The following is a 72,089-nucleotide window of genomic DNA, read 5'->3' as shown; positions in this document are numbered from 1 at the left end:
TATATATATATATATATATATATATGAAGTTAATGGAGAGGGTATATAATAAGCCTTCGATATTGGTTGCAGTGATGTTCCTGCTCTGAAAAAGAACAAGGACACTAATGGCTTTACTGCAAGTCTTTAATACTAGAGGAAAACCATCTTGTCTCAAAGATGGGCGTATTGCTGGCAATTGTTTAAAATAAAATTCTGAACAAAGTTGGCTAAAAAAAATTACTTATCTGAATACTAAAAATAATTTAAATTCAAGAGCTTGAGAAAGTATTTTAAAACCTCCAGACAGCTTATTTCATGTTACAGTAAGGCATCTAGTTTGTTAGTGGTGTTATGCTGCGTCCTCCAGTGGTGGCTTCATGTTATGCACTGAGGAGTTTTTGTACAGTGTTTCTGCTTCCAGTGTCACTGTGGCTATCTAGCACAATAATAAACAGCAGAATCCTCAGCTGTCAGGCTGTTCATCTGCAGATACACCTGATTTCTGCTGTTCTCTCTGGAGATGGTGAACCGGTTTTTCACTGAGTCAGAGTAGTAGATGCTGCTGCTGGTATCACTGATAAGAGCAATCCACTCCAGTCCTTTTCCAGCTGGTTGTCTGATCCAAGCGTTCCATTGATGGCTACTGAAACCTGAATATGTGCACGTCAGTCTGTGGGATTCTCCAGGCCTTTTAACCACTGATTCAGACTCAGTCAGTGTTTGACCATCAGTACCTGCAGATAGAAGCCTCAGCTGTTAAATTCAAACAATTACACATTAATCACTTAAAAACTTGCTTGAAATTAGCTTCTCACCTGTCCAGCTCACTGACAGGATGAGAAAACCAATCACCACCTGAGGTCTGACGATTATAGAAGCCATTGTCTCCTCTCAGAGTGTTTGTCACTGCTGTCCTTCAGGTCTTAAACTTCCTAACAGATATATAAAAGGATTAACTCCTCCCACTAAATGAAAATACTTAATATTAGATCAATTTCAGCAATGATAGAGTGCACCTTACTTCTCAACTTGGAAGGACTGAGCCAGTATAGAAAAAGGAGGGATTATTCAAATTAGACGAACACAAAATGACAATAATTCATTTTAAGAGACTGACAAGGCAGACGGATCACTGTCAGCAGTACAGACTGAGCATCACAGTGTTTCCCCCCAAATGAATAAAACATACATAAAATAAAAAGTCTGAAAAATGATTTTTACAAACAATATTTGTGGGATTCATGTTTTCTTCTCCATCACCATTTTCAGTTTAATCAAAAAGCAGTTCTGTGTTTGTTAATTTAATTATCCTCCATATCTGAATCCATAACAGTAGTTTTCACCAAAAAGTAAATAAAATTAAACAGATAATATTAAATAAATTGGGTTTGGAGCTTTGTTGCTTTTCATAAAACTAACAGACAGGTTTCTTCTAAGTCAAATAATTATCTGTTATCATAAACATTTCTAAATTGTTCCATGTGTTATTTACAAAATGTTTTGAATAATCTTAACGTTTTTCTTTTTTTTTTCTTTTGTTTTTTTTCTTTTTTGACGTTTCCTCTGCTTTGAGTCATTTCTAGTCTCAGAGCGCCCCCTCTGGTTGATTGTGTCACTGTGGTTCATCATACAGTAAAGCTCAGCAGTCTTCAGGCTGCATATTTGGTACATCTTGTCACTTTTTGAAAGGGAGAAAGAAATGTGACAAACAGCATGGTGGTGTCAGAGGTGAGCTGATGGGAGTTTCTTTTCCGCTTCAACCACCTGAAAAATAGTAGACAGCCTTGGCCTGCATGGGGCCATTAGACAGAAAACCTACTTAAGGAACTTTAAAGCATTAACAATATAAAGTAACATTTATGTTTCATGCATAATTAAAACTGAATTTAGTATTGACCTTATTTTATATGTTTAGAGAACTCAAAAGGTTGAAGGGATTCTGGGTTTTCACCGTTTATAAAACATCTGACCCTATCTTCAACTGAAATTAGTGCATATGATGCCAAAAATAAATACATAGAAAAAACACATTTTATATTTTGATCTGTCACAAATATTTTCAGAGAGGTTTTAAAACTATATTTCTTGTCTGCTTTCCATACATATGATTGATAATATCTATATCCTGTAATCAACCAAGGCAAAACAAGCCTCTTCTCTTGTGTACTTGTACAAATAACTACACCATATTAACTCTGTAAATGGTCTGTTTTCTTTAGCTTTATTGCATTTTGCCTCTTTCAGTCTACCCCAGGGCAGCTGAACATAGCTCACCACCATCAGAGGGAAAAAAACTGAAGCTGGATTTTATTATTAATGATTACTTATAAATGCGATAGCTCTGTTGTGAAAACCTCACAACTTTAATTGTTTAGCATGACATTTCTAAGAGTTTATATGCAAGTGTGTTTGCAGTTTGGCTGTAAAATGTATCAAATATGACACTAAATGTTACTTTGTGTCTCTCCTCCAGCAGATTATACATAAAACCGTTGACTTCAGTTAAAAATAGTGGGACCAGTGATTTTTAAAGGTGGTGTTTAGGGGGATTATTTAAAAATTTTGTAAATGTGTTCCTTCAGCAGTTGCAAATAAACTCAGAATAAAAGCTGGAACAAATTAAATCATACGAATTTTAAAATATGAGTTGATAATTTGCTGATAAAATTTATATGTAATACAATGAAGTTAGTAAAAGAGATATGACCTCAAGACAGTTTAAAGCTGAAAGTTATGAGACTCAAATTAATTCATTTCAGATTCACATTACAAGCTGAAAATACAAAGCTATATTTTTGTACAGGAGGATTTCTCAAATAAATTAAAAACATTGTGTACAAAAGGAGCTTGAAAACACGATTAAAGAAGAAATGTGCTTGTGCGCGTGTGGGATATATTTATAAATAAACATTTTATATTTAGTTGAACAAACTAATTGGGTGTATAAGAAACTTATATTACATTTGTTGTAAACTTACATATTTTAGATACATTGTGTTTAAAAACATTTGGTGAGTGGGGTATAGTTAACACAAAATAAATAGTGAACAAAAAATAAATGAATAAATAAATATTTTATCCCCAGAGATTTTGTGTTCAATTAGAAAAAAATTCTGATACAAATACAATTTTAACATGCAAACATTGACCAGAGATTTTACTAGCAACAGTGTCTGGATTTGTTTTAAATAGAAGTTTTAAAAGGCCTCAGCCCATCTGCAAACAGAAGATTGAATGAAAAACATCTCGTAGATACGCAGAGTTTATTTATTTACAATAGATATAATATTCTTGATGGTGGGACAGTGATAGAAAATGTATATTTTCTATCACTTACTATCAGGGTAAAGTGTTTCTGCAAGTGCATCACTGTAAGCCTTACAATCCTCACAGAGAATACAAGTATCAACCAGATAACTCTCAGGTGACTTGAGGTTTTTGTACAGCTGCTGAACGTACTTCATTCACTGTGTCTCTTCGAGCACAGTAATAAACAGCAGAATCTTCTGTTTTCAGACTGTTCATCTGCAGATAGACCTGTTGTTTGCTGTTGTCTCTGGAGATGGTAAACCTGTCTTGGACTGACTGAGAATAATATGTGCTGAAACCACCACTACTGACATAAGCAACCCATTCCAGTCCTTTTCCAGGAGCCTGTCTGATCCAGTTCATGTCATAGTCGCTGAATGTGAATCCAGAGGCTGTACAAGTCAGGGTGTGGGATTCTCCTGGTCTTTTAACCACTGGTTCAGATTCTGTCAGAGTCTGACCATAAACGCCTGTAAAACAACACAGTCAATAAATGCAGTTCTAGTAAAGCTGTTCTTACAAAGGCAAATAAAATTTCCGTCAGCATTTTCTCACCAGTAAAGCAGATGATAAAAAACAGAAGTTCAGATCTGATGTCCATCATGTTTCAGTGTGACTCTTGTTCTTTGGCAGCCTTGTTACAGTCGCACAAATAGAGCTGGAAACTGTTGGTTTTGCATTGACTCCTCCTGTCAGACATAGGGAGGGGGAATCTGTGAGATACAGTTAGACTGTTTTTTTTTAGACTTGTTTTTGTTAGACTTGCAGTACTTTATAATCAGTTTTTAGTTACAACAGTATTTTATTGTTTGATTAAGAAAAGGGTCTGGCTCATATGATGAGGCAAATAACAAAAAGTAGAATGAAATCAGATGTGATAATAATAATAATAATAATAATAATAATAATAATAATAATAATAATAATAATAATAATAATAATAATAATAATAATAATAATAGTCAGGGTTCTCTGTTTTGGTCGATGTTCTAACTCTGCTTCACAGGTGGTTCTAGTTGGCTGGAGGGCGTGGCCCACACCTGCGGCTCGTTTAGAGCAGTGTTCACTGGCGTCTTAAGGATGACTCAGACAGATGGAAGACGCCAGAGTCTTACCCAGTCGTGGTACGACGTGGCCTCTGACCAGATCTTGGAAACCCGAACTTGTGAGTTTTTCATATCTCTGAAATCTGACTAATTTTTGGATCTCCTGCTTTTTCTTAGTTTTTGTTTGGAGTACTCACCCGCCTTGACGTCTCGCTCGTCGAACCAGCTCCTAAGAATCCCTGAAGCTCAGATGTAGCTCTGGCGTTCCCCCTCTTACTCACTTGGTGATGCCAAGCCAGGCCTGAGGTTTCCTTTCCTGGATTCTGCTGGTTCCTCCGCACTCTGGTTGCTCCATCTGTCACTCCTGGCCGCCGTGGCTCGCTCCGGATCCCTCGCCGACAAAACATCAGTCTGCCCTCCAGCCGCTAACCACCAGCTACCATCGTGAGCATTCGGTCTCAGAGTTCCCTTGTCACTACTTCCCTGGTTAGGTTTGCCCAACTAAATGGTAAGCGGCTATGCTTCTGGAGATTTCCCTCTGGTTCGATCTCTCTTAACAATTCTCCGTTCTTCCCACAGTTTCTCCAGCATTGACGTTCAGACCTCGACAGATTCCATCATCAGATTCGATCACTGTAGTCTGACTCTAAATAAAATATCTTAAACTGCGCATTGTCTTCCGTATTGTGTCTGCATGTGGGCAAAACATATAAAAACCATGAAAATAATGATAACAATAATAAAGTAACAATTACTTTAAACCCAAATCTTTAAGGTATATGAAGAATATTTGGGTCTAATTTTGCTTTATAAAAAATTGGTTTAGAAAAGCGAGTGCTTGAAAAATGTTTCTAGCACAGTAATACACAGCAGAGTCCTCTGGTTTTTGGTTTGACTGTCTGAGATACAACCATGCTATTGGTGTCTGGTGATCTCTATGCATCCATCAATGCTGCTGGCAAAAAGGGTTTTAGTTTCATCATAGTAAATGGGGCCCATTCATTCCAGTGGTTTTCCTGCTGGTTGTCTGATCCAGTGCATTCCATCCTGACTGAACACAAACTGGCATTATGTTAACAAGGTAAGACACTTCCCCCAAATTACCTGCTGGCAGTGGTCAGAGGGTCCGGTGGGGCCGTTGTATGGCACCCTCGCCTCTGTCAGGCTGCTCCAGGGCAGCTGTGGCTACTAACATAGCTCACCACCATCTGGGTGTGAATGGGTGTATGACTGTAGTGTAAAGCGCTTTGGGGTCGTCAGACTTGATAAAGTGCTGTACAAGCCCTTTACCATTTAATAAGGTGATGCAGTTTATAGGGCAGACAGCTCACGAGCAACAGGACAGACAGTCTCAACATCATCTTGAAACTGAAGCTTGAAATGAAGCTCTTTCCTCTGATAGAGAGCACAGGCAGACAGAAGGGGGCTGGCTGTGCAACATTTGCAATTTCTTTATAACCTAGGAAAACATAGGTCTACTACATAAATAATCTGAAATCTTCTTCACTCACTGAATATATTGATCAGGCTTATTTATGTAGTGCATTTTGAAAACCAGACAATCCAAAGTTATTTCCTTGGAAAAAATAAATTAAAAAATATATATAGAAAGAAAGTGACAGTGACATAATAAGGCAGAAACATTAAAAAAATAAAAATCACAAAACCTATAGGACAAATGCATAGTATTTTGGCTTTCATGAGACCATTTGAATTGTGTCATTAATATTATGCCTTACCTCAAGTAAAGTTGAACAAATAGGACTAGTTTTTCCTTAATCTTAAAATTAAAGACAAGTTGAAATTGTTGTAAGTATTATTACACTGATAAATGCTAATAAATAACCTAACAAAACCAATTGACGAGTAACGAGATCCACTTTCTTTTGTCATGCACAGTACAAAACATACAAAACAAACATACATCTAATTAACTTTTTAATGGTTCTTAATTAGACCTCATAGGACATATTTTTGATGAATTAGGATTTTTATGGTTATGTCAAATTGTCATGACAAGGACATTTTTAAACAATGTCAACTTTGCATTAAAAGTGTCATAAATTACCAAATGACAGCTAATGACAGCAGTCATAAACATTCATATAGACTTCATTTTCATAACAGGTGTTATGTTATCCTTATGACAGTATAGTGTCAATCTTACCCAAAAGTCCTTACAAAGAATGACATTTGACACAGAATGTACTGCTAAATTAAAGGCATTTCATTTCTACACACATTGTAAAATATTGTACGCATACAAAGAAAAAAAGCTGCCAATCTTTCTATAAAATACAATGTGTAAATTAATTTATATCATATTTAAATAATTTATGTTATGACATAACATACCTTGTATATAGATAATTTATCTTAGGTTAAGTAAATTGTTGTCATGAGTTGGTTTTCAAAGAATTTATAGTGTGTTGGTTTTGTTCTGATGCATTTTTTTTTCTTCTGTTAAGTTATACTTGATCGGCCAATTGGTTATTTTGACTCATTAGTAGAGTATTTCACAGCCGGCTCATTTTCTCCCCATTCAGATTTATTGTGTTTGAGGAGGACTTAGAGTTGCTTATCCTGCTTTTTCATTTGGAGCTTGAGCTGCTGGGCTTTTCCAGTCCATTTGCTGCAGACGATCATATCCAGACTGTAATAATTGCTAAAAAGCAAGTTTGTAAGTAAGCTATACGTTTCTCCAAATCCTGCTCACAAACACTAAAAACCGTATCTTATTTTTTATTTTTTTTTAAAGTTATGGGTCAATTGATTCATGGTACACACGTGAAAGAATTTTTTAATTTGTTAAATTTTCATTTTAATGTGGACAGAACTATAACTTTCAGGATTTTAACAGACTGATCAAATAAACAACTTGAAAACAAAAATCCACAGGAGGTGCTTCATGCAGTTTGAAGTCCACTAACCTCTGGGTTTCTAAGCTAAATTGCTAAAAAAAATTTAAGAAACACCTTTTAATCAGAGTATAAAGCGAGTTATCATGAGATTCTGGAAAATTGATCTGGTGCCTGATTTATAAATGTGGTGTATGCACACATTTATAAATGAGTCCTGAAACTAACGTACTTCACTTTTCATCCAAAGTTGTGATCCATAAGACACAAATATGATGGTATCTTTTGGGAGGCAGAAGAAACTGGTGACACAGATGGTAATGTGAGGAACTGAATTCCCAATGTATCAGGGTTCCTTTCCGATGTTCAACTTCACTCCGTATGAAAGTTGAATTATAGATCAACGTTATCGTGATTGTTCTAAACAGGTGTTATTCAGGCTTAAACTGGTCCATAATATACATAAAGACCTTTCAAATAAATTAAAAAGGTGTATAAGCAAACTTAAATCTCAAATCAAAGCACAAGTTTTCTCACTATCACATTCCTCTCCTCAGCTGGTGGTGATATTTGACTGCATCGGGGGGAAAGCTGCACAGGAGGCAGAAATTATAGCAACTCACTAAATTCTTTTTTAAATTTATTTTCTGAAATTACTACTGCAAATGTCAGGTTGTGGGATGGACTACGAGTTTACGTTTAGTCCAAGTCTGACTGAAAACATCTGCCAAAATGCAACAGAGTGATCAAGAAAGAAACTAAATAGCAAAATGTGAAAAAGAAAAGTTCTAAAGATTGAAAACCACCAGAAACTATCAGTAGCAGATAAAACATTTTTTCCTTCTTCTTCTAAAGCTCACAATGGTATTTGATGGTTTGCAAAAGTATCTAATACCTTTCACATTTTTTTATATGTTGGCACATTACACTGACCAACTTCAACAGGATTTGTCAGGATTATATGGGGAAAATCAATACGACAGTGCATAATGTTGAACTGAAAGCAAAAACAAAAGGTCAAAATAAAAAAAACTGAAACCGTGTGGTGTGGTGCTTTTTGTTTGCTTCTCTGATTGATGGTCTCCATGCCCCACCTGCCAGTTTAGGCCTTGTCTAGCCACATCTTGGTTGGTAAATACTTTGTACTTGTAAAGCAATTTATCAAGTTATATGACCCCAAAGCTCATTACACTACAGTCAGAGGACGCTACATTCAGTCCTTCACCCATTCAAACGGTGGTGAGCTATTTTTGTAGCCACACGGGGCAGACTGACAGAAGCCAGGCTGCCATACATCGGCGACACCCGGCCCTCTGACCACCGCCAGAGAGTTTAACTTGTGCCATTCTCCATTTTTGAATTAACCGAGCTCCACTGGATTGTTGCTCTATGAGCTGGCGCTGCCTAAACCTACTGCACATCTTTCTTCTGGTGTGTTGAATTTAGGTCTGGACTCCTAACCAATAAAACACATCGACACTCGCAGTTTTAATATGACACAATAGGAAAAGTTTGAGATATTTGTACTCATACAAGGTGTCATAAAGCACACAATGGATGCCCTTCTGGAGTTCAGTCAGGTTTACAGTATCTAGGATGTCATGCTTTACACTAACCTCCAGCTTTTAACTTTATCTTCCATCACATTTTCCCACCATAAAAGAGCAATTTCTAATACTCTATGTACTGAAGAGAAGTAGAACTGCACACGGTAATTTTAACTATAACAAACTTGCTTGTCTTGTAGTCTTTTTTGTCATGTTTGTAGACTCTGAAGGTTTTGTCTACGTGCCATAGCTCTGTTTGCTGTAGCTCGCTTTGCATCTCCGACATGCTCACCAACCATCCACCTCCCTCTTCTCTTGCAGATCCACTACCTTATGATTCTCTCAGCAAACTGGGCGTACCTTAAGGATGCTAGACATTTTACAGTAAAACATTGAAAAAGAAATGTGTTGAATATCTGATGTTTGGTTCCTGTTATGATGTATAAATATGAAGCTCATATATGTATTGACTCCTCCCAACACAATTTAAATAAAAGGTGAGTACAAAAAAAGTTAACATATGCAGAGAATTAAGTATGTGACTCATTGCTTAGTAAAATAAGTTGTCAGGATAAAAAACTTTTTTGTTCTGCTCAAGGGCATGCCAACACTAAAGCACTTTGTGGCTTTGTGTTAAGTGGAACAAATTATTACAATACTTTTGCTCATTCCTCTAATCTAGAAGGAATGCAGCGGGTGGTGCAAGGTAAACCAAGATGTATGTTAAAGCTGTTATCAAGAGTCACTGTATTTGTGACTGAGTAATGACAGACATTTAACAGTTGGTTTGAAATAATTTGTTTTGCATTAGTTTCCTCTGCTTTATGTTACATTTTTAATGCAATACTATATACTTGTTTGTCCTGTTGATGGGTTGGATTATTTTAACTTTATAGCAGAGTAATTCACAGCCAGCTCAAACACGTCCGTGTTAAGTGTTGTTAAGACTACGGGTCCGTTCCTACTCCATTTCACCACGGCCCGTCTTACCCATCAGGTTCGAGGATTTGGCAGCAAGGGAAGAGACAAATATCAGAGACCAAACACTTATACATATATTTATTTAAATTTGGAATTCCAAAAAGAGAGACAGCACTTACAAACTTTATCAGCCACCACACGTAGCCTACTTTACCCCGACGTGTCTTCAACGCAATTGCAAGCTGTTGTCCCGTCGTACAAACCCCAAACATGTCTTTTAACAACACCTCAAGGACTCCCGAGTGGGGTTGGGCTAACCCCCCTCTGGAGGCATCCAGTCTCCAACAGACATGTGCTTCCTGACAGTTCAGCCATTAGTTGTAAGTAATGGCCCTAGCCTGTTCCTGGGAGTTAACCAAGATAACATTAATAGCCATGAGAAAGTTTTGAAAACTGTTAACTATTCTGCAAACCCCCATATATAACTACCATGATGTTCTGCACCTGGCACCATTACTGAAGCTTGAATGAAGTCATTGTTCTGCAAAGAACTACCTATCCCAAGTTACTGTTTTAAAGGTTAAAATGTGTGTAACTTTAAAATACACCATTATCATATAAATGATTATATATTTTCATAAATATGCCTTTCTGTTCTCCAGATATTTTCTACGAATGCACAGATCCACATAAATTTATTCATAATTCACTTCCAAAAAAACAAAACAAATTCTTCTTTTCTTTTTCATTCATTTTAGTATGAATTAAATCTACAGACATGGTTAAAAAATACTAAGCTGAAATTCAGCCAACACCTTCAAGAAGGTGAATAACGGGAGATGAGGAAGGGAAGACTGGCTGGAAAATGCAGACAGGAACAGACTACAGCAGACGAAGCACACAGAAACTGGATAACCTTCTTCAGTGAGAGGTTGTCACAGGCAGAAATCCTGGGTCTAGCAGGCTGGGCTCACAGGAACTGGGAGTGGTAAACCAGCAGTACATAAAAGACAAGATGATATGTTCTGGCAGAGACTGTGGATGAATGAGGCAGGTATAAGTAGGCAGAGGAACAGGTGAGCAGAGTTGACACTAATTAGTTGCAGCAGGTGGAGCTGATCTGTGCTGAGTGGTGGCAGGGTGATGACAGCTGATTAGATGGTGGATGGTGGCTGAGTAGTGATAGAAATGATCACATTAAATCAATCCAGAAAAGTCCAAACAAATAAACACCTAAACCATGACATAAAGTATATTTGTTTTCAAGAGTATCCATATCAGTTGAGACTGAACCTAAACTCTCAGTAGATAATTTTAAAGATTATTTAATATAATAAACCTCCTAAGAACAGAAGCCCACTTCCTCTCCTTCTTTGGGGTCTCTGGTGCTGTAATTTCCACACCCATGTTTGTGTGCTGTTTTATCTACAATAGAACAGCACATAAACTGTTGTTTTATCTAGTGATGTTTAATTAGTGGTGGCATTTCCTCGTGAACCATTCTATCATCAATCAAATTTCCACTTTTCCAGAGCATTCTTATTATTTTATTTTAAAAACAAAGTTAATTAATTTTTAAAAGTTGATACCATGTTTGGAGGAATTTTGTCATATTTATCTGAAATATTACCAGTAGTGGGTTGAGCTGAATGCTTCCAGAGGAAGTGGTAAATGGGGGAAGTTTTTGTATGAGTCTCCTGCTTCTTTCTGTCACTGTGCCTCCGAGCACAGTAATACACAGCTGTGTCCTCAGTTTTCAGTTGGTTCATCTTCAGATATATTTTACTGATTGAATCATCTCTGGAGATGGTGAATCTTCCCTGGACTGAATTGGAGTAATAGATTGGAGAACTGCCGGTGCTTATAAAGGCGATCCACTCCAGTCCTTTTCCAGGAGCCTGTCTGATCCAGTTCATCTCATAGCTGCTAAACGTGAATCCAGAGGCTGTATAGGTCAGGGTGTGGGATTCTCCAGGTCTTTTAACCACTGATTCAGATTCTGTGAGAGTCTGACCAGCTACACCTGCAAAGATAGGAACAACATTATAACTTGGGACCCATCTTAGGACAACCTAAGATGTCCTATTCCATCTTAGGTTAGAAAAAGCTGTTCACCTGTCCAGCAGAAAGCTAACAGCAGCAGTGTTGTCCTGCAGTCCATGATGTTGAACTGAGTGTCTGTTTGCTGCCATCATCAATGCAGGATGTTTAAAACAATGAAATTTGCATTAACTCCTCCTCAATGGGAGGAGATAGAATCAGGCGATTTTCTTTTTGTTCTAATAGAAACATCATTTCATCAACATTTACTTATGTATAAGATTATAATAAGGCAGCTGACATCAGGATTTTTACAAAGTTAGAAATGTAATACAGTATTAGGAAAACTGCCTTAATGGACACATATCAGTTAAGCTGTAAAATGCCAGCTGAAGAACTTATACAAAAATACTTGTAATAGACTTGTCCCATAGAATAAATTATTTGCAAGTAAGTTTGTTTATATAAGATGTCATTTTTGTAAGGATAAATGCACCTAAAAAAAATCAATAAAATCATTATATATATTACGATTTCTCAAGTATTATTCATATTTTCTGATTTCTCATTTGCAGAAATCAATACAGTTTTAGAATCTGCAGTTGTGTCAGAGCTTCTTCTTAAGTTTTATTCAACACAAACAATTTTCCTTGGAATAGAAACTGAAAAACTAAAGAATTAACAGATAAAAGCTACATGACTCAGACTCATATTGTCACAGAGGATACATTGATTCCTTTTTGTAAGAAGAAGTGATACAGTAAAAATTTAAATTTAAATTTATGGTTGTCATGGTTTAGTTTTGGTCTGTGTTTTTTTCCCCTGTTATTTTTCAGTTCTTCCTCCTCTCACTCAGCTCACCCACTCCTCAGCAATCAGTCACACCTGTTAGGCACTAATTAGTCTGAATTCACGCCACCTGCCAGCCTCCCTACATAATCCTCCCTCAGTCTTCTCTTCCCCGCTGGCTCGTCTTCAGTCTCTACCAACACCACGCCTGTCTAGTCCTGTTCTCATCAGTTTCCACTCGCTCCATGTCTGTCCATCTGGTGACAGATGTTTTTATGTCAGAACATTCCTATAGTATTTTCACACTGTTTGATCAAATAAACAAGTGAGATGGAGATTTTCTTTTTCATATTGCTGTGTAATTCAAGTTTTGCATTGACTCCTCCTGCCAGAGAGGGAGAAAGTGAAACACAGGCTTGTGTTAACTCATAGTTTGACTGGATGTAATTGATGCAGTTTGACTATTTTTATTTCTTATTCTTTAGTTTGTGATCCTTTAAAACACTGACCTTTGAGATTAGGGTTTTTTACTTTGATCTGATTTCATATTAACTGCATAGTTTTATTTTATGCTTGTTTTGATACTGGGTCCTTTAGTATTTTATGTCATATTTAAAGCTACAGAGAGTCAGATTGTCAGAATATCTTGCCAAGACATCAGTCATACAAGTCAGAACTTTATAAAGTGATGAAATTGTGTACAACAAATAAAGCAGAAATAACAAGGCTATAGAGTAAAAAAATATATTTTGTCAAAATCTGCCAAAGCCGTGGTAAGTTCAAAATCAACAACTTATAGGTATGCAAAACTTAATTATCTGACAGAAACTACAAACCTGAGGCACACCTAGGGGTTTATTTAAGATAACTTTAGATATAAAAAAAGAAAAAAATTGTTTAACCCATTTCAAAGGAAAACAGTTTTTCTCTCTGATTAGTGAGAAGCTGAATCACAGACTCTATGACTGAAATGATGAGGGGGGTTTAATGATAAAAGTTTTCTGAGTCCGAATTTTCTTTTGGTTGTTTATTATTTCACTTTATTTAATAGACTAAACAAGTGGGATTGGAACATTTTAATTTTTTTTTTTTGTTTCATAATAGTTCTGCACGCTTAGAGTTGTCTAATTAAAAACTCACTTTTACTTTCTTGAATACTCAGGTCAGGTTTTTATTTTTTATTTTTGGGTCCTATTTTTATATTTGAGACCTGACAAAGATGTTTGATTTTATCCAATAACAAAATGAAACCTCAAAATTAAAACATGTTAAAACTTGTACAGATAGTGTATACACATGTCTTTGTCTTGTGAAATGCCTAGATGTGGCATCTATTGTGGATTGGCACAAATTAAAAAAAAGACATAAGCATAACTAAACCGAGTGATGTTGTTGTCACCAGCACCACCATATGGTCAAAGAGAAAATATCCCAAAGCCTCCTCACCTGCTTTGAACCCACTGCCTCTTCATCACAGTAAAACACAGCAGGATCCTTTGACCTTAAATTGGACCGTCTAAGATTGCACGGATTATCAATTTAGGAAGCCATATAGCAGGGTTTTATTATTTACAAACACATATAAATTTTGTCTAATGGAATCTAGGTAAAGAAAGTGAAGAACTTACCAGGAGTGAATTTGTTTAACTCAAAGGTCTTTAATGTGGGGGGGTCATGATTTTTTATATTAAATTGCATTTATATTCCTGATGGTGGAGAGAAAACAACATAGTTCTAATTGTTATCTTCCTCAGTATCAGAGCAGTCACTAAAACACTGTAAGTGTCCATCCATCCATCCATCCATCCATCCATCCATCCATCATCTATGCACGCTTATCCCTCATGGGGTCACAAGGGGAGCTGGTGCCTATCACAAGCTATCAGTGGGCGAGAGGCGGGGTACATCCTGACAGGTCACCAGTCTATCGCAGGGCACTGCTAGCGTCTTATAAGATAAAAGGCACTGGAGTTTTTGTACAGCTGCTGAACCGACTTCAGTCGCTGTAAGACTCAAGCACAGTAATAAATAGCAGAATCCTCTGTGTTCAGACTGTTCTTCTGCCTATACAGCTGCTGTTTGTTGTTGTCTCTGGAGATGGTTGTGAATGGAATTCTAAACAATATTAACTGACTTCCCTGAGTTAATGAATAAGGAGACGGCGGTGATGAAGTCCCAGCACTTTTATTGAGAAACAGAGCAGAGATCACATAGATGGAAAGTAATTGCACCCCATGGTCCCGCTGCAGTCTGCGTCTGCCCTGTCTCTGCCGCTCCTTGCTTTGGGCTCTCCCTAATACTCGACAGTGGCCTTGGCATAAGACAAAACAAAGACAGTCTATCCTAGACAATCAACATTCCGCACAGTAGCTACGCAGCATTTGGCCTTGCAATCAGCAGGGCCCATGCTCACATGTCCAACATTAAGTGTTTCTGATAGACCTAAAGAATTTATTTTGTATAGGCCATCTCTTCCATTTAAAGTATTTAATACCCGGAGTGCTTTGAATGCCCAGACCCCAGATTGTTTGTGTAACCAAACTCGCTTCTGCTTGTAGTTTTCAATCTCAGGGCCCAGAATCTATAGGCCTTTTCTTGTACAAGGCTAAAAATTAAGGGGGACTGGGCTTTTGAGTCTATGACTTTTAAACTGTGCACCAGTCTCTCCCTGCAACTTTCCTTTGCTGACTCTTTGAGAGTTTTCCAAATCCATTTGAAAACCATTTTGTTCCACCATTTTTGTATATCATGATTTTATCGTGCTTCCTCATACTTGTTTTGTAGTCTGGAGAGTTTGTTAATTCAATAAATTATAATTTGCATTTTAAAAAGGCTTGTTTGTCAGATGAAAAGCATCTTTTGAAAAGAAAACAAATATTATGCCCCGTTTCTCTATAAACAAATTAGCATTTTTATTGGCGTAATGAATAGTACCGGGGAACCCTATATTCAGCCGGACACAGAGTACGTTTTAAAAAGGTTTATTCAAAAATGTGCGAAGAGGCATGCAAACAGAACCAGACTGACCAGGGATTGCCGGTGGTGACAGGCCAAACAGTGATGAAAGCAGGGCTGATCCGAACAGGCGATGCGGACTGATGACCCACCAGAATGGACAGAGCATGGACCGGTTTGTTATGTGAAAAAAAAGATGCAAAACAAAAGACACTGTGAAAAGTTAATGATGTTTACTATTGTTTTCTCTCCTGTAACAACAACTTTGAAACAGGTCCATAAAATCAGGAAAAAACAATAGTGGATAATAAAATGCAGAAAGAAATGTGTAAATTTAACCCAGGCTGGTCAATAGAAGAGTTAGTAGTTGGGTTTCGGGCTATTTTGTTCAGTCTTAACGATGTAGAACACTTTGGTGAGGTTGGTGAGTTGCTGCATCGCCTTACACTTGATTCAGGTGCACATAATTAAGTCACAAATAATTTAGGAGCGTACTATTAAGGGGCATTTTGAAGAACTTATGAAATTGGGGGCGTCAACTAAGACCCCTCATTCCTTCGCCTCCCTCTAAAAGAGCCCTTTACAGTCTTAATTTAAACATATTTTCACACTGTTTATTTCTCGCACGACTATGGAAAAAGGGGGAAAAATCTGCTCACCTCAACGCGGTAAAATAAATTATTCCGGACAATCCGCTCCTAAATACCGTTTTTTTGATATTGTTACTAGGAACCATAAATATAAGCGCTGTTGACTATAGGCTTCGTCCTTTAAGACTATTGGTGGGCTGAAATCAAAGCAGAGAGTAATCATTCCGTCAGACCACAAACAACACATGTACTCGAGGAACAACTTCAAACTCAACCTTCGGAATGAGTAATTATGCACTAGAGTGCCCTGCTCGATAGCGGAGATATAATGTCTGGTCAGGGCGGAAACTGAGGTGATAAACCTGTCGCTGTGAAAGGTGATGACAAAGATTAGAAACTACAGTCTAGAAGTGCATGGAGCTGAAAATAGGGAAAAACCAGCAACTGGATAATGCGTAAACACGCAGCATGAGAAGAGCGTGCTTCAAGTGTCGCAGCTGAGGCTCACTAATAATGTTCATTTATTGAAAAGAAATTATTCACATCAATCCTTCAATAAGCTAGCAAGGACAACCAACACTAGATTGTTACACACTATCCACTTGAACGTAAACGTATCGTGTGCATTTCCAGTATTTTGATTAGACAATCTTAGCTTGGGGCCAAAGGATTTGTACCCCGCGGCAATCTACGGAGAGCGTGTTGGGCGTGTGCACTGGGATTTCAGATGTTCGTTATTGAAACGTTGTTGGGCCGGCCTCAATATCAAGGGGCCTCAATATGTCACGAATTAGAAGGGAGATGAATCCGGAATTCAACCAACACACTAGGAATGCTCTTTACGGAGATTTATTAGAGGGAATAAAACGGGCAAACAGACAGGATCCAAAAAAGGGGTAAGGCAGACATCCAGACGATACTTGACAAACAGAAACTGGGCAGAAAAATACAAAACGTGCTACAAAAAAATGAATCAAGACGCTGGGAGCTCTTACCAGGAAAACAGGGGATGCACGCATGGTATGAACCAGTGTTGTAGTCAAGTCACTATGCCTCGAGTCCGAGTCGAGGTTCGAGTCACCAGTGTTCAAGTCCGAGTCAAGTCCAAGTCATTAAAAAAAAAATCCGAGTCGAGTCCGAGTCGAGTCCACTACTCATCCGAGTCAAGTCCGAGTCGAGTCACTATTGACGTGTGATGTATGACATGAATCAGTAACAGTCCATTGCACTAATAACTCTTTCGCTGTAGTTACCCTTGGTTTTACCTGGTAAAACGACTGCTTTTTCCAAGTCTAAGACGTCTCCTAACCATGGTTTTTAAACATTGTTGTTATGGAACGCGCAACAGCGACTCGAGGTACGCTGATAGGCGGCATATGAAGGATGTTAAAGCCGCAAGCGGCGTCGATCGGCCCTCGCAGCCAAGCGCACTCCGGCCTATTGGCCACCGCCGCGGTGCCGGCCGGCGGGCGGGGTTCGCGCACCGCCAACCGCCCGCCACCGCAGATGCTGTTACGCATTTTCCTCGCTCGTCCACCGGGCGATTCCCACAAACGCGTTCGGCAGCTTTCCCCCATTACTCACAACATATCTGGTGCAGATCGGTCGTTGCAGCGAGGAGATACAGCCGTTGGATAATGATAATGCATTTGGCCACCGGGCCGGACTAAATTGTTCGGCGGGACGGAAAATTTATACCGATTCCTGGACGGTGACTACAAACAGAAAAAAAAAAAAACGGCCGATGACGCTATGAACGCCGAGCAGGAGAAAAACAACGACTTACCTTCCTATCAACTCGGCCCGTCTTTCCGAGCCCTCGACACTCAAGCCATCGTTTGAGCTGAACGTTGGTATGTTGTTCCACAGTTCTACCAGTAAAATGGGCGCCTGGACATCCTCTTGTGAAAGTTTAACAGCGGAAAAGTCGGTCATATCGTTGTATCTGTTGCATGTGTAATGGCTGGTTGGTACGTGCGCTCTCACACTGTTTGCCCAACCTTAGCGGCAAGGGGCGTTGCTCATGAGATGGTGACGTCACGTGCGCGGTACGACATTTAGATATTAAAATCATACACCAAATAATATTCTAATGATATATTAAAATTATAGCCTAATGATATAAAAAAAGTCGAGTCTTTTTCTCAATTTCCGAGTCAGAATGATCTGAATGTAGGAGTCCGAGTCCAAGTTCGAGTCATCAGTGCTCAAGTCCAAGTCAAGTCACGAGTCTCTAAACTTAGCTAATGACTCGGACTCGAGTTCGAGTCTCGGACTCGAGTACTACAACACTGGTATGAACTGACGACGACCCGACAACTAACTAAGGAGGGAGTGAGGCTTAAATAGACGGATAAACAGGTGAGCGGAGTTGAAAGTAATTAACCGAAGGCGGGAGCAATACAGAACTGACAGGACACTAGATCACAGAACTAAAATCAGAACTAATACAGGGACCAGAATAACTGATGAAGTAAAAAGGCTAAACTGGAATTCAAAACAGAAATAAACCCAGAGGCAGAAATAAGCTACTTAACCAAAACAATAAACATAGACCGGATAACCTAAAACAGTACAAAAGCTGAAGAAGCCAAAACCTGATAGCTGATCAAATAAATAAACGTGAACCAAAACCCAAATCATGACACAATAAGATTTAGCCTACTGAGTTTGTTAATACCCAGGTGGCTGTTAATATTTGGTTTTGTTCCCCTTCTTGTTGAGCTGAAAGGTGATACAGCATTAAACAGATAATAAGGGTTTAAAACCAGCTGGAGAGACAGGGACCAGGAACATGACTGAGCAAAGACCAGATAAGGGGTTGTATAACAACGCTTGTAGAACAACGGACCTGACAATGAGTGTGACTATGCTGACTGAGCAAATAGGGGAAGAGACAGAAGGGAAGACAGGTGGAGCTATTAGCACAAGTGAAAAGAAGGGAAGACAGGTGGAGCTATTAGGTGGAGCATAGGTAAAAAGTGTAGGAATAAATAAGATGAGGGAGAGAGAGAACAATGATCTGACAGAGACAGGAGGAAAGCAGACTCTAGCAGGAATACATTACGAATGGCCAGATATGATAAACTAACAAAGCTGAAGCACGCTGGAGGAAAAAAAAATACTTAAACAGAAACAATGTTAAACTACTAACATTATAATAAAGGGAAAGCTGACTAAAGAATTGAGACCTGACAGCTGATGGTCAGAGGGTGACCTGGCTGCACCTTTAGGGAGCCTTACCACATCAGTTGTTCACACTTCACATCTGTAGAAGAAAAATATCAAATGTGCAAAAGTGCACTAAAAGTAAATAAAATTGTGCCATGATAATGATTTTGCCTCAAGGAGACTCACAGGATCCAGCAACCAGCAGTAGCAGTAGCAGGGTTTCAGAGAACATGCTGGTGTTGAAGATGATCTGACGGGAGTTTCTCTAATTCTGTGTTGAACTGCAGGAGATCAGACTTTTACAGCAGACTCTCAGGATGTTCAGTTTGTATAAAGAGAACTAAAAAGATGTTCCAGAGATGCTAATTTTAAAATGTGTTAGCATTGGGAATGAGGTTAGACAAAGTCTGGTGTCCTGAAGGCTTTTGAGCTTTTTTCTTAGTACGTCACCATGTTTTGGCAAGCAGTTGATTCATTTATATGTAAATTCAAGTAATTTAGTTTATTTAAGGTTTTCAAAATATTCTTTGGAAATTTTAAATCATTTCCACATACAACAGCACCATCACTTTGACAAGGTCATTAAAACCTATAAAAATATAAGAAATACATTATAGTAAGTGTAAATTATTAAATGTATGATTATTGTGTGAGGAATTATTTACAACCTTTCAATACAAACTGATGCTGCCTTCAACTTCTATTTACCATTCAGCAGAAATTAAGTTAAATATGTTTACTACCATCAGCATTTACTGTGATATGTGAGTAGAATTTTAAATTATGTTATGTAGTGTGTTGAACACTAACTGTATATTTATAGTTCCAACACAAGTGCAATCTTTAGTCAGATCGCTCATTTAAAATATGTTTTACTTTCAAGACTTAAAGTTTCACTCTATTTTCTTGTTGACATATAAAGGATTTCTTTGAGTTTTCATACAAAGAAAGCTCCTTTCTGGAAGCTTAGAACTTTAATAATACCCAAACAGATCTAAGGACTTTTTTGTTTGCTTGTTTTTTTCTATATAATAAAACTGTCATGGTTTGCTGTAGCTTTCTGACCAACGCGCAGAATCATACACAGAACACCAAACTAGATGCAACAGTCTTTATTTGTTCTGGAGCAATTACTGGCACCTCTGGTACCTGGAAGGAAGGATATCACTGTTAAGAGGAGCAGGGGTTAAGGATGAGTAAACGTAAAGCGGAGTTCCAGGGCTTACTTAGAAAGGAGAAGACAGATCACCAGGGGAGGGGATCGATCAGAGTACGGGGTGGCCGATACGGACAGGTGGAAATCCAGAGGTCTTTGCGGAAGCTGAGGTGGATTGCGCCAGGTGAGCGTCAGAGAGCGGGCAGGCAGGTGGGAGTTGGCATAGCAGGATTGCTATGGGTGATCATTGATTTTCAAAAGCTGGAAAAGGACAGTTCCTTAAATACAAGCGGAAAATTCCAAAACGGAGAGGCTGGTAATGGAAATCAACAGCTGAAGACCATCTGACATTGAAGGATCACTCTGCAACTCCTTAAGAAGGCAACCATCTGATGAGTGAATGGAACACAGGTGAGACACGCTGCATCATGAAACCACGCCCCCCTGCAGAGCTCCCCTGTAACAACAGCTCACCTCTGCACTGCAAATAAATGGCCAAAGACCCAGACCTTGACAAAAACACATTATTTGTCCTGTTGTCTATTTGAATGTTAAAGACATTATGTTCTGTTTCATTGACTGACAGCTGTAGATGATGCATCTAGTATCACTGATAGTAGCAATACCCTTTTTTCCAGCTTCCTGTCATTCCAGTAATATTTATGAAACCCTGAATGTATGCTGATCAGTCTGTGGGATTCTCCGGGTCTTTTAAACACGGGTTCAGACTCAGTCAGTGTTTAATCATCAATACCTTTAGATAGAAGGCCTATTAGTGACTGAACTCTCAGAATTTGTTTGATTTAGTCAGTATGTTGATTATCAGCCTTGACATGAACCAATCACAGCCTCATATCAAGCCATAGTAGAAGACATGTATTATGACTTGAGTCTACAGCAGTGGTGTCAAGCTCAAGTCATCGAGGGCCAGTGTCCTCAAACTTTTAGAGGTTTCCCTGATCCCACACACCTGAATCAAATGGCACAATTAGCTCCTCAGTATGCAGTTTGGTCCTTCAGAGTCCTGCTAATTACCTGATTATTTGACTCAGGCGTGTCGGACCAGGGACACATCTAAAAGTTGCAGAACACCGCTCTTGAGGACTGGACTTTGACACATGTGGTCTACAGTGTGTTTGATTTATATCAGGCCATAAACCTTACATTTTTTCCAGTATTTGACAGAGCAACACTGCTTGGTTAGATATTTATTTATCATAGGTATTGTTGTCAAGATTCAGGAACATTGTTATGTTTTTCTTAATATTGTGCAACCATTTATTATATATCAGAATCAGAATCCAACTTGATTTTGCCATGTTTGAGGTTACAAACAAGGAATTTGACCTTAGATTTCAACACTTGTGCCATGTGTAAGGAAAAACAGGCAGACAAGTTACAGTAAGCAACTACAATCTATAACAGAAAAGACGTTAATTCTGTTGTTCTCTGCAAATGTGTTGTTCAACTGTCATCTCAGTTGAACTTTTAAGTATTTCTCAGTGAACAAGATTTTTCACCTTTTCAACTGTAGATAACATTTAAGGCCAAATGCAAAAATATTTTCACTTCCGCATGAACAATTTCACTATACAACTTGAAGGAATCAAGCAATTCCCACAGTAAATTATCATAATGGTAGAGTATACATACAGACCATAACAGCTTTTAGAGGTCTTAGTATATCGGTAGCATCACTGTGCAGACTGTAGGTGATGACCTAATGACAACAAGTTGGAATTAACTGAACTGAACTGTTATGAGAATGTTACATTGTGGAATTTGGGGGAATTGTGTTTTAATCTGTTAACTTGATAATGATATTTAAAGTTGATAAATATTGGGTATAAAGCTAATCTGCTGCATCAAAATGATATATATTCTCTGAAACACATTTATTGAAGGGGGAAACTATTGGCAGAATGTTGTAAAAGCAAGAAATTGTCTTACAACCACATCAATCATGTGTTGATGCCACCCCTGTCTTCTGCTTTGTGAGGAGTTTTTGTACAGCCGCTGTGCTCACATTAACCACTGTGAGTCTCTGGCACAGTAATACACAGCAGAGTCCTCTGGCCTCATGGTGGAGAGTCTCAGATTCACTATGTTCTTACTGGTGTCTCTGGTGATTCCTATACGTCCTTGAACACTGTTGACATAGTATGTGCTCCCACCACTCCAAATAGCACCCATCCATTCCAACGCTTTTCCTGCCGGTTGTCTGACCCAGGTTGTGGTATAGGTGTTAACAGAATAAGAGACCTGACAGCTGATTCTCAGAGCCTGACCTGGCTGCACAGTCAAAGAGGCTGGCTGTGTCAGCTGTTCACTCCTCACATCTGTTGATGACATACATCAGATTAATTACAGTGTACCATCAACATTTCTTTGGTGTCAGCATAATATGAGTGTGTCAGTGAGACTTACAGTATCCAGCAGCCAGCAGCAGCAGAGCTACAGAGAACATGTTGGTGCTGAAGATGATCCAATGAGAGCTTCTCTGTGACTGTGTGACTGACGGTAAGAGATCAAGTCTAAAAAGCCGGATATTTAATTTGCATAATGACAGACCAACCAATCACGACTGACTTCTACACTCTTAACGGCACAACAGAAAACTTTTTTTTCAAACAAGATAACTCTTAAGTTGATCTCTCTATGTGAATTACATAAAATAACCATATTTTTTCACAGATTGTATGAGCAAGGAGGATGCCTTTGTGCTAATGTACAGAGCAATATTTAGTTTAAATATATACAAATTTCCATTTTTTACCTGAATAAATTAATTTTCAAATTACTGTTAGCATTATTCTTACCTATCTTGTATTATACAAAGTTATACTTTGTTGTATATTTGAGAAATGTACTTAATTATAAAACACTGTTAACTGCTCTAAAACAATAAGTGATCTAACAGCACCTCTGCTGGTTACTCAGTAATAATACACCTGTTCAGGCTCAGAAGAGTTTTTGTACAGCTCTTCTGCTTATTTATATCTATATGGCTCTTTGACACAGTAATACACAGCAAAGTCTTCAAGCTACATGTTTTGTCCATTAAGAGTCACCGTTTTACTGGAAGAAACTGCAGAAAGGCAAAATTTGTTTCTGAGAGAATCTTTGTAGTATGTTGTAGATCCATCAGCTGTCTGACCGATCCATAGTCCTTTTCCTGCAGGCTGTCTGATCTAGTGTGTGTAGTAGCTGCTAACAGAATAAGAAAAACTGGCAGCTGATGGTCAGACCTTGACCTGGCTGCACAGATATGTTTAAAACGAATTAATTACTGACTGTTAAGAAACTCACCTGCAGATACAAGGAGCAGGAGCAGAGCAGCACAAGACATGTTGACTGATGAAACACATTTCCTGTGAAATCAACTGCATTCTGTTGCATTTCTATAGCAGATCAGAGGAGGAGAAATGTGCATGTGATCAAACCTACGATGGGACAATGTAGGGCTGACAGATTTGTTCTTCTAACACATTTGGATTTACTTTCTTTGGTTTTAATATTATCAGGATTTTCTTCAATTCATCATATTACGGTGAAACATAATCCTGAGATGTAATTTTGATATGAATATTGATGCCCACCTTTGAACCAATTTTTTTGTGATGAGTGAAAGATTACAAGTGCAAGAGAGAAAACATCAAAACAAGCACAACTAAATTAGATATTAGCCTGTTTCTGATTGTGTGGAAGTCCAACTGTTGTTGGTAAAAGTTCACAATAAGCTCATGTCAATTATTAATTGCTACAATATTAGTAACACATGAATATTATGACAGTTATATGGACAATATGAAAACCATCAACATCTACAAAACTAATTTCACAGCTTGTAAATAATAAATCATAGTTCTTTGGCAAAATAAAATGTATTTTGTAGATTTGATAGCGATGAAAGATAATGTGTCTTCAGATTTGTATTACTTTTGTTAAAACACTTTTATTAAATATATTGGTAAAATGTTTGTAAGCCATAAGTAAGAAAATAAATAAACAAAAGCACTATATTCTTCTTATACTTGACGGTCTCTTCACACTAACAACAAAGGGTTGGTTTTCTTTCATCACCCAGCCCACAGTTATCATATAGTCAGAAGAAGAGAAACTGTTTTAACATAAATTTTGTATGGTGATGTCTATCTGCTCAGTTCACTGAGATTTGTGTGTGTGTTCAGTTTGTCCCAAAATTTTCTTTATGGCAAAGACATGATGAAACACAGAGGTAATGTGTAACAAAAGAAAGGTATTAAAAATTAGCATATCTGTAATATGTCTTTACAGCTCATTTATAGCCTAATATATCAAGACAATGCATTACATCAAATTGCACAGAAATATAAAAATTTTATTTTTTATTTGATCATAAAATTGCATGCCAATGAATAGCTTAAAATGCAACACTTCATTTCTACCTTAATTGTTGTTTTCAATGGTTTACAGTAACTTACAGATTTCTTTTTGATGCTATTGTTTTTTATATATTTAATTTATATAAAAATATAATAAAATTTTATTAATATAAAAAGCATTCATAACAAGTATAATTTTCTTCAGCATTCAAATTAACTTAGTAGACAAAAGGCCAAGACAGACTTGACCCTGGACAGGTAACCAGTTCATCACAGGGCAACATTGACACACAGTTAACATTAACATACAGTCATATCTGAGGACATTTGAATGGTTCTAGTTGACATCTGTGGGAAAACTGAAGAACCTTAAGATGACTCCTGGCTTTAAAACCATAACCAACATACTATGTGCTATGAAGGAATATCTACATGTGTTTGTAAATTTCATTATTGCCACTACAGGAAAAAAAGGTGTGAGACGGGTCTTTGTGTTTGTTCGGGTCATCGGTGGTTTTCAGAAGCAGCAATCCCAATGCAATGGAGATCGCTTTGCTAAATAATTAACAATAGGGGTTATTTCTTCACTTAGAGCCAGACAGTTTTTTTTTTTTTTTAACATTTTGATTTGGTCAGGTTATCTTAGCTTGATTAAAGAAAAATATTTTAGTGATCCTAAACATTAAGCAGGAAAACTGTAGGGGGAAAAAAATATTATACATATCAATAATATTAGTCTGGAAACGCATTTGCCTTTCTCATAAATTACATTATGTATTGATTTATTTATTGAAATTTGATTTGTTGTACAGAGACAATATTGAAATGATCTGAAAAGGCATACCAAACACTGTCAGGTTTTATTTACATGTCAAAATATCCTGAGTTACCAAGGATGAAATGAAAATGTCTGATGTTTCTTACTTCGTGTTGAATATGTTAGTTAGGAATTTAAATCATTATTTTTTTATTGTTGTTTTAACAATAGTGTTGTTACGCTACCTGTTGAATTCAATAAGAAAAATAAAGATGAGAGCACATGTTTATCTAAAAAACAAAAAACACTAAGAAAACATCATAAAAATAATTCTGAGTTTGTTTCCACCTCACTAAATATAAATGCATTAAATTCATGTTTAATAAATAAATATTTTACAGTAATTTTTAATAAGTTACATTGCGTTCTGATAAGACTTGTTTGTCAGATTCAAAGTATATTTAATAAAAAACCTTTAGAGGCATTAAACATTCTGTTTTCATAAAGCCCACTTTGCTGTTACATTTCTCTATTGGTTTGATGTACTATTTTAATCTTAAATGTCATGTTTCCATTAGAAATAATGGAATAAAAAATCATAGTTAACAGAAAACTTGAAGATATCAATCTGTATACATTTTAATAATGTTCTAATTTATAGAATAAAAATGTATATTCCATTATAGCAACACATCCAAAAATATGGTGTTAATGGATGTAGAATTTTTTTATGCAGTTGGCATATATCAGAAAACCCAGATGTTTCCAACCATGAGCTCACATTGCTTGTTTTTTTTTTTTTTGCTCTTTATTGTTCTGGAGGTTTTTGTACAGCTGCTCTGCTGCTTCCAGTCACTGTGTGTCTCCGAGCACAGAAGTAAACAGCAGAATCTTCAGCTGTCAGGCTCCTGATCTCGAGGTACTGAGTGCTGCTGGGGACGTTTTCTGTCATAATGAATCGACCTTGAAAGGAGCTGGCATAGGTGGGAGAGTTACCAGAGTCCATCTCCCCAATCCACTCCAGAGCTCTCCCTGGTCTCTGTCTGATCCAGTGGAAATAACCGCTTGTCATGCTGTAACCAGAAATGACACAAGACATCTTCACTGTCTCTCCAGGTCTTTTCACCTCAGAGGCTGACTGCTCCAGTTTGATCTCACTCCAGGCTCCTGTAAGAAAACATCCTATGGTCATTTTCTGCTGAAATTATAAATCATCAGATATATATTAAAATTATGAACTGAAAATCTCACCATGACTAAAAACTACAAAAAGAAAACCCCAAATGAATGTTTTCTCCATTCTGTATTAAAAACAACAGAGCGCTGTTTTATGTTGTTAAAAAGACTTGAGAATAGTTTATATATATATATATATATATATATATATATATATATATATATATATAGACATTCAGCCATAAACTGAATGAGAACTTGCAAAGAGTTTGCTTTTAGGAGAAGTTAGTTTGCATAGACCCTCCCCTGATAGTGCAGGTACTAATGAGCATCGTCTCCATATTTAGATTTTCAAAAAAGAAGTGACACAATAAAAGCAGTTTTAAACATTTCTAAATTGTAGAAATTGAAAGCTTCTTTGTTGTTTCATAACAAAGTTGTTTCAAACTGGTTATCTACTATTTATTTATTTAGCTTTGTCATGCATCATAGTCTGAAAACTGGTCATCACCTTCTGGGAAAAAAAAAAGAAAAAAGTTAAAATGTTTTTGCCGGTGTTTCTATGATTGTAAAGTACAGTTACTTTGCTAAATAAAAGAAAATCATCTTGTTAAACAATGAAAAGGTTTGTATTCTTAAGTCTTAAACTTTCGTATAAGTTTTCAGCATCTTAGATGCTACATCGTCAAATGATAAAGGAGATACAAAATAACTGTGCTAATTGTGCTATTGCTATGAGGGAATTTTGTCATTTCTTCATCGAGTCAGTATACCTCAGTTACTAAAGCTTTAAAAACGTGCATAATTATGAAAAAGTCGTATGAACAGTAATGTCTAACGATTTAAACTAGTGATATAACATAAATACGTGAGATTTTTTATATTTCAGTGAGCAGCCAACAGAACTGTTTGTTCCTTGGTAGCATAAGTGGTGTCAGAGCGTCCCCTGTGGTCGGCTCCGGAAACATGTTGAAGCTTAGAGGTTTTGTGCAGGTGTGCAGCTGATTTTGTCGCTGTTGGGGTGTAAAGCAGTAACACACAGCAGCATTTTTAGGCTGCAGATTCTGTGCATTCAGAGTTTATGAGAATTAAAAGATAACACAGTATATCACTGTTAGTGGGCACATTGACAGACGAAAAAATAAATAAAATAGCGTTTTAATACACACACACAAATACATTATACTATATCAACATGAAATAAAATGTGGCTGAATAACACAGCAAAATTATTATTATTATTATTATTATTATTATTATTATTATTATTATTATTATTATTGCTTTTCTGTAAAAAGAAAAAAAGGAAATAACCCAACTCTTAGGTTTTTGTACAGCTGCTTAACCCACTTCAGTCACTGTGAGTCTCGAGCACAATAATAAACTGCAGAATCTTCCATCTTCAGGCTGTTCATCTGCAGAAACAGCTGCTCTCTGCCGTTGTCTCTGGAGACAACAAACCTGCCCTGGACTGACTGGGAGTAGAACTTGCTACCACCATTAGTGTTTGTAGCGATCCACTCCAGTCCTTTTCCAGGAGCCTGTCTGATCCAGGCCATCCACCTGCTGCTGAATGAGAGTCCAGAGGTTGTACAGGTCAGTTTGTGGGATTCTCCTGGTCTTTTAACCACCGGTTCTGACTGAGTCAGAGACTGACCATCAACACCTGTAAAGATAATAAAAAAATACCATAATTTGTGTAAAAAAAAACATTGCTGTGAGCATAAAGGAACAATAATCAGTGATGATATCCACCTGCCCAGCAGATAGCTAGAAGCAGCAGCCCTGTCCTGTAACCCTTCATGCTGAAGTCTGTTCATTCAGGATCTACGCTGTCATAAGTAGGGGTAGAGGAAATGGAGGTTTGCATAAACTCCTCCTCAATGTGAAAGAATCCTCATAAATTAGCTTTTGTTTTAAAGTTGGTGTTAATTGATTAGCAATCCCTTTAAAAAATAAGTTATACAGTTCGTTTTTATTAAAAAAGGGGATTTTATCAGACTGTATTGGTTACAATTAAAGGCATTATAAGTATCAAAAAAGCAGTGATTAAAATATGATCTTCAGTATTGGTACACACATGAAAACATAATAATTCCTGCAGCAGCTCTGAAAAAGAAAAAAGGACAATAACATGTTTACCTCAAGTCTTAAAGGACAACACTATCACCTTAGAGTGAATGAAAAGTGTGTCAGCTGAAATTATTGACATTTAGGATTTTGGAGAATAATATTCCATTTTAAATATCATTATTCATAGATATATGCTTTAGATTTAATTGAAATATTATTTCCAAGCTAGATTCTGTATCAGAATTTAAAACTATTGGTTCATGTTCAAGGCTTTTTTGGCAGTTACTTAAAATAAAATGCAGAGCAAAAGAAGCCAAAAGATAATTTCAGGTCAAAACATTGAGACAATTGTATAAAACCTTATGACTGGTCATAGCCTGTTACAGTAAAGCTATCTGCATTTTTTGTTTAGTTATGTCTACTCCAGTGGTGGCTTCATGTCATACACTGAGGAGTTTTTGTACAGTGTTTCTGCTTCCTGTGTCACTGTGACTATCGAGCACAATAATAAACAGCAGAATCCTCAGCTGTCAGGCTGTTCATCTGCAGATACACCTGATTTCTGCTGTTCTCTCTGGAGATGGTGAACCGGTTTTTCACTGAGTCAGAGTAGTAGATGCTGCTGCTGGTATCACTGATAAGAGCAATCCACTCCAGTCCTTTTCCAGCTGGTTGTCTGATCCAAGCATTCCAATAATGGCCACTGAAACCTGAATATGTGCAGGTCAGTCTGTGGGATTCTCCAGGCCTTTTTACCACTGATTCAGACTCAGTCAGTGTTTGACCATCAGTACCTGCAGACAGAAGCCTCAGCTGCTGAATTCAAATAATTATACATTAATCACTTAAAAATGAGCTTGAAATGAGCCTCTCACCTGTCCAGCTCACTGACAGGATGAGAAAAGCAATCACCACCTGAGATCTGATGATTATAGAAGCCATTGTCGCTTCAAAGAGTGTTTGTCAATGATGTCCTTCAGGTCTTAAACTTCCTAACAGATATATAAACAGATATTGGATTAACTCCTCCCACTAAATGGCAAAACCTAATATCAGATCCATTTCAGCCATGACAGAGTGCACCTTACTTCTCAACTTGGAAGGACTGAGCCAGTATAGAAAAAGGAGGGATTATTCAAATGAGACCAACACAAAATGACATTAATTCATTTTTAAGAGACTGACAAGGCAGACGGATCACTGTCAGCAGTACAGTCTGAGCATCACAGCATTTCCTCTCAAATTAATAATACATATATACAATAAAAAGTCTGAAAAATATCTTTACAAATACTACGTGTGGCATTTATTTTTTCTGCTCTACCACCATTTTCAGTTTAATCAAACAGCAGTTCAGTGTTGATTATTCAACATATCTGAATCCATAACAGCAATTTTTACTAAATAAATAAAATAAAATAAAATAGATAGCTATCGATAAATGGGTTTTGGAGCTTTCTTGCTTTTCACAAAACTTTTTAGTTAAATAATTCTGTTATCATATACAATTTATAACATTTACAGCATTTATTTGAGCAATTTCTAGTCTCAGAGCGCCCCCTCTGGTTGAGAAGTTTTCACTCAATAGTTCAGGCTCAGGGGGTTTGTACAGTACTGCTGATTGTTTCATTGTGGTTTATCATACAGTAAAGCACAGCAGAGTCTCCAGGCTGCATATTTGGTACATTTAGAGACACTTTTTGAATGGGAGAAAGAAATGTGACACTGAAGCTGCTCTTCAGTGGATTTTTGTCCTCGATCTAAAGCCATGATCCAAGTCAGAAACAAGTTGTGTCAGCTTGTTACACTTTATTCCAGTGTACTAGTGCGTAAAACCAAACAAACATCGTCGTGGGATCATACTGTATAGATGTAACAGCCTCATTGCAAGTCACACCCTGCAGTAGCAGAGCTACAAACAGCATGGTGGTGTCAGAGGTGAGCTGATGGGAGTTTATTTTTCCGCTTCAACCACCTGGAAAAATAGTAGAATGCCTTGGCCTGCATAGGGCCATTAGACAGGAAACCTACCTCAGGAACTCTAAAGCATTAATAATATAAAGTAATGTTTATGTTTCATGCAAAATTAAAACTGCATTTAGTATTGACCTCATTTTATATGTTTATAGAATTTTAAAGTTTGAAGGGATTCTGGGTTTTCACCGTTTATAAAATATCTTCCAATGAAATTAGTGCATATGATGCCAAAAATAAATACATAGAGAATGTATGCAACGGTAATATGATTGCAATAAATATATTTTATATTTTGATGTGTCATAAATATCTTCAGAGTGGTTTTAAAGCTATATTTATTGTCTGCTTTCAATTCATATGATTGATGATATCTATATCCTGTAATCAACCAAGGCAAAACAAGCCTCTTCTGTTGTACTTGTACAAATAACTACACCATATTAACCCTGTAAAAGGTCTGTTTTCTTTAGCTTTATTGCATTTTGCCTCTTTCAGTCTACTGCAGGGCAGCTGAACATAGCTCAACACCATCAGAGAAAAATAACGGAAGCTGGATTGTATTATTAATGATTGCTTAATGATATAATAGCTCTGTTGTGAAAACCTCACAACTTTAATTCTTTATCATGACATTTTTAGGAGTTTATGTGCAAGTGTGTTTGCAGTTTGGCTGTAAAATGTATCAAATATGACACTAAATGTTACTTTGTGTCTCTCCTCCAGCAGATTATACATAAAACCGTTGACTTCAGTTTAAAAAAATGGGACCAGTGATTTTTAAAGGTGGTGTTTAGGGGGATTATTTAACAATTTTGGAACTGTATTCCTTCAGTAGTTGCAAATACACTCACAATAAAAGCTGGAACAAATTAAATCACAAGAACTTTAAATTAGGAATTCATCATGTACTAATAAAATGTAAATGTAAAAAAGTTAGTAAAATAAGTATGACCTTGAGAAAGCTTAAAGCTGATAGTTACGAGAATCAAATTTATCCATTCACCTTACAAACTGAAAATACAAAACTATATATTTGTATAGAAGCATTTCTCAAATATATTGAAAATATTTTGTACAAAAGAACAATTAAAAACACAATGAAAGAAGAAATGTTTGTGTCTGCAGTGTGGGACATGTTTATAAATAAACATTTTATATTTATTTGAACAAACTAATAATGTGTATGAAAAGCCTATAACACATTTGTTGTAATGCTTACATATTTTAAATTTAGATTTCTTTTAAAAGATTTGGTGAATAGGGTATAGTTAACAAAAATAAACAAATAACTTATCCTCAGATATTTTGTCTAAAATTAGAACAATTTCTGATATAAATAAAATGTTAACATGTGAACATTAACCAGAGTTTTTACTGCCAACAGTGTTAAACTGTTGGCTTCCTGTTAAATCAAGAATATAATTTAAAATTCTTCTTCTAACGTATAAAGCCCTTAATAATCAAGCTCCATCATATATCAGAGCTCTGATTACCCCGTATGTTCCTAACAGAGCACTTCGCTCTCAGACTGCAGGTCTGCTGGTGGTTCCTAGAGTCTCTAAAAGTAGAATGGGAGGCAGATCCTTTAGCTATCAGGCTCCTCTCCTGTGGAACCAACTCCCGTTTTTGGTCCGTGAGGCAGACACCCTGTTTACTTTTAAGACTAATCTTAAAACTTTCCTTTTTGACAAAGCTTATAGTTAGAGTGGCTCATGTTACTCTGAGCTACATCTATAGTTGTGCTGCTACAGGCTTAGGCTACTGGAAGACATCAGGGCCTATTTTTCTCACTCTACTGATTTCTACTGTTCTCCAGTTTTGCATTGCTTGTCGTCATTTCAGCTTTTAACTTTTTGTTCCTTCTCTTTTTTCTTCATAGTAGGTACACCTGGTCTGGCGTTCTGTTAGGTGTGACCATCTAATGTAGAACAGATTACTAGATCAATGTGTGCTTCTGTGCTTTTTTGTCTCTCTTGTTGTGTCTCTGCTCCGTCTTCTCTAACCTCCAGTCGGTCGAGGCAAATGACCGTTCATACTGAGCCCGGTTCTGCTGGAGGTTTTTCCTTCCCGTTAATGGGGAGTTTTTCTTTCCGCTGTCGCTTCATGCTTGCTCAGTATGAGGGATTGCTGCAAAGCCATGGACAATGCAGATGACTCTCCCTGTGGCTCTACGATTCCCCAGGAGTGAATGCTGCTTGTCGGGACTTTGATGCAATCAACTGGTTCCCTTATATAGGACATTTTTGACCAATCTGTATAATATGATTGAATTTGACTTTGTAATGTGCCTTGAGATGACATGTTTCATGAATTGGCGCTTTATAAATAAAACTGAATTGAACAGTGTCTGGTTAGTTTTGAATAAAACGTTTAAAAGGCCCCTGCCCATTTGGACACAGAAGACTTAATAGAAAACATCTTGTAGATACGCAGAGTTATTTATTTATTTACAATAGATATAATATTCTTGATGTTGGAACAGTGATAGAAAAAACAAACTTTAGCATTCCTCCATCTTACTATCAGTGTTTAGTGCTTCTGTAAGTGCATCATTGTAAGCCTTACAGTCCTCATGGAGAATACAAGCATCAACCAGATAACTCTGAGGTGACTTGAGGTTTTTGTACAGCTGCTGAACGTACGTCAGTCACTGTGTCTCTTCGAGCACAGTAATAAACAGCAGAATCTTCTGTCTTCAAAGTGTTCATCTGCATATACACCTGCTGTTTGCTGTTGTCTCTGGAGATGGTAAACCTGCCTCTGACTGCCAGAGAGGATTGGCTGCTACCAGTGGGCTTACTTACTACTGCAACCCACTCCACTCCTTTTCCAGGAGCCTGTCTGATCCAGTGTATCTCATAGTCGCTGAATGTGAATCCAGAGGCTGTACAGGTCAGGGTGTGGGATTCTCCTGGTCTTTTAACCACTGGTTCAGATTCTGTCAGAGTCTGACCAGCTACACCTGCAAAGACAGGAACAAAATGATAACGTTGGACCCAAGAAAACACGTCCCATTCCGACTTAGGTTAGCAAAAGCTGTTCACCTGTCCAGCAGAAGGCTAACAGCAGCAGTGTTGTCCTGCAGTCCATGATGTTGAACTGAATGTGTGTTCTCCACCATCATCAGTGCAGGATGTTTAAAACAGTGAAGTTTTGCATCAACTCCTCCTCAAAGGGAGGAGATAAAAACATGTTCTTTATGTTCTAATAGAAACATAATTTCATCAACATTTACTTATGTATAAGATTATAATAAGCCAGCTGACATCAGGATTTTTACAAAGTTAGAAATGTAATACAGTATTAGGAAAACTGCCTTAATGGACACATATCAGTTAAGCTGTAAAATGCCAGCTGAAGAACTAAATACAAAAATACTTGTAACATCTAAAGATTTGTCCCATGGAATAAACTATTTGCAGGCGAGTTTGTTTATATAAGACTGTGATATTATATTTGGAAGGATAAATGCACCTAAAACAATCAGTAAAATCATTGCTTAAGTATTATTAATAGTTTCTGATTTCTCTTTTGCAGACATCAATACTGTTTTAGAATCTGCAGTTGTGTCAGAGCTCCTCCTTAAGTTTTATTCAACACAAACAATTTTGCTTGGAATAATGACTGAAAAAACAAAAAAATAACAAATACAAGCTACATGGCTCAGACTCATACTATCACAAAGGATACTTTTTTGTTTTATATTTTCCAAAACATTTTTGTATAAAGAAGTGATACAGTAAAAATAAAAATAAATATTTATGGTTAATTTAAAGAAAAACAGCAGTTCATAGACTTGAGGATGATGAATGTTTATTGCTGCTGAACCAACTTCAGTCACTGTGTCTCTTCAAATGCTGTAATAAACAGTGTTGATGAAATTGTGTACAAAAAAATAGCACAGAATTACAAAGCTATTGGATAAAACTGTTTTGTTCAAATCTGCTAAAGCAAAAATCTAATGGTTACATGCTGACAGAAACTAGGAACCTAGGGTTTTATCTGAGATAATTTTATAAACAAAAACATATCAATGTTATTTTCTACAATTCATTAAAGATGTCCAGCCAACTAAATCATATAAATTTGCATTTGAAATTAAATGGAACGAAGCATTATAAACATAATTGATGATCATCAAAAGGGAGGAGGCTCTATTCATGTAGAGTCTATTACCAGAAATAGGCATAAAAACAACATTTGCTTAAAATATTGCAAAGGAAAAAAGTTCACCACTCTAAATAGTGAAATGGATGGCTTGTGGCTGTCATTGAAATGACTGGGGGGGGGGGGGGGGGTATTAGTGACAGTTTTTTTTTTATGTCAGAATTCTCCTATGGTATTTTGACATTGTTTCATCAAATAAACAAGTGAGATTGGGGATTTTCTTTTTTATATTGCTGTGCAATTCAAGTTTTGCATTGAGTCTTCCTTCCAGGGAGGGAGAAAGTGAAACTCAGGCTTGTGTTAACTCATAGTTTGACTGGATGTAATTGATGCAGTTTGACTGTTTTTATTTCTTATTCATTAGTTTGTGATCCTTTGAAACATTGACCTTTGAGACTATTATTATTATTATTATTTTTTACTTTCATCTGATTTCATATTAACTGCTTAGTTATATTTTATGCTTGTTTTGATACTGGATCCTTTCATTAGTATTTTGTCATATTTAAAGTTACAGGGAGTCAGATTGAGGTCAAAAATCTATTTAACAAAGAAGATCTGACCAAGATATCAGTCAGACAAGTCAGAACTTTATAAAGTGATAAAATTGTGTACAACAAATAAAGCAATAATAGCAAGGCTGTAGAGCAAAATAATATTTTGTTCAAATCTGCCAAAGCCCTGGTAAGTTCAAAACCAATTTATAAGTATGTAAAAGTTAATTATAGCTGACAGAAACTAGGAATCTAAGATAACTTTATAAATAAAAATATATGTTGTCTAAAGATCATTGAACATGTCAAGCCAACTAAATCATAGAAAATTTGCATTTGAAATGAAATATAAAAAAAAGCATAATAAGCAGAAGCATACATGTAGAATATATTACCAGAAAAGGGAAGCGGGAGAGCGCTGAAGACGAGGGAGAGCCACAGCGCAGCAGTGAGAGTTCTTGGTGCTGGAGGACAGCAGGCAGGCACGAGGAAGGGGAATGCAGCAGGCTTGAGGCTAGGGATGGGAATCGGAAAAAAAAACGGTTCCTGTTCAGAACCGGTTCCGTGTGTTCCAATTCCACAGCACCGTTTGGCAGCTCGCTTAACGATTCTCTTATAGATTCCAGGCAGCACCAGAGCCTAGGGCTCTGGGCAGCACAGCTTACATAACGTTTTTTACGCAAGTTACGCACATTCAGTAAGCAAGTATGACGTGACCAGGCGTAAGTCTAGAAATGCAAAACAAAAAAAATAACGTCCCATCGGGTAAAGCAATCAAAAGTTTGGCTTCATTTTAAAGGAGAAGTCCGGTCAACAAGGAAAAATCAGTGGATCATTAGCTATACCTAAAACTAATACGTCGGTAATGATTTAATGAATTTAGCGTTAATCAATAAGAAAATAAAAGCATAAATTGTCGTCTCGATCACTGTGTATGAGGGCGGCCATCATTGCCCAAATATAGGCAATGATGGCTGCCTGACATTACATCCTGTGACGTGATGTTGTGGTGAGGCACTGCGCTTCAGAAGCTAATTCAATAGGAACTGTTGTACACAGCTTCACGGAGGACTTCACCTTTGAAATTTGCAAGAGCTATTGGTAAAGCAACAATGCCCAAATGCATGGCAGTTGGATGTTCCAATACATCGGGTAAAAGTGGAAAAAACATTAGTTATTTCACCTTTCCAATTTATGATCCACCACCAGCTCTTTTGTTGGATTGCTTACTTGAAGAGGGAGGATTTATCATCGAACTTCTGGCCAGAGAGAAAACACGTCATCTGTAGCCAACATTTCAAAGAAGAAGGTCTTCAAGATGACATGAGAGCGAGGATTTTCGGCAGGTTTTTCTACATTTTATAATGTCGAATTTGCCGGGACATTTGTTTACCCGACCAGAGGGGCGGAGTGATTCGACACACTTTATAAGAATGTTCACTGTTGCAAAGCCCACTTATTTTATGCAACTTTGGTCTTCTTTTTTCTAAAGTCGCTTGTAAATTTCATGAGTTGTGAGGTTGCAGTTTGTTGGGCTTGTTTCTGAAAGTGAAGTCACTTGTTTGGGCTCTAAACTAAGTCATGCTGAAATATCCCTCCGCCTCATAACGCACTGCAGCTCATTCTGATAGGAGCTGAGAGTAAACTCAGAAGGAGCCACTCTGGCCATATTTGCTGCAGTATACGGTTGCAATAACCGATGATAACTGCTGAAAGTAGATTAGGCGGTGCAGATCACCATTTTGAGCAGAGATTGGTTCTAAAGATGAGTTTTATGCTCATCTTATAACATTGCAGTGGATGAGCTGACTGGAGAGAGTAGGGCTTGCAGGTGGACTAAGTCTCCTTAATTGACGACGGCAGGTGGAACTGATCAGGTGAAGTGGAAACTGGGAGTATGGGAGAAGGAAGGTGCCGGAAAATGTCCAACATCAGGCGGGCCAAAAACTGAACCCTGACACACAGCAGGAGGAGCAAATGTGTTTATGTTAGAGTTTTTCAATGCGGGGGTCATGATAGGTCACAGAGTTACTGTAGGGAGGTTGCAAGACCAGCGCTGACATGGAAGAGGGTCTTTGCACAGCCTCTCCATTAATGAAGGGTGTCCCAGAGTAAAAAAGGGTTAAGACCCTTAACTTGTTGTGGAGGACACTAGATATCTGATGCCCGGGTTACAATATTAGTCATTAGTATGCACCTTGCACAGAAACACAAATTTAAACTAAGAGGGATCCATGGGGGAGTAAATTCTTCATTATTTTTACACAGTTAAACACAGTCATGATTTTTGTTTTTAAAATACATTCATGGGCCTGATAGTAGAGAGGAAAGAAAATAGTTCTAATTGTTCTCTTCCTTAGTATCAGTGCAGTCCCTAAAACATTGTTAGCGTCTTATAAGATAAAAGGCACTTGAGGTTTTTGTACAGCTGCTGAACCGACTTCAGTCACAGTGTCTCTCAAGCGCAGTAATAAACAGCAGAATCTTCTGTATTCAGACTGTTCATCTGCAGATAGACCTGCTGCTTGCTGTTGTCTCTGGAGATGGTAAACCGGCCTCTGACTGATGGAGAGTAGTATTTGCTGCTACCACTGCCACCATCAAGTGCAGAAACCCACTCAGGCCCTTTTCCAGGAGCCTGTCTGATCCAGGCGATCCAGTGGTTGCTGAATGTGAATCCAGAGGCTGTACAGGTTAATTTGTGAGATTCTCCTGGTCTTTTAACCACTGATTCAGACTCTGTCAGAGTCTGACCATCAACACCTGAGAAACAACACAGTTAAAAATTATAGTTTTTGTTAAGTGACAATTTCCTAAAGAAAAATATGTTCTGCCGACATTTTATTACCCATTAAACAGACTATTAAAATGAGCAGCGCTAATGTGTGCTCCATCATGGTCAAGTGTGCTCCTTGTTCTCCGACAATAAAACAAGCGATATAATTATGGCTGTAAGTTACTACATTTTGCATTGACTCCTCCTACCTGGGAGGGAGTAACATAGACTTAAGTATTAATACAGTATCATAGTCTGACAGGATTTATTTTATGTAGATGGACAGTTTCCTATCTCAGTTAGATGATTATCCCTCAGAAATCTAGATGTTAAAATCTGATTAATTATGCCATTAATTACAACACTAAAGAAAACTATTTTAAAAAGTACCTGACTAGACTAGCACATAAAAGAAACACAAATTAAAAAAAAGTGATGTGTATTAACAAGGTTAACATATTTACAACAAGGTTTGATTAAGTATTTCTCTATTGTTTCACACAAGCAATCTGTGTCAGAAAAAAGGAGGCAAATATTTTAGTTTAGAGAAGAACTTGTTGCAAAGTCAGAAATCCATGCAAATGACAAAAATAGTCAGTCAGGCTGAACACCTGAGAGAGATAAACTATTTACTAATAAGCTGACCATAAACAGAATATTATGCAAACACAAAATAAAATCATAGTAAAAAATGTACATATGGTGTTAATGAGAAGCAAAGTTTCCATAACTTGCGCAGATTTTGTAGAAATTGACACAGTCTATTTATAAAACTATAAACATCACTGTGTTCATTTACAACACAAAACAAATATAAATAAAGAAAGAATTCTTTAATAAATGTTTATTGCCCCTTGACATTACATATACATCTTATAACATTTTATGTTGTTTTTAAGTATGTACATAATACATTACTCAGTTGATCATTCTGCTGTCAGCATTGCCATCATCTGGTGACAGGAGAAATATTCTCTGGGGAGTTTTGTTCAGCTTCTCCACCTACTTTGAAATCTTTGCTTCTCTGGCACGGTAATACACAGCAGAGTCCTCTGACCTTAAGCTAGACAGTCTCAGAAACACCCTGCTATTGTTGTTATCTCTGGTGATTTCTATCTGACTTCGTAACGTGCCCAAATAGTCATTCCACTTTCATCGTAATAAATACATCCCATCCATTCTAGTGATTTCCCCCACAAGTTGTCTGATCCATTGCATGTCAAAAGACCCAAAAGAGAAGCCAGATCCTCTGCAGGAGAGACTCAGAGTCTCTCCAGGCCTTTTAACCACTGGACTGGAAGGAATGGACCCCATACTCTGACCAGTAGAACCTAATGAGATTGCAGAAGCAGGAGAGGTTGCACTGCTGTAAATAAGCACATTATTTGGCATGTTTTCTTTAGATGTACATATTAACTGTAATTAAATGCTGTTTGGCAGAAATAGGTTAGAAGCTGGAAGAATTCACAAGACACATAGAGAGCCAGCAGAAGGAACGTGAACGTATTAATCATGCTGAGGAAAAAAGGTTTCTGATGCTCTACAAATGAAACCAGTCATGTACCATGGACAGAGCAAAGACTAGATACAGTTCATGAGGGAGTGGCTCCTGTCAGTCAGAAATATACAAATATGTACAAAAAAAGTTCTGTTTACACTGTGTATGAAATATTCAGTACCACAAGTTAAATAACATGGTTTGTCTTAAGGAATAGAAGCTGTTTTGGTGAATTGAGAATTGAGAACAAAAAAATAAATTAATAACTTATCCCCAGATATTTTGTGTTAAAATAGAAAAGTTTCTGATATAAATACAATTTTAACATGTAAACATTAACCAGAGTTTTTACTGCCAAAAGTGACTGGTTTGTTTTGAACATGACATTTGGAAGGCCTCAGCCCATTTGCACACAGAAGACTGAATGATAGATTAATACACAGCTATTTATTTATTTATTTATTTACAATCAATGTAATATTCCTAATGGTGGAACAGTGATAGAAAAAAAAAAACTATAGCATTTCTCCATCTTAGTATGAGTGTTTAGTGTTTCTGCAAGTGCATCGCTAAGTTTTACATCATCAGAGAGAATCTGAGGTGACTTGAGGTTTTTGTACAGCTGCTGAACCGACTTCAGTCACTGTGTCTCTTGAGCACAGTAATAAACAGCAGAATCTTCTGTTTTCAGACTATTCATCTGCAGATACAGCTCATTTTTGCCATTGTCTCTGGAGATGGTAAACCTGCCTCTGACTGACTGAGAATAATATGTGCTGCCGCCACCACCATTGCTAATAGAAGCAACCCACTCCAGTCCTTTTCCAGGAGCCTGTCTGATCCAGGCCATCCAGTAGCTGCTGAATGAGAATCCAGATGCTGTACAAGTCAGGGTGTGGGATTCTCCTGGTCTTTTAACCACTGGTTCAGATTCTGTCAGAGTTTGACCATAAACGCCTGTGAAACAACACAGTCAATAAATGCAGTTCTAGTAAAACTGTTTCACAAAGGCAAATAAAATTTTCATCAGCATTTTCTCACCTGTAAAGCAGATGATAAAAAACAACAGTTCAGATCTGATGTCCATCATGTTTCAGTGTGACTCTTGTTCTCTGGCAGCGTTGTTGAGTCACACAAATAGAGCTGGAAACTAATAGGTTTTGCATTGACTCCTCCTGTCAGACATAGGGAGGGGGAATCTGTGAGGTACAATTAGACAAAGTTTTTTTCTCTGAAATACAGTACTTGATCCATTTTTAGTTATAAAAAATTTATTTATTAAGATAATAATAATAATAATAATGATAATGATGATGATGATGATGATGATAATAATAATAATAATAATAATAATAATAATAATAATAATAATAATAATAATAATAATAATAATAATAATAATAATAATAATAATAATAATAATAATAATACATAAATAAATAAATAACTTTAAATCCAAGTCTGCAAGGGATATCGTTGAAACTAGGCCCAATTCTGATGTATAGAAATTGGCTTAGAAAGGAAAAAAAGCGTATAATATTATGGCAGGACAGGAATAGGCTTTTGAACTAACAACATAAACCTGGGGTCATTACAAAGAAAGCTGAAGACATTGTCCTTTATTATTGTTTCATTTTAGAATTGAGTCTTTCATCAAATACATATTTGTGTAAATGTTTTATACCCAGCACCTCATGAAAAATGACAAAGACATACTGTACGTATTTTTTCCAATAGACTATTTTAGGGCCATTATATTGAAATAGTTTTTTTAGAAGATGAGCAATGAATAAATCTTCTGCAGAGATACGTGTCACATGAAAGTCAGCTAACAGGAAATCCTAAGTCCCAGCTGTTGAGCTCAGTGTTCTTGTGTTTGTGTGTGTCTGTATGTGAGGAGTTTTTGTACAGCCTCTATGCTTACATTAACCACTGTGGGTTTGGCACAGTAATACACAGCAGTGTCCTCTGGTTTCAGGTCTGACAGTCTGAGATACACCATGCTGTTGCTGTTGTCTCTGGTGATTTCTATACGTCCATCAACACTGCTGGCATAAACTGTTTTACTTGCATCATAGTAAATGAGCCCCATCCATTCCAGGGGTTTTCCTGCTGGTTGTCTGATCCAGTGCATTCCATACTGACTGAAATCAAACCCAGATCCTCTGCAGGACAGACTGAGAACTTCTTGAGGCTTTTTCACCACTGAGGTGGAAGGAATGGACTCCATAGCCTGGCTGTTAAAACCTGACAAAGACCAAAACCAGTCAAAAAACAAGATACATTAAATTAGAATAAAAATGGCATTATGATCAGAGGGTGATGAAGCTTACAGGGCAGACAGCTCACAAGCAACAGGACAGACAGTCTCAGCATCATCTTGAAACTGAAGCTGGGAATGAAGCTCTTTCCTCTAATTAAGAACAGAGGCAGACATAAGGGGGCAGGCTGTGCAACATTTGCATTTCCTTTATGACACAACATGCAAATATATAGATTTACTACATATATGTAGTATCTGAAATGTTCTTTAGATCCAGTCACTGGATCAGTGATCACGTTTATTTATGTAGTACATTTGGAAAACCAGACAATCCAAGTTGCTTTTCTTAGAAATTAATGAGTTGGAGAAAAATAGACATACACAAGCAATAATAAAATAAATCCAATGATGAAGAAATAGCTATAGACAATGTTATGAACAGTGACAAAAGAAGGCATAACTATTCAGTGAAAAAAAAATTTGCACAAATGTATAGTATTTTGAAAAAGTCTATTTAATAAAAACTGAACAGTCTGTAATATCATCTGTGGTACGAGAGCTCCCCCTCTGGTGAATTAGAAATAATGCAAGTGCTCAATTACTGAGGAGCTGCAGGAAGGTTCTCACTTTCTGTTCCAAATAACAGTGGGACATTGGGTGATCCTGGTAGACCTAAAGAATTTATTTTGTATAGACCATCTATTCCTTTTAGAGTACTTAACACCTGGAGTTCTTTGAATGCCCAGACAATCCCAGGGCCCAGAATCTACAGGCCTTTTCTTGTACGAGGCGAAAAACTAAGGGGGACAGGGCTTTTGAATCTATGACTTCTAAACTGTGGAACAGTCTGCCCCTGCAACTTTCCTTTACTGACTCTTTGGGAGTTTTCAACATCAGTTTGCAAATCATTTTGTTCCACCAGGCTTGTATGTCATGATTTTATTGTGCTTTCTCATACTTGTTTTATTATTATATGCTTTTTAAAAAGGCTTGTTTATCAGATAAAACGCATCATTTGAATAGAAAATAACAACTATTAATCCCCATTTCTCTATAAACAAATGAGCATTCTTATTGGTGTAATGAACAGTACCGGGGAACCCTATATTCAGCCGGACACAGAGTACGTTTTAAAAAGGTTTATTAAAAAATTTGAATTGTGGTCGAAGAGGCATGCAAACAGAACCAGACTGACCAGGGGTTGCCGGTGGTGACAGGCCAAACAGTAATGAAAGCAGGGGCTGATCAGAACAGGCGATGCGGACTGAGGACCCACCAGAATGGACAGAGCAAGCGGCTGAAACACTCAGAGAACCAAGGCAGGTTTTTTTCAGCATGCAGACACTGGCAGCTTTCCTCAATGAGGGCTGAAACAGAGCAAAAGAGTCCAGCTGGCTGGTCACACAGCAACTGGTAGAGATAGGGGATATAATGCAAGACAAGATGATCTGGCAGTGAGGAGGGGAATGAGGCAGGTCTAAATAGGCAGGGGAACAGGTCAGTTCACTAAGTTTTCCTTAGTGAACTGACTTACTGAAATAAATGAACTTTTCAATAATGTTGTAATTGTAATACATTTAATATGACCGTGTATATATATATATGGAAAGGATTTAGATTAGTTCAAGAAGAGCAACACAGAAACAGTTATGAGAAGCATATTTAGGAAAACTAATATATTGCTTGTTTCTAAAATTGTAACAGAAAGAACAGTTCATTAAAAGAACTTTCCTACCCTCATCTATGGTCATGAGCTTTGGGTCGTGACCGAAAGAATGAGATCCCGGATACAAGCGGCTGAAATTAGTTTTCTCCGTAGTGTGTCTGGGCTCTCCCTTAGAGATAGGGTGAGGAGCTCAGTCATCCGGGGAGGACTCAGAGTAGAGCCGCTGCTCCTCCACATCGAGAGGAGCCTGTTGAGGTGGCTCGGGCATCTGGTTAGGATGCCTCCTGGACGCCTCCCTGGTGAGGTGTTCCGGGCATGTCCCACCGGGAGGAGACCCAGGGGAAGACCCAGGACACGCTGGAGGGACTATGTTTCTCGGCTGGCCTGGGAACGCTTTGGAATTCCTCCAAAGGAGCTGGCGCAAGTGGCTGGGGAGAGGGACGTCTGGGCCTCCCTACTGAAGCTGCTGCCCCCGCGACCCGACCCCTGATAAGCGGAAGGCGACGGACGGACGGAGAACAGAAAAAATAAAATCTGGGGTTGAGGAGCAAATAAAAGTCAAAATTCACAAGTGTGAAGAAGACAAAGATGTGAACTATGTGTTATTGTGTGATGCATGATTCAGATCAATCTTTTATTCCAGGATATAGGCTGCAGGTACAATAGAGATCCAAGAAACAAAAGTAGTAGAGGTGGACTTAGAGACCCACCTCAGCTGTTCTTTAGTGGTAACAAGCACCTCAACCAGCCACTCCAAAAAACTAAACAGCACCGGCCGACTTCATGGTGGTAATCCAAACAATATCCTAATCTCAGTTTGGTTTGTTATGTGAAAAAAAGCTGCAAAACAAAAAACACTGTGAAAAGTTAATGATTTTTACTCTTGTTTTCTCTCTCATAACAACAACTCTAGAACAGGTCCCAAAAATCAGGTAAAACAATAGTGGATAATAAAATACAGAAAAAAGAGTGGTAATTTAACCCAGGCTGATCCAGTGTCAGCTGCAGAGTTTTTGTACAGCTCTGGGGCTTCCTGTGTCACTGTGCTTCTCGAGCACAATAATACACTGCAGAGTCTTCGGTCTTCAAGCTGCTCATGTGCAGATACACTTGATCCTTGCTGTTGTCTCTGGAGATGGTGAAGCGATTCTGGACAGATGTGGAATAATATTTATTGGTTCCACTGGGAGCAGAAATATGGGAAACCCACTCCAGTCCTTTTCCTTCAGCTTGTCTGATCCAGCTGATACGAGCATCATCATCTGATATTCCTGCATATGTACAGGTCAGAGTGTGGGATTCTCCATGTCGTTTCACCACTGGTTCAGATTCAGTCAGAGTCTGAGTGAAAACAGCTGAAAGAAAGACGGTGAGATCAGAAAGGATCCGAACAGAAAACCTGTTAATAGAAGAGTGCAGAAGTTTGCTACCTACCAGAAACTGTAAACAGCAGGAGAAGAGAAACACAGCCGACTGCAGTCATTGTGAAAAGTTGTTGCAGATCTCTTCAGTGGTGCAATTCCTACTGAGATAAATAAAGACATTTACATTGGCTCCTCCCCCCATCTTTAAAATAAACACATATGTAAACATGTTGAGGGAAATGGGCAAATGACTGATTGCTGAGATGGAATAAATAATGCTTAGGGTGAAAACAAAGTCATGTTTGTTCTTGTTCTGTACCTTACAATGCACTAATTAGCTGATTTACTTAAAAACTACATGACTGTGGCAGCAAAACAGGAACAAATTGTTTTATATGACATAAATATTTACCATAACAGACCTTGTATTTGAATGATTTACCTAAGATTAACTAAGTTGTTGTCATGAGTTGTTTTTTAAAGAATTTATAGTGTTGGCCTCTCTCTATTGGTTTGATGATACATTTGTTGCATCCATGAACTTATAACTGTATTGTAGGGTTAGTGGTTAATTTGACTCATTAGCAGAGAAACTCACAGCAGGCTCATTTTATGTCATTTCATATTTGTTGTTTTTTAGGAGTCTTTAGAATTGCCAAACCTGCTTTGTTATTTGGAGCTGCTGGGCTTTTCTAGTCCTTTTACTGCAGACAGTCGCATTCAGAGTGTAGCAACTACTAAAAAGTCTCTTTCTGTGAACTAAGCTGTGTGTTTCTCCAAATCCTGATTTACAGAAACACTAAAACATTACTTTTAATTCAGCGTAAAAAAAAAAAAAAATTATGAGTAAATTTATTTACAGTGTACACATTGAAGAAAATTTTATTTTGTCAAATATTCATGTTAAAGCTTGAGTCGGCGATTTTTCCGGAAGTGTCCCCAAGTCCCTTTTTGAATAACTATGCATGCGCAAGACAGTCTTAACTTGCTCTTCCACTCTTCAGGGGGATAGTGCTTGAAAAACTCTCCCAAATCCACTCTGGTCTTATTTCTTTGTACTGAGGCCTACCTCTTCTTCTCATAAACACGAACGCGGCATGAACGTGACTCTTTGCCATGTTCCAAGTATACAGTGAAAGCAGCGGAGCTACAATGAACTGTTAACCGTTAAGAAGTTGAACTAACCGGATACTTAAATATTAGAAGTGTGCATATGTAGCCAGCAAGCGGAAACTGCAAAGGATGGAGTGCAGTCACTGGGTAGCACAGAGTGTATAAAGTGAGCTAAGATTCTGGAATACTGATCTGGGGTCTCACTTATAAATGTGGCACAAAATGGGCCTGAAACTGGTGTATGTCGCTTTTCATGCAAAGGTTGTGATCCGTCAGAAACAAACTTAATGGGATCGTATTCTCGCTTTGGAGGCAGCGGTAACTGGTGACGCAGATGGTGACAATAGGAATTCATGTCACACTGCATCAGGGTTCCTTTCAATTCAATTTCTTCTCTAACCTCCAGTCGGTCCAGGCAGATGACCGTTCACACTGATCCTGGTCCTGCTTGAGGTTATTCTTCCTGGTAAAGGGGAGTTTTCCACTGTCGCTTCATGCATGCTCTGCATGAGGGATTGCTGCAAAGCCTTCGACAATGTAGACGATTGTCCACTGTGGCTTTACGCTCTTTCAGGAGGAGCGAATGCTGCTTGTCAAGACTGAATGCAATCAGCTGGGTTTCCTTACAGAGGAAACTTTTTGACCAATCTGTCTGTATGATTTGATTGAATTTGACTTTGTAAAGTCCCTTGAGATGACATGTGTTGTGAATTGGCGCTATAGAAAAAAAAAATAGAATGGAATTGTTTGTACTGTTGATGGATTGGGTCATTTTTACTTTCAAGCCAAGTAATTCACTGCCAGCTCAATTTAGTATTTTTTATTTATTTTTTTGCCCGTTCTTCCTGCATGGAGTTTACATGTCCTCCCTGTGCATGCGTGGGTTCTCTCTGGGTTCTCCGGCTTCCTCCCATAGTCCAAAAACATGACTGTTAGGTTAATTGGCCTCTCTAAATTCTCCTTAGGTGTGAGTGTGTGTGTGAATGGTTGTTTGTCCTGTTTGTATATGTGTAGCCCTGCGATAGCAGGGTGTACCCCGCTTCTCGCCCAGTGACAGCCTGAGATAGGCACCAGCACCCCTTGCAACCCCATAAGGGATAAGCGTGTTGGAAAATGGATGGATGGGGCATCTGTAGAAGTGCATACATTGTTTCTGGGCTGATCTTTGCATTTTATTTGTAGTTCAGATTGTTGCTCTTTTCCAGCACCTTTGCTGCAGACTCTCAAATCCAAACTATAAAAATGACTAAAAAACACCTGTCTGTGAGCCTTGCTGTTCTCCATATCTTGTTTTCTATGAATGCACAGATTATCTGAATAGTGGATTGAGCTGAATGCTTCCAGAGGAAGTGGTAAATGTGGGAAGTTTTTGTATGAGCCTCCTGCTTCTTTCTGTCACTGTGCCTCCGAGCACAGTAATACACAGCTGTGTCCTCAGTTTTTAGTTGGTTCATCTTCAGATAGAGTTTACTGTTTGAGTCATCTCTGGAGATGGTGAATCTTCCCTGAACTGAATTGGAGTAGGAGATTGGAATACTGTAGGTGCCTATATAGGCGATCCACTCCAGTCCTTTTCCAGGAGCTTGTCTGATCCAGGCCATCGCATAGCTGCCAAGGGTGAATCCAGAGGCTGTACAGGTCAGGGTGTGGGATTCTCCAGGTCTTTTAACCACTGGTTCAGATTCTGTCAGAGTCTGACCAGCTACACCTGCAAAGAAAGGAACAAAATTATAATTGGGGACCTAAAACAGGTCCTAAACCAGCTTAGGTTAGAAAAATCTGTGTTCACCTGTCCAGCAGAAAGCTATCAGCAGCAGTGCTGTCCTGCAGTCCATGATGTTGAGCTGAATGTCTGGTTCTCTGCCATCATCAGTGCAGGATGTTTAAAACAGTGAAGTTTTGCATCAACTCCTCCTCAAAGGGAGGAGATAGAATCAGGTGACATTCTTTTTGTTCAAATGGAAACATTACTTTCATCGACAGCATTTACATAACTCTCAGAAAGACAGAAAGTAATGAAGAAGAAATTTGTCTTAATGAATGTTTACACTGTTTGTCCCAGATAACTTCTGCTGTAAAATCCATGAAAGCTGAAGAATTTATATGAAATTATTTTTTAAATTTAAATACTGTTTTAACCCCCAGAACAAATGATATGCGTTTAATTTTATAGAAGGCTGTGATATTATGTTTTAGTGGATAAATGTACCCAAACAATCAACACAATAATTATATATTTTTTTAAATTCCTGATGTTTTTTGTGTGGTACAGTCATAGAATCAGCAGTTGTGACGGAGCTCCTTCTAAAGTTATTTAACACAAACACTATTGCTCGTAATAATGACTCTTAAATGCAAAAAAATTGTAAGAAAAAAAAAAGGCTACCTGCTTTACGCTCATGCTGCTCAAGTTTTATCTGACAATTTTTGAGATTACTCCTAAAAGCAATGAATACATAAAATAAAAATACAATAAAGAAAATACAAAGAACAGCCACTTTAGATTCATAGTGCTTTGAGGTGTACATTTTACGTTGTATTTTTTCAGACTGAGACTTGAGGATTGAGGTTGAACAGATGATTGTTGCTGGAGGTTTTTGTACAGCTGCTGGAACTGACTTCAGTCACTGTGTCTCTTCGAGCACAGTAATAAACAGCAGAATCTTCTGCCTTCAAGCTGTTCATCTGCAGATGCACCTGCTGTTTGCTGTTGTCTCTGGAGATGGTAAACCGGCCTCTGACTGATGGAGAGTAGTATTGGTCTCTACCACTGGGCTTACTTACTAGTGCAATCCACTCCAGTCCTTTCCCAGGAGCCTGTCTAATCCAGGCCATTGAATAATCTGTGAATGTGAATCCTGAGGCGGTACAGGTCAGTTTGTGGGATTCTCCAGGTCTTTTAATCACTGATTCTGATTCCATCAGAGTCTGAGCGCTGATTCCTATCATGAAAAAAAGAAAGAAACACAAATCATTCTGGTATGGCAGTAGCACAAATTAAACATTTTCAGATCAAAATTAGTGGAAACCATCACCTGTCCATAAAACAGCTAAAAACAACAGCTCTGTCTTGTAGTCCATCATGTCAACGTTAGTATTCTCTGTACTAACATGCATAAATACAGCTGAGTTTTACACTGACTCCTCCTCACAGGAAGAAAATGTGTCACGAGGACAAACTGATTATTTAAATAAATATTTTAGATCCAGAGTCAGCATTTGTCTGACTGCTGCTAACTAGTGGAATAAAAAAACAAAAACTGAGATGAGAGCATTTGCTTTATTTAATGTAAAAACATTGTATACATTTATTATTACAAGAGTATTTTGTTACTTTTAATTAGCATTTTTATTTATTCTTAAAGACTTATTTACTCTGCATCAATTAATCATTTATTTCTGTCATGGTTTTAAGAGCATGCATGAACCAAATGAACATCTCCCCTCTATGTGTATCCATTTTGCATAACACTTCATACGCTGTTATGGCTTTTACTATGTCAATTTGCTTTAAAGAAAACACTCTCATAGCAGCCCCCGTTGTGGATGCAAGAAAAGTAATAAAAACATTAAGAAATGCTAAAATTGCAGACAATATTTACAGTTTGCTGACCAAGCTTTCAGTCTCCATATTGAATTAGACATGTTCAGACTTTTGTTACCTTTAAACAGCATTGGGAATCTTAAAGCTTAGTAATAAAGTAGTGCAGAGTATTCAGGCCTCAAGCTGCTAAGGTGCAGAAACAATCCATCCTTGTCGTCAACTATGGAAATGATGAATGGATATGGATATGTTCAGGTTAATGTGTGAGATTTTCGCTGCCATTGCACTGCTGGTTCAGATTAAGTCAGAGCCTGACTGAAAACTGAAAAAGGCACAGTGATCAGAAAGCTCCCATCACAAAACCTTTAAGTAGGCGAGTGGAGAAGTTTAAAATGCATCAGAAACTGTTGACAGCAGGAGAAGTAAAAAACAGAAAGTCGTAAAAAATGCTTGACAATCTGTTTGGAGTCTAGGTTTTCAGTGAAATCTGTCAACATCAAAAAGTTAAAAGAAATGAAATGCTTTTCTTTGAATTAAATAATAATGAAAAATGACAAACATGAACAACCAATCTACTTATGCTATCACAATTAGTAAAAAATCATGTTACAGTAGCTGTACTTTAATAAAAGGACTGTAATTATGGTGTGTGGACGTGAAATGGTTTGGAGGCATCTCTCTGTTTGGTATTGATTTGGTGTGCATTATTTAGCATTTAGTATGACAGAATGAATACATTTGTTTACATTTGTCATAACTTTTCTATGAAGAACCCATAATGGACACCACACACACGTGACTTATTTACTGAGAGTTTATTGGCAGGAAGTTGAGTAACAGATGATGAAACCAGAGAGGCAGGACTGGACTGGAACTGGGGTGTAGCTGTGAGCAGAAGCTGACGGACCGGAGAGGGTTCTAGGGAGAGGAGGGCAGCTGGAGAACAGAGGCAGCAGGAGATCCGGGCGACAAGGCAGCGAGCAAACTAGGAGCTCGGAGGTGGCAGGATACTCCAGCAGCTAGCAGAAGTCTGTTGAAGCTCAGAGGTGACAGGAAGATCCACAGTTAAACAGGCCTTACTTAAAGCAGAGGGGTGGCAGGTAAATCCAGCAGCAAGCACAGATGAGGCAGGGGAATCAAACAGCAGGCAGAGGGAGAGACACAGAGGTGGCAGGGTTCCAGCAGCAAGCAGGGGTAAACCAGGCTGACAGACGTGAAGTGAGTGGAGTCTGATGACGAACCGACAGGGAAGAGAAGACCGAGGGAGGCTTATGTAGGAAGGCTGGCAGGTGGAGTGAGTTCTGACTAATTAGTGCCCAGCAGGTGTGACTGATTGCTGAGGGAGTGAAGGGTAAGCTGAGTGAGAGGAGGAGGAACTGAAAAATAACAGAAACAAAGCCAGAACAAACTGAATCGTGACAACATTGTTTGTTCCTGGTATTCTAAGACAGGGTTGTAGGTTGATCAGTGGATGATAGGACAACAATCAGTGGCTATAAAATGATAACTTATGAGGACAGGCTCTCTAGTAATCAGTATTTGCTTGCCAAGAGTTAGATTAGGCACCTCTATTTGTTTCTAATCTATCTGTCATCCTCAGGTGAATCCAGAAAAAAAATCATCATCTTTTTTTATCATCCTGAGTTTTCTGACTGTATAGTTGCTGTCATTGCAGCTTTCTCACAAATTTTGAAAATCCATAAACTATCTAACTGAAGTAAGTTGTGTGTGGAAGATGTAATGAGGAGCCATCTGTTAAAGGTAAAGCTTCAGAAACGTTTGGATTCTTTTAAAATCAGTGATCTGATTCCCCCTTGTGGTGATTTACTGTAATACGTGTTCATTTATTTTATTTTATTTTTTCTGCTGCTAGAATTGCACAACAAATTCTTTCCACGTAGAGTCACTATTTCACTGAAGGAGTCTAAGCTGACTGTAAACGCATTTGTTTTTGTTTTTTATCTTTGACATTTTATCAACTCAAGACCTTTTCCTGCCTCATCCAGTGGTCTGTCAATCTTGACAGAATAAGAGACCCAACAGGTGATGTTCACATGTTATCCCGGCTGCACAGGTTCAGAGGCTGACTGGCTCAGCTGTTCAGACCTTAGAATACAACAAAAGAATGTGGTGTGCGCCAAATGCTAGAAAAAAACCTCCCAGTATGCCATTTAATCGTCCTCATTTAACGTTTCATACCGCAATCTCATTTTATTAAAAAAGCTGCCAATTTTTCCACAATTTTTAGTAGAGTCTGTTTTCAGATCTTTCCTCTTTTTAATTCTAGCTGCCAGTGGAGGCGGAGGCAGACCAAGGTAGCAGTAGCAGGCAGCACATGTGATCCAATTTACACTGTCATGACTGAACAGCGGCCATACAAAAAAGAGAGAACAGCCCTTGCGGCCATGTAATAAGGTCCACATATTGTTATTTTTATTAATGATAGAAATAAATAGCCTTGCAGTTAGTTACTTTATTTCCTTCACATAAATTCCCAGTCAGGTTTGTTGACATGGATTGCATTAACATTATTGATAGTAACAGAAAATGGACCATTGGGGGGGAAAAATTAAATGTTTGTCTCACCATCAGTGTTTCAGTGCAGTCATTATATCACTGTTAGTGTCCCATGCAGTAACAATTTCTAAGAGATAAAAAGAAGCTTCCATCAGATAACTTTGAGGGTGCTTCAGGTTTTTGTACAGCTGCTGAACCGACTTCAGTCACTGTGTCTCTCGAGCACAGTAATAAACAGCAGAATCTTCTGTTTTCAGACTGTTCATCTGCAGATACACCTGCTGTTTGCTGTTGTCTCTGGAGATGATGAAGCGCCCTTGGACTGACTGAGAGTGAAAGATATTGGAACTGTCATACATGCTAGCTAACCACTCCAGTCTTTTCCCAGGAGCCTGTCTGATCCAGGCCATCCAGTAGTTACTGAATGTGAATCCCGAGGCCGTACAGGTCAGCATATGGGACTCTCCGGGTTTTTTAACCACTGCTTCAGATTCTTTCAGAGTCTGTCCTTCAACACCTGCGAAGCAGCAAAAGTGTAATTCTTGTTAAAAGACAATTTCTCAAAGGCAGATTAATGTTCTCTCAGCATATACTCACCCATAAAACAGAGGGCAAAAATAAGCAGTCCTGATCTGCTATCCATCATGTTCTAATGTGTTCTCTGTTTCTCTTATCGCCCGTTCATACTCCAACTATTAAGGCTGGAAGTTTTTCAAGTTTTGCATTGACTCCTCCTGCCAGGGGCGGAGGAAATTAAGCTCAGGCTTGTATTAGCTCATAGTTTGACTGGAGGGTGTTCATGCAGTTTGACTATTTTCATTTCTTATTCTTCAGCCTTTGATCCTTTAAGATATTGATTATTTGAGATTAGATGTTTTTACTTTGATCTAATTTCATATTAATTGGGTGGTTTCATTTTATTGTTGTTTTGATACTGGATCCTTTCACCTTTTATTTATATCCTAATTAACAGGTTATACCCAATTAACAGCTTTGGGGCTGTTTTTCTGTAACAAGGACAGGGAAGCATGAACGGGGCCATGTACTGTGGAAGTCACATTGACATCAAAAATCTCTTTAATGAGGATGGCCTGATCAGGACAACAGCCACACAAGTCCGACATTTCCCAGAGGAGGCTGTATACATGTAGAGTGTATTGCCATATACAGTCACTTACAAAAAAAAGTTTACTGAAATACGTTTTTGCAATGGAAGACATTTTTATTCCTGAAATTAAACCTGTTTTTTTGTTTTGCGTTTCCTAAATAGATTGGTGTTCAATCTGAGGTTCTTCTATCACCTGTGCTGCAGTGGGAGGAAACTAGTAAAAAGTGGCATTATTCTAATACAAAAGGAATTTAGTTCAAATGTTGCTGCTTAGGTCATTGAGTGCACCTGTGGGGAGAATTGCAGACATTTCTCATATTTCTAAGTAGGAGAACTTCTCAGTGGCTGACTAAATACTTTTTTTGCCCCACTGTATGAGCAGCAAATACATTTGGAGTCAAAATGGAACATTTAGAGAAGATATTTAGTTATCTCAAAGAAGTATGATTTCTTGAGTTTCTCTAGAAGTCATGTGTGATCCCCCGGGTCAAATGTTTATTAAAGATCTACTAATAAGGTGACATAATGGAGTTTTCTGTCCAAGGTTGCTGTACTGGTGAATGGGCTGTGTCTTAAACTCCAACTGCAAACGAAGAAATTCATCAAAATTATACATGTCATAATTTCTAATCAACACCGTGATAAATAAAGACTCAATAATAATACCAAGAAAGCTATAATACTAACTTATATCCCATGTAACCAACACATTATACACAAAAGATGGTTAGTCTGTATTTGAATATAATTTAAAATAAAATTATGCTGAAATTAGACTGTGAGTGTAGCGGTGTTTCATGCTAAGCTAACGGTATGACACGGATGTTTAAAAGAAACATAAAGCTCACGTGCACCAGTGAAATTGTAACCCTCCCGCAAAACAGACCTAGCTAACGCTGATACGATGCTAACGGTTAATGCTATACACCCATATACATGTATTAATATATTTTACTTTAACATTAAAGGCACCGTTAAACATCATAAGAAGGTGAAGGCCTGCAGCTTTTATGAGGTGGAAAGGTTGACGTCTCCTGAGGAACATTGATTGCAGCTTGGACCTTAGTGAAGATGGTTTTGACCTGGATAATTGATATCTGGAGATAATAGTCGATAAAGCAAAGTACTTATTTAATATTAAGACTAATGTCAATCCATACAGGCTGACCAGGAAAGGGGCATTTTTTCAGGAGATTCTCTGTCTTCAAAGGATAATATTTTAAGAAATATTTTTCCCTGTTGTTCTCTGTTGAAATAGATAAGTTTTTGTTGTACCATTTTCAGAAATTGAACAATTCACTACTGTTTTGTGTTTAGTGGCCTCCTTATGTTTGATACTGTATTTGTGTTCAGCACTGTGAATACTATACTGTTCCTTACTGTTGTCATTGCTGAAGAGCCTATGCTGTGGAGGAGTTATTGCAGAAGAACATGATAATTCATGTCTTGGAGGACGAGATATGTGGAGAAGGAGCAGGAAATTGGAGCAGCAACCACCACAGCAACAGTGCCAGGTACTGGAACAGGTGCAGGGCTGTGTTGTCAATAGGTCTTTACATTTAATGATGTCAATGTCTTAAGATCCCAGAAATGTACTAACCAAGGCTCTATGACTTCGTATAATGGGCTGAAATTGATTAATTCCAGGTCTAGCTTTAGCTTTTGTATTTCAGGATACAGCTTTTGTTTTTGGTCCCTAATATTTATATATCTGTAGAGTATAATTTATTGAATTATAAAGGGATTTCTTTAACACCTTCCTCTTTTACATTTTATAAATAAGCAGTCCTGATCTGCTATCCATCATGTTTCAATGTGTTCTCTGTTCTCTTATCGCCCGTTCATGCTCCAACTATTAAGGTTAGAAGATATTCAAGTCTTGCATGAACACTTCCTGCCGGGGAGGGAGGAAATAAAACTCAGGTTGACAAGGAAGTGAAAGTGTAAATTAGTTCCTTTATGTCAGAATTCAGTTTTGGTTGTTTATTATTTTCACTTCATTGGATGAAAGAAAACAAGTGAGATGGGAAAATCTTTATTGTTGGCACTGTTGGATAGTAGTTCTGAACATTGACAATTGTTCAATAAAAACTCACATTTACTTTCTTTAAAAGGCAATTTTTTTTTTGTTTTTTGGACTGGGTGAGCGTCCTGTAGTTATTCATTAATAAAATGATTCCTCAAAAACATCTTGAAACACTGTGTAGATAGTGTATACATGTACGTGTGTCTTGTGAAATCCATTCTAGTTGCTTAAAAATGCATCAACATAACTAAATTGAATGAATCATCTTGTAGTCACCAGCACCACCATATGGCCAAAGAGAGAATATCTCACAGAGTCCCCACCTGCTTTAAACACACAACATCTTCATCACAGTAATACACAGCAAAGTCTTCTGACCTTAAATTGGACAGTCTAAGAAAAACCATGTTATTGCTGTTTCTACTTGTCTTATCTATTTTACCCTGAAAACTGCTAAACTCCACCTCCATCCATGTAGATACATCCAATACTTTGTCTCCTTCAACTCATATCACAGCACCAAAATGAAGCCAGATCCACTGGAGGATCTGGCTTCCAGTACAGCAACCTTGGACAGAATACAGAGTTTCAAAACTCTGTATTCTGAACGGCAGCTTGATGATGTACCAGCAGAAGAGATTGCACTAATTAAAATTAGGAACCTATCAGATTTTTTACATTTAAAGACACATATCAATTGTGTTTATTGGGACCTGGGTAAGGAGAGGGTAGGACTCACCAGGAGGAGTTAGAATGAGCAGAACAAGAATAAATGTGTTTAACTTGCTGAGGAGGACACAGGATTTCTGATGCCCGGGTTACAAGAACAGTCATCAAAACACATCTTGCAAGGAAACACTCATTTAAACCTAGAGGATGCATAAGGCAGTGGATTCTTTATTCTTGTTACACAGTTAAACACAGTCATGTTTTTATCTTAAATTTGATTTATGTTCCTGATGGTGGAGAGAAAACAAAATAGTTCTAATTGTTCTCTTCCTCAGTATCAGTACAGTCACTAAAACACCGTTAGTGTCTTATAAGATAAAAGGCACTCAAGGTTTTTGTACAGCTGCTGAACCGACTTCAATCACAGTGAGACTCGAGCACAGTAATAAACAGCAGAATCCTCTGTGTTCAGACTGTTCATCTGCAGATAGACCTGCTGCTTGCTGTTGTCTCTAGAGATGGTAAACCGGCCTTGAACTGACTGAGAGTAGTATGTGCCACTACCAGTAGTGACAGAAGCAACCCACTCCGATCCTTTTCCAGGATTCCTTCTGATCCAGGCGATCCAGTGGTTGCTGAATGTGAATCCAGAGGCTGTACAGGTTATTTTGTGGGATTCTCCTGGTCTTTTAACCACTGATTCGGACTCTGTCAGAGTCTGACCATCAATACCTGAGAAACAACACAGTCAAAAATCATAACTGTTGTAAAATGACTATTTCCTGAAGACAAATTATGTTCTGCCAACATTTTCTCACCCATAAAACAGACGATTAAAATGAGCAGTGCTGATCTGTGCTCCATCATGATCCAGTGTGTTTGTTGTTCTCTGACAATAGAACAAGAGATATAATTATGGCTGTAAGTTACAAAAGTTTTACATTGACTCCTCCTGCCTGGAAGGGAGGAACATAGACTTCATTATCAATACAGTATCATAGTCTGACTGGATTTATGTCATGCAGTTAGACAGTTTCCTTTCTCTTTAAGTGTCAAAACGATTACATCACTAAAGAAAACAATAAATAAAATGACATGACCAGCAAATAAAGGAAACCCATATTAAAAGAGACATAAAACAAATTGAACATATTTACAAACTATTGCACAATCATCCTATATTACCATATTTTTTGGACTATAAGTTGCATCAGTCAAAAAATATGTCATAAAGAAGAAAAAACATATGTGTTTGTCATGCCGGACTATACTTCACATTTATGTTACACAATCCAAGACTAAAAACTGACATTTAATCTGGTAAGGCAATTTATTCAATGACACAGCTGCATCCACAGTTGGCTGAATAACATGAAACGTACCCAGGAGGTTAAATGGGGTACATTTGCATAATTAGCCACCAACCTGGAAAGTTCTTGTCAGTCCTTTACGCTGAAAGTTGGTAAAATTAAGCTGAAATTAGACCATGACCGTAGCAGTATTTTAATTAATAAATATTTGCTAAAATATTTTTATGTGTAATTATAAGCCATTCTGTTGTTATATTTCTGTCTTAAAATAAATCTCAAAGTGTTTTGTGTCTTTATTTAAAAACAATTAATGCTAGATTGAAACCAGATCATCTTCTTCAGGCCAAAAAACAAAAGTATTGATCTGATATTATATATATGATGAGAACTGAACAGTGACCATCCATCAGTAGCTTATATTATAGTATTAAACACAGAGAGGATAAAGAATAACTTTACTTAATTAAGTCATTTTTTGATGTTTCACACAGTAAATCTAGTCAGAAAAAACAAAGAAAATAATTTAGTTTAGAGACGAACTTGTCACAAAGCAAGAAATCCATGCAAGTGCCAAAAAATGTCAGTCTGATTGAAAACCTGAGAGAGATAAACTATAGACAGATAAGCTAACCATGAGTAGAATACTTGGTAAACACCAAACAAAATCATAGAATAAACGTACATAGTATTATAGTAAGAAGCAAAGATATTTTACATACATTTTATTTCAAAATTAGGCCATTGCTGGGAAAAAAAAAAATACTAAAACCGTCTGTGATCTAAATGCAATGTTAACAGGTAAACATTAACCAGAGTTCTTACTGTCAGTATTTTCTGGTTAGTTTTGAAGTTTTTGAAGAGCTCAACCAATTTTTACAAAAAAAGTTAAAATGGAAAATAAATATTTTGTAGAGGTGTAACAATACATTGATCTACATCAATTTATCAATTTGATGTTTAAAGATCCAGTTACATCAATACAAAATGAAAATATCAAGCCATGTTGTCATTCTTGGGATGCGCCTTTATTTTGAAATTTGGGAATGGGACTACAGAGAACAGGTGATCTATTATTATTATTATTATTATTATTATTATTATTATTATTATTATTATTATTATTATTATTATTATTATTATTAAATTAGAAAAATTCTGTTTTTGTCTTTTGTCCCTGCTGCATCTCGTAGATACACAATTTTATTTTGTTTTTTCACATTGGATATAATATTTCCGATGGTGGGACAATGATAAAAAAGGGACTTTAGCACTCTTCGATATTAGTATCAGTGTTTAGTGTTTCACTGTATCGTTCTTAGTTTTCCAGTCCTCAAAGCAAAAACACAAGTATCCAACTTCTAACTCTGAATGAGACTTGAGGTTTTTGTACAGCTGCTGAACCGACTTCAGTCACTGTGACTCTCGAGCACAGTAATAAACAGCAGAATCTTCTGTTTTCAGACTATTCATCTGCAGATACAGCTGATCTCTGCCATTGTCTCTGGAGATGGTAAACCTGCCTTGGACTGACTGAGAATAATATGTGCTGCCACCACCAGTATTAATATAAGCAACCCATTCCAGTCCTTTTCCAGGAGCCTGTCTGATCCAGGCCATCCAGTAGCTGCTGAATGAGAATCCAGATGCTGTACAGGTGAGTTTGTGGGATTCTCCTGGTCTTTTAACCACTGGTTCAGATTCTGTCAGAGTCTGACCATAAATGCCTGTGAAGAAACACAGTCAACAAATAAAGTTCTTGCTACAACACTGGTTCACATGAGCAAATACAATATCTTGAAGCCTTTTCTCACCTGTGAAGCAGATGAAAAAGAAAAGCAGTTCAGATCTGATGTCCATCATGTTTCACTGTGATTCTTGTTCTCTGACAGCCTTGTTTTATCACACAAATATAGCTGGAAACTAGTAAGCTTTGCATTGACTCCTCCTGTCAAACGTGTGTGTGTGGGGGGGGGGAGGGGGGGGGGGATTCAAACTCAGATATGTAAGGTAAATAGTTGCTATTTTTAATTAAAAAATTCCAATTAAGACAAAGGTCTGACTAATAGAGTGTGGCAAGTCACTCTAATTAGAAAGCAGTTGGTTGCAATAACAATAATCATGATCATTAGAATAACAATAATCTATTTTAAACAAAATCTGTCAGGAATATCCATAACATTGAGCCTAATTGTTCGGTATATATATATTTCTCAGATTTACAACAAACAGTTATTCTTATTTATATAATATTGTGGCAGGTCAGAAGTAGGCTAGCGACCTCATAGCATAAACTTTGGGTCACCACAAAGACATTTGAAGCTTTTGCCTTCGATCACTGTTTGTTTCTTTCATCAAACACAGTTTTATATATCAAAAAAATGGTATACTCAACACATAAATGAACAAACATAATGTATGCATTTTTGTCAGGAGACCATTTTGGGCCTATCATACTAAATGTTTTTTGGAAAATGAGCAACAGAAATATTTTTTGCCAAAGCATGCGTTGGTGGAAAGTCAGCTAACAGGAAATCCTAAGTTCCAGCTGTTGAGCTCAGTGCTCTTGTGTTTGTGTGTGTCTGTATGTGAGGAGTTTTTGTACAGCCTCTATGCTTACATTAACCATTGTGTCTCTGGCACAGTAATACACAGCAGAGTCCTCTGGTTTCAGGTCTAACAGTCTGAGATACACCATGCTGTTGCTGTTGTCTCTGGTGATTTCTATTCGTCCATCAACACTGCTGGCATAAACTGTTTTACTTGCATCATTCCAAATTGCCCCCATCCATTCCAGGGGTTTTCCTGCTGGTTGTCTGATCCAGTGCATTCCATACTGACTGAAATCAAACCCAGATCCTCTGCAGGACAGACTGAGAACTTCTTGAGGCTTTTTCACCACTGAGGTGGAAGGAATGGACTCCAGAGCCTGGCTGTTAAAACCTGACAAAGACCAAAACCAGTCAAAAAACAAGATACATTCAATTAGAATAAAAACTGGCATTATGATCACAAGTTGATGCAGCTTACAGGGCAGACAGCTCACAAGCAACAGGACAGACAGTCTCAGCATCATCTTGAAACTGAAGCTGGGAATGAAGCTCTTTCCTCTAATTAAGAACAGAGGCAGACAGAAGGGGGCAGGCTGTGCAACATTTGCATTTCCTTGATAACACAACATGCAAATATAGATCTACTACATTAATTATCTGATTTGATCAGTTGATCAGATTTATTTATGTAGCACATTTTGAAAACCAGACAATCCAAAGTCATTTTCTTAGAAAAAAAATAATGCAAATAAAAAAACACTATAATAAAATGAATCCTATGATAAATAAGTATCAACAGAAAGTTTTTGGAACAGTGATAAGAGGAGGCAGAGATATTAAGAAAATGAAAACAAGAAAGAAACTTTAGGATCAATGTATACTATTTAAAGAAAATTCATTGCATAAAAGTTGGATAGACTCGGTTAGTCTATATCATCAGCAGTGCAAGAAAAAAAAAAAATTAACAGAACAACAGCTTTGAAACATAATCAGGAAATGTTAATCTATACAAAGTGTTTCCCTTAATGAACTGATTTACTAAAATAAATAAACTTTTCAATAATATTTAAATTATTTTAATATCAACGTATATAAAACACGTAAAACTGTAGATAATTTAAAAATTGTTCATGACGGGAAAAACAGAAACAGCTCTTCGAGGTATTGGTAGGACAACCAATAACCAGCTTTTTTCTAAAAGAAAAATGTAACAAAAAGACCAGAAAAATATTTTGTAGGCCTTTTATTGATCTTATCTGTGTGAATATTAAACAAAACCAGAATTTTGGGTTGAGGAGCAAATAAAAGTCAAAGTCCTAGAGAAACAACAAAGGATGAACAAAGATCCTTCAAATGATAAATCTACATGAAGATTTAAAATAGTTGTAAAGAGCAGAAGCAGCATCCTGTTATTTTGGGATGAGGAGTATATAAATGTCAGAAGAGATAAAGATAATTTCATTCATCTTTGTCGAGTTTGGTTGGAAGGTAAAGCTGAAGGCTGGACTGATAATGTGTGGGAATATAATATCAAGAGTTGTTTATGGGATGGAGACAGGGCACGCCTCCAACTTGTAAGTATCCAGCAGTTTTCAACATGTTTAAGTTTAGGTTTAAGTTTAAGTAATGATTTAATAACCATTTACTGATGGTTTTCTTTTTTGTGTGTTTATTCTTTGTGAATATAATCTGCCTTTATAGACTCCCTATTCTCTAGCCCTAAACCTTTGCATCTGAAAACATAAATCTAAAGATTTCTGAACCTAATTTTAGCATAATTGAAAAAAAGATTCTATAGGCACATACATTTAAATTTAAGTACAAATACAGCTGATTTTTATCGTGATTTGGGTTTTTGTTCCTGTTTTGGACTGATCTTAACCACTCCCTGCCAGAATGTCTCATCTTGTCTTGTTTGCACTGCTTGTATGTTGCTCCCAGTTTTTGGTTGCTCAGCCTGTCAGACTCGGGTTTGTATGTTTGTCTTTTTTTTTTTGCAAAAGACCTGCCCTCACTTCTTAAGGATTACAAGTGACTGTGTGCTCATCCAGTTGCTCTTCGTTGGAACCAGAGAAGTTCTCAAAATCACCATGTTTTCTGAAAACACAGAATACTCGTATTTCAAGGCTTGACAATAAAAAAAGTAGAAACTTTTTACTATATAAATCATTTGGAAATGTATTCGGTTCAAACTAATCTTCCTTTAGCTTTATGCAAAATCTTTGAGAATGTATATTCTGTCTAGATATTCAGCACAAAACGCGAATGTGTCCTATGAGGAAAGATAATAATTTGTATGCTTGTTTACTCTCTTATAACAACAACTTTGGAACAGGTAAAAAATCAGGTAAAACAATAGTGGATGATAAAATTCAGAAAGGAGAATGTGAATTTAACCCAGGCTGATCCAGTTGCAGCTGCAGAGTTTTTGTTCAGCTCTGGGGCTTCCTGTGTCACTGTGCTTCTTCGAGCACAATAATAAACTGCAGAGTCTTCAGTCTTCAAGCTGCTCATGTGCAGATACACTTGATCCTTGCTGTTGTCTCTGGAGATGGTAAAGCGATTCTGGACAGATGTGGAATATTGTTTAGTGCCTCCATTGGGAGCAGAAATATGGGAAACCCACTCCAGTCTTTTTCCTTCAGCTTGTCTGATCCAGCTGATATCAGCGTTATTATCTGATATTCCTGCATATGTACAGGTCAGAGTGTGGGATTCTCCATGTCGTTTCACCACTGGTTCAGATTCAGTCAGAGTCTGAGTGAAAACAGCTGAAAGAAAGACGGTGAGATCAGAAAGGATCCGAACAGAAAACCTGTTAACAGAAGAGTGGAGAAGTTTGCTACCTACCAGAAACTGTAAACAGCAGGAGAAGAGAAACACAGCCGACTGCAGTCATTGTGAAAAGTTGTTGCACATCTCCTTGGTGGTGCAATTCCTACTGAGATAAATAAAGAGATTTACATTGGCTCCTCCCCACAACTTTAAAATAAACACATATGTAAACATGTTAAGGGAAATGGGCATACGACTGTTCGCTGAGATGGAATAAATAATGTTTAGGGTGAAAAAAAGTATTTGTTGTTACTCTGTACCTTTTAATGCATTAAAAAGATGATCTGCCTAGGCAAAGTTTGAAAAGACTAGCTGTTCATTCTGAATATAAAGCAAGATATTTTATAAACCTTGGGAAGTTTTACTTTTCCAAAAAGTGCATGTAAAAATGAATTATCTTTGTGCCTAAAATGGTATTTCCAACTCAGAAATTCTGTCCTGATTATTTAATTGGGCCCACATCAGAGAAATAAAAGAAATAAAATAAACCTAATATTTTTTTAGGTTTTAATTAGGAAATGTTGTCATCATTTCATGATATGTTTAAACTTACTCAAGAAAACCTAAAACTTAAATGGTCTTAAACTGTGTGAGAGTTGATAAATGTGTGTTTTAACGGAAGGAGAGTTTGTATTGGCCTCGCTCTGCTGGATGAAATAAGTATAGCACTGCCAGAAAGAGTCCCCTCTTTATTGTATTTTCAAATTGTTTCACATTCTAATGAATTAATTGTATGAAAAATCTCCAGTGGTACAGATTGGTTTTAGTTAGGTAATTAGGATGCACGAAACTAGGACCAAATGTTTAAATAAAACCTGTTTAGCAGTTAGTTTTTCATGACTGAAACCTGAATTAGTTTTGTTCCTCTGACTGTGAGAGTGAGCGAGGTAAATGACCAAAACTTTTCAGAACAGCATAAATAAATGTAATATTAGCATTTAGTCAAACCCTGAGGGAGTTATGGGACACTTTAGATTCACTCTTGTTTTGCTATTATTTTTCAACGTAATTATCAAATTGGAAAGGATCACATTAAAGTTAAAACAATTTTCACAAATCATAGATTAATTTTTAATGGTCATATCTGCAGTATAGATGCACTAATCAAGAGTTACTATTCTCTGAGGGCTTCATTCATAATTTAATGAAACCCCTGTAGCACACAAACTGTAAATTATGTGTTCATAGCACTTTCCTTATTATAGGTTTTATGGCTGCTGCACAGCAGAGGGTTCTTAAAATAAACCATAACGTAGCCCAGAGCTGCTCCTTTGTGCAGTTTTGGGGTCGCTGGGGCTATAATTTACACACATAAGTTTGTGTGTTGTTCTATAGTGATATTTCATTAATTAATTTCCAAACTACTCTATAGTCAATGAACCTTCCACTGTTCCTCAGCATTCATATTTTATAATGTGAGAACACATTTAATTAATTTTTTAAACTTATGTTGATGCCACAGATTCAAAACAAGGTTACTACTGCTGTGCTGAATGTGAGAAGGTTTATTTTTCAACACCAAACAGTGTGTGAAAGTAGCTCTCAAAATTTACATCATTTGTGACAGAGTAATGTTGCACATCAACATAGGGAGATCAGAGCTTCAAATAATCATGGCCACTCACACACAGGACCCCTGGAAACAACTTAAAGATGGCTCTAAACAAAAAGCATGAAGTCTTGATCTGGGATACAAACATAAATAGGTTTAGATAAGATAATGAACCCTTCTTTGGACACCAAGTCTTATCATTATAAAACCGTATCCCACAATTTATTTCCTGGGAAAGATAGAGTCCTGTTGTCATTAAGTTCTGTTTCTCTTTGTGCCATCTGCCCATGACACGACAAGCCAGTTGTCTTCAGGCTGTAAATGGTGGATCTGCTCAGTATAAAGCTTTTTCTAGTTTTTGAAATTTCTTATATTCCTATTATTTGTCAACTAAACAACAGTCTCTTCCTGTAAAGAGCTGCAATTTAAACCCAGTCCGTCCGTCCGTCTTCTTCCGCTTATCCGGGGTCGGGTCGCGGGGGCAGCAGCTTCAGTAAGGAGGCCCAGACGTCCCTCTCCCCGGCCACTTGGGCCAGCTCCTCAGGAGGAATCCCAAGGCGTTCCCAGGCCAGCCGGGAGACATAGTCCCTCCAGCGAGTCCTGGGTCTTCCCCTGGGCCTCCTCCCGGTGGGACGTGGCCGGAACACCTCACCAGGGAGGCGTCCCGGAGGCATCCTGACCAGATGCTCAAGCCACCTCAACTGGCTCCTCTCGACGTGGAGGAGCAGCGGCTCTACTCTTAAACCCAGTATAATCTATATTTATGTCAGTAGTATTATATTATCAATGTACAATTCATGATGCAGCATGAAATGAAACTTGGTTTCTATATATTACTTTAAAATCTACATTCATTTAAACAATGTTTGTTTGTTGAAATTTTGCCACTGAGTTATTTATCTGAAGTATTACCAGTAGTGGGTTGAGCTGAATGCTTTCAGAGGAAGTGGTAAATGAAGGAAGTTTTTGTATGAGCCTCCTGCTTCTTTCTGTCACTGTGCGTCCGAGCACAGTAATACACAGCTGTGTCCTCAGTTTTCAGCTGGTTCATCTTCAGATAGAGTTTACTGTTTGAGTCATCTCTGGAGATGGTGAATCTTCCCTGAACTGAATTGGAGTAGGAGATTGGAGAACTGCTGGTGCTTATATAGGCAATCCACTCCAGTCCTTTTCCAGGAGCTTGTCTGATCCAGCTCATCCTGTAGCTGGCAAATGTGAATCCAGAGGCTGTACAGGTCAGGGTGTGGGATTCTCCAGGTCTTTTAACCACTGGTTCAGACTCTGTCAGAGTCTGACCAGCTACACCTGCAAAGATAGGAACAAAATTATAACTTTGGATCCAAGAAAAGCTCCTATTCCAACTTAGGTTAGAAAAAGCTGTTCACCTGTCCAGCAGAAAGCTATCAGCAGCAGTGTTGTCCTGCAGTCCATGATGTTGAGCTGAATGTCTGTTTGCTGCCATCATCAGTGCAGGATGTTTAAAACAATGAAAATTTGCATCAGCTCCTCCTCAAAGGGAGGGCCTAGAGTCAGGCAAAGTTCTTTTTATTTATGGAATGGAAACATTAATTTCACCAACAACATTTACATAACTCATCTATAACTTCATATTAAGCCGTTGATGTCATGAATTTCATAAAGACAAAAAGTCATCAGCATGAAGAAAAGTTTTATGTTGTCCATTTTCCAAAATATTTGTTGTATAAATAAGCAATGAAATGGAAATTCTAAATTGGGATTTATGGTTAATTTGAAGAAATAGACAGAGACTCAGGGCTTGACGTTGAACAATTAAATATTTATTGTTGCTGGAGGATTTTGTACAGCTGATGAACCGACTTCAGTCACTGTGTCTCTTTGAGCACAATAATAAACAGCAGAATATTCTGTCTTCAGACTGTTCATCTGCAGATACACCTGCTGTTAGTAGTAGTCTCTGGAGATGGTAAACCGGCCTTTGACTGTCTGAGAGTAGTTTGTGTGCCACCACCACCACTGATAGAAGCAACCCACTCCAGTCCTTTTCCAGGAGCCTGTCTGACCCAGACCATCCAGTAGTTGCTGATTTTGAATCCAGAGGCTGAACGGATCAGTTTGTGGGATTCTCCTGGTCTTTTAAGTGCTGGTTCCAATTCTGTCAGAGTCTTACAATAAACACCTGTGATGCAACATAGTCAATAAGTACAGTTCTTGTTAAAGAAAGTGTTTCACAAATGTAGATTAAATTTCTGTCAGCTTCTTTACACCTGCAAAGTAAATAATAAAAAACATTAGCTCAAAATTTGTAGTCCATCATGTTTCACTGTAATTCTGCTTCAATGACCGCCTTGTTCGGTTGCACAAATAAAGCTGGAAACAAATCAAATATGCATTGACTCCTCCTGCCAGACAAGAAGAGTTGGGGGATTGAAATTCAAATCTGTGAGGTAAATAGTATACTATAGTTTTAATAGTATTTTTGTCCCATCAAGGCAACAAATACAGTGAGGCAAATCACAAATATAATAAAGCAGTAATAAAGCAGACTGCTGCAGTTTCTCCTCTTCCCAACTAAGTGTATCTGGTAGATTGCGAGAAAGTACTTGTTTTGAACTGTGTTTCTGATCTACTGAAAGTATTTATTTTGTATAACCCATCTCTTTCATTTGTAGTACTTGTTCTCATCTGCAGGACTTTAAATAACCTCCACACAAACACGGTCCCAGCTTGGCTTGTTCCCCTCCTAGAGAGTGTTTGAACATGTTTGCTGCTCTTCTGCTTCTCAAACAGAGCAATGTGAGGTCTTAGTCTGTTTTCTAGCATTTGGTGGTTGTTCCAGGTTGTCAGTAGTAACCATTTTCTGTCTGCATTACGAACAAAACAAGCTAGTATAGGAGCTGAGTTAGATGAGGCTAACTCTGGAGTAACTACTGACCCTTTTGTTTTTTCTGAAAACCACTGAGAAGACTTCCCACAGCATTCTGGGCTTTTGTCAGATACTGCTGGGGTTTCACCAGCTTGTCCTGCAATCAGGAAATCCCAACAGTAAGAGAGCAACTGCAACAAACCCTCAATGTGTGTTAGCGTTAGCAATAACTGCTCTTAATTGGTGCAAGACTCTATGCCTTAAAATGAACAAATTGGATGCTTTGGAGCGGGATTTTGGAGGAAGTTATGAGCAGTAATTATCTTACCTGAAATAGCTCTCTGGTGAAGCCTATTGTATTTTTATTTTTTTATTTTGGTTACTGCTCCTAACAGCTAGCCAGTGCACAGCAGGCAGCTTGTTCTGATCTTGTATCTGATTTTCCTGCCTGTTTCTGCCTGCTGACTTGTGTACCGGACTTAGCCTGTTTCTGGATTATCCAAGCTTGCCTTGACCCCTGTCAGTTCTACCTGCTTGCCCGTGTACCGATCTGGATTGTTATCTGACCACCGAGCCTGCCTGTCCTAGTCCAGCCTGTCAGCTTGTTTGTGTACCGAGCTGGAGTTTACTATCTGATCACCGAGCCAGCCTGACCTTGTCTAGGCGGACTGCTTGTCTGTCAACCTGTTTTCACCCATATCTGTCTTTAAGAACCGTCTTTAATCTTATCCACTTGTCTGGTTTGAATGCTGGGTCTTCTGTCTTGGCGTCATAACAATATGTCTACATTTTATGAACAAGAGTGGGATCCCGTCATGAAAAACTTACACTTCGATAATGTATCCCTCATATAAACTTTCCATTTCTATTTGTTACAACAAACAATGTGTCAAAAAATAGAGGAGATATAATTTCAGGAGAAACAGCCACTTATGCTGTTGCTATAAGGCAGGGGTCTTCAACAGGGGGTCCGCGACCCCTAGGGGGTCCGCGGAGGTACTGCATGGGGGTCGCGAAAGTTTTGGTTGATTAGACATTTTTTTATACCCACCCCCCTGCAATTTTTTCCACTAATTGAAATGTCTTTAAATTGAAATGTTGTTATGCATGATTACATGCAATTGACAGACATTGTTGATCTTGGCAGGTATCAGTTTATTGTGTTATGTTATGTTTATAAATGGCAGTGGCATGGCCACCCTACTCACTGTGCCTCGCACATGTTTAAAATAAAAACATGAATATATGAACCCTATAGGACCAGGACCAGTTTGATATAACACAATTTTATACAATATATATAATTAGGGGGTCCCCGCTCCATCTCGCCATCAGTTTGGGGGTCCTTGGCCTGGAAAACGTTGAAGACCTATGCTATAAGGGAAAAGTGTAATTCCCTTATCTAGTAAGCATGCCTCAGTTATTAAAGCTTTAAAAACTTGCAAATGATGAAAAAAAGTCTAATGAAAATACTTGATCCAGTGATTTCACTTGTAAATAAGTGACATTTTTAAATTGCAGTGAGCAGCCAACAGCACTGTCTGCTCCTTGGTAGTATCAGTGGCAGGGGTCACAAACCTTTTTGAAAGTGAGAGCTTCTTCATTGGTACTATGTCATACGGAGTGCTACTAGTACTGACTTTTGAACTAAAGAGTCAGAGTTCATAATAACTTTATGTAATATAAAAACATTTTTAATGTTTTTATTTAAGATGACATTTTAAAATATATATGAATACAAAAGGAAAAGCAAAAAAATAGAATACATTGTTCACACTGAGCCTGGTTCTGCTGGCGGTTTTACCTTCCCGTTAAAGGGGAGTTTTCCTCTCCACTGTTGCTTCATGCTTGCTCAGTATGAGGGATTACTGCAAGGCCATGGACAATGCAGACGACTGTCTACTGTGACTCTACGCTCCCTCAGGAGGAGTGAATTATGTTTCACTCCTCGAAGGCTTCAATCTGCTGGGTTTCGTTAGATTAAAAACAATTTGACCTATCTGTCTGATTTGATTGAATTTGACTTTGTAATGTGCCTTAAGATGACATGTATCATAAATTGAAATATAAATATAAAAAAATTGAATTGAATTGTATTGGCCCTGCGATAGACCGCGACCTGTCCAGGGTGTACCCGCCTCTTGCCCATTGACAGCTAGAGATAGGGACAAACACCTCTTGTGACCCCAATTGGAATAAGGTTGTTAGAAAATGGATGGATGGATAAATTATATGTTTTTTGATTTTCATCAAAACTCTGCAGCCTTTTGGATTAGCTGAAGGCTTCAATCTACATTTTGTGGACTTCATTATAGTAAAGAATTACAATAGTCCAGCCTTGAAATAACAAATATATGGACTAGTTTTCAGCATCAATCCTCGACAAAATATTTCTAATATTCTGGAGGTGATAAAAGGAAACCTGTTTAATATGGGGGGTAAACACAAGCCGCAACATACCACAAGGTTTGAAAGAAGAAAGACTTGGAGAAGACATTGTTGATGGAAGGGACCGATTGTGTATAGGGGATGTTACTGCCATCTCAGGTGACAAATGAGAATCATTTAGTTTTATTTTGTGGTAAATATCTTACTTTTAGCTCTTTTAATGTTAATTTTAATAAAAAACAGTAGTTCATAGACTGAAGTTTGAGGATTGAGATTGAACAGTGTTACAGATTATGAGATTACAGAGACTGGGCTGTGAAAGGCAGTTACCATGGAAACTACAGACAAACAACAGACAAACAACAGACACTGGAGACACAGAGTCTGACATACTTAGACTGGACAGAATGACTGATTAGGGGGAGACATGCCAGCTAGGACACATCTACATTATAGTATGATCTTCTCCACCAATGTGATGAAAGGAACTCTGACATACCAAACTGTGCACGGCCCTGAATGGGTGTACGCAATTGGTCCTACTTAATGTCTGTGAGAGGAGCGCACTCTCTGGCAAATCTACCCATCTCGCATAGTTGTGTATGAGAGCCCAGTAGTGAAGCTGTAAACACCCTCTGCCTTTTAGATTAAATTTGCTAAAATATTGTTTCTGTTTCAAGAGTCTTTATATTATCACAGAACTCTACAATAGAAACACCACATTTTTTAGGTAGAGTCTGGGTGGCCGCAACCAGGTCAATTCTTTATCAACAAAAATGTTTATTGCTGCTGGAGGTTTTTGTACAGCTACGGAACCGACGTCAGTCACTGTGTCTCTTCGAGCACAATAATAAACAGCAGAATCCTCTGTTTTCAGACTGTTCATCTGCAGATACACCTGCTGTTTGCTGTTATCTCTGGAGATGGTAAACCGGCCTCTGACTGACTGAGAGTAATATTTGCTTGAGACATCGATGGTTGAAACCCACTCCAGTCCTTTTCCAGGAGCCTGCCTGATCCAGGCCATCAAGTAGCTGCTGAAAGTGAATCCAGATCCTGTACAGGTCAGTGTGTGGGATTCTCCTGGTCTTTTAACCATCGGTTCAGATTCTTTCAGAATCTGACAATAAACGCCTGTGAAGCAACACAGTCAATTAGTTCAGTTAATGCTAAGATACAGTTTCACAAAGGCATATTAAATGTTTGTCAGCACTTTCTCACCTGTAGAGCAGATGATAAAAAACAGCAGTTCAGATTTGTGGTCCATCATGTTTCAGTGTGATTCTTGTTCTCTGACAGCCTCAGTTACAGTGGCACAGATAAAGCTCTAATTTAATGTTTTGCATTGACTCCTCCTGCAAGATGCAGGGGTGGAGAAGAGGTTAAATGCAATTTATTAAACTAAATTCCTGAAGTTAGACTGTTTTCTTTCCTGGTCATTCTTGTTTCTCTTAAATACAGTAATTTAAGATAATTTTTTTAGTAATAATAGTATTTTTTCCCAAAATCTGTCAAGGATATCAATAATATTGGTTTAGAAGAAACAGTTCCAACATGCTATCATAAACTTTAGGTCACTACAAAGAAAGCTAAAGATTTTGTCCTTTATTATTGTTAAAGCTGAGCATCCAACACATTATTTTGTAAATCTTTGATAGCCAACACTTTATGCAAAATGAACAAATATTCTGAATGGATTTTTTTCAGTAGACTATTTTAGGGCCATCATATTGAACTATTTTTTGTGGAAGATGAGCTATGAAAATATCTTCTGCAGAGATACGTGTCACATGAAAGTCTGCTAACAGGAAATCCTAAGTCCCAGCTGTTGAACTCAGTGTTCTTGTGTTTGTGTGCGTCAGTATGTGAGGAGTTTTTGTACAGCTTCTTTGCTTACATTAACCATTATGTGTAGCTCATGACACAGTATTAGCAGAGTCCTCTGGTTTCAGGTCTGACAGTCTGAGATACACCATGCTATTGCTGTTGTGTTTAATCATTTATATACGGTCATCAACAGTGCTAATATGAATTGTTTTACTTGCATCATGGGAAATAGCCCCCATCCACTCCAGTGTTTTCCTGCTGGCTGTCTGATTCAGTGCATTCCATACCGACTGAAATCATACCGAGATCCTCTGCAGGAAAGACTGAGAACTTCTTGAGGATTTTTCACCACTGAGATGGACAGAATGGACTCAAAAGCCTGGCTGTTAAAACCTGACAAAGACCAAAACCAGTCAAAAACAATTAAAATCGGACCAAAAGCTGGTATTATGGTGACAAGTTGGTGGAGTTTACAGCTCACGATCAACAGGACAGACAGTCTAAGCATCATCTTAAAACTGAAGCTGGGAATTGAGCTCTTTCCTATGATAAAGAACACTGGCAGAACGAAGTGGGCTGGCTGTGCAACATTTGCATGTTCTTCATAACCCAACATGCAAATACAGATCTACTACACAAATGATCTGAAATGTTCATTAGGTCCTCTCACTGAATAAATACATAAACAAACATTACAACACAAATCCAATGATAAATAAATATCTATAGAGAAGGTTAGGAACAGAAGGCAGACATTTTAAGTAAATAAAAACAAACAAAAAATTATTTATTAATTATGTATTCTGAAAAAGTATATTTAATAAAAACTTAACAGTCTCTAGTAGTCTATAATATCATCTGTGGTAC

The 72,089-nt window shown here is 37.7% G+C and overlaps 7 gene segments (V, D, J or C); all 7 read right to left on the bottom strand.

Annotated features, from left to right (window-relative positions):
• Positions 1-3,106: 3,106 nt before the first annotated feature.
• LOC105924814 lies at positions 3,107-11,832 on the bottom strand. The segment is given in 3 exon segments: positions 3,107-3,752; positions 11,678-11,686; positions 11,779-11,832. Coding segments are annotated over 3 exon segments (405 nt in total).
• A 15,593-nt stretch (positions 11,833-27,425) lies between these two features.
• On the bottom strand, positions 27,426-28,465 carry LOC118562515. The segment is given in 3 exon segments: positions 27,426-27,495; positions 28,021-28,327; positions 28,417-28,465. Coding segments are annotated over 3 exon segments (426 nt in total).
• Positions 28,466-37,830: 9,365 nt separating this feature from the next.
• Positions 37,831-40,768, bottom strand: LOC118562482. The segment is given in 2 exon segments: positions 37,831-38,135; positions 40,688-40,768. Coding segments are annotated over 2 exon segments (354 nt in total).
• Positions 40,769-41,507: 739 nt separating this feature from the next.
• On the bottom strand, positions 41,508-42,062 carry LOC118562514. The segment is given in 2 exon segments: positions 41,508-41,893; positions 41,980-42,062. Coding segments are annotated over 2 exon segments (432 nt in total).
• A 2,551-nt stretch (positions 42,063-44,613) lies between these two features.
• On the bottom strand, positions 44,614-65,596 carry LOC118562513. The segment is given in 3 exon segments: positions 44,614-44,916; positions 47,432-47,760; positions 65,548-65,596. Coding segments are annotated over 3 exon segments (678 nt in total).
• On the bottom strand, positions 52,285-52,761 carry LOC118562480. The segment is given in 2 exon segments: positions 52,285-52,630; positions 52,711-52,761. Coding segments are annotated over 2 exon segments (360 nt in total).
• LOC118562481 lies at positions 56,128-56,796 on the bottom strand. The segment is given in 2 exon segments: positions 56,128-56,648; positions 56,735-56,796. Coding segments are annotated over 2 exon segments (360 nt in total).
• Positions 65,597-72,089: the final 6,493 nt, after the last annotated feature.

The sequence above is a fragment of the Fundulus heteroclitus genome, unplaced genomic scaffold (assembly GCF_011125445.2).
Source record: "Fundulus heteroclitus isolate FHET01 unplaced genomic scaffold, MU-UCD_Fhet_4.1 scaffold_95, whole genome shotgun sequence".
Classification (NCBI taxonomy): Eukaryota; Metazoa; Chordata; class Actinopteri; order Cyprinodontiformes; family Fundulidae; genus Fundulus; species Fundulus heteroclitus.
This window is presented reverse-complemented; position numbering and strand designations above follow the sequence as displayed.